At 39.4% G+C, this 60,948-nt stretch overlaps 2 protein-coding genes across 6 annotated transcripts; both read right to left on the reverse strand.

Annotated features, from left to right (window-relative positions):
- Positions 1–13,974: 13,974 nt before the first annotated feature.
- On the reverse strand, positions 13,975–20,645 carry TLR7 (toll like receptor 7). The gene is made up of 2 exons (XM_074929927.1): positions 20,573–20,645; positions 13,975–17,542 (listed from the first exon to the last, which is right to left on the reverse strand). The coding sequence occupies exons 1-2, from the start codon at positions 20,573–20,575 to the stop codon at positions 14,402–14,404; spliced, it is 3,144 nt and encodes a 1,047-aa protein (XP_074786028.1). The 5' UTR covers positions 20,576–20,645; the 3' UTR covers positions 13,975–14,401.
- A 6,897-nt stretch (positions 20,646–27,542) lies between these two features.
- On the reverse strand, positions 27,543–53,648 carry PRPS2 (phosphoribosyl pyrophosphate synthetase 2). 5 transcript variants are annotated; one of them, XM_074929942.1, is made up of 8 exons: positions 53,517–53,648; positions 43,367–43,550; positions 40,809–40,829; positions 37,180–37,278; positions 35,973–36,097; positions 33,307–33,480; positions 29,160–29,319; positions 27,543–28,244 (listed from the first exon to the last, which is right to left on the reverse strand). In XM_074929942.1, the coding sequence occupies exons 1-8, from the start codon at positions 53,636–53,638 to the stop codon at positions 28,152–28,154; spliced, it is 978 nt and encodes a 325-aa protein (XP_074786043.1). In that variant the 5' UTR covers positions 53,639–53,648; the 3' UTR covers positions 27,543–28,151. The 5 variants fall into 5 exon arrangements, with proteins under 5 accessions (XP_074786043.1, XP_074786069.1, XP_074786052.1 ...); XM_074929968.1 differs by lacking the exon at positions 40,809–40,829 and adding an exon at positions 38,402–38,406 and having other exon boundaries at positions 43,363–43,550; XM_074929951.1 differs by lacking the exon at positions 40,809–40,829.
- Positions 53,649–60,948: the final 7,300 nt, after the last annotated feature.

Raw genomic sequence — 60,948 nt, forward strand, 5'->3', positions numbered from 1 at the left:
ACCATTGACTTCATTAGGATTCAGTTGCTCGCTCCTTTGCTGCTCTTTGCTGCCTCTGTTCCTATGATTTGAATTGTTCCTTCATGACATTGAAAAAAAAAAATTATGGAAATGTTAGCAGCAATGCATGGGAAATTGAATACCTGTCCTCCTGGTTTTGACAGTGTCTGCGCCATACAAAATAATATTATTTTTAAGCCTTAATAGAATTTTGCTGTTCATATTTTAAAAAGATCAGTATGTCTTAAAAAAATTATCTAAACCAAAAATGAAGTATGCCAACTTGTTTGAAGAGGAATAAATGTGTATGCTGCTTACTTGCAAAAATGATGAAACCTCACTAATTGGAGCAGGCTGACTGAAAAACTATCCCATGTTCCTTCAATAAACATCATGCCCATGGAAACTATGTGCAAGAATTTGATTTCTACATCACTGTAGAATATATAAAATCTGCCTTCAGTAAACCCTTTCCAATATATCAGAATGTCTGATGACAAGTATAGTTAATGTCAAAATCTCCTCTAGCTGTCCTAGGCATCAAACCAAACACATTAATTAAAACATGACAGTGTCAAGCTACCTGCAGAATAAATAAGGGCACAAGGGTTTTTTAAGAGTATGTGATTGGATACGGTCTGAATTGGGAAGTGAAAGAAAGATTAAAGAGAAGATAGAATCAAAACCTAAGAAACAGGAACCAGTTATTTTACAATTTTATAGTGGTGGAGGGAGAAGGAAGATAAATTGAAAACAACTGTACAGCGTATGATTGGCCTGCGATGGTGAAGAGATAATTTTGAATGTAAAAGAGTTTAAATCTGTGAATTTTAAAGAGGAACGCTGCGTTCAGAACTGCTCTGTGTCAGACCCAATGTCAGTCCTAAGCTCGTTGCTCTGGGCTCTTACCCACAGGGTATTTAACCTGACTGAGGAGCTATTTCCACCATCTTCTCTACTTGCAGACAGCAGAGGGGAACTGGCCGCAGAAAGACTGATCTCAGGAATGGAGAACTGCTGTTTGTAGACATGTCCCAGCACAGTGTGGGGAAGGCAAAGGCTGGCCATATGTGAGAGATGGATCATGCTACTGGAAAGAAGTAAGGTTGTCAGTCAAATAGGCTTGTTCTCTGATCTGCCTCCTCAGTTTTAAATATATGGACATCAAAAATTTTCTGTAGTCATGTGGGTGTTCTGGATGTGCACTATCCCTAGCCAGTCTCAGATGCACATATGAAATGGTACAGGACAACCAGCCAAATCTATAGCACATGTGTACAGAATGCATGTCACAACTGTGCAACTGATCCAACATCAGTGAGAAACACTAGATTTCCTGCAAAACAAAGCCTGATCAGCCCATGAGCAGTAAGCCTGACCCACCCCAGAAGTGTGCATTGTGTGTGTTTGGGACAAAGCTTTGCATAGTTGGCTTCACTGAAGATTTACATTGCAGATGTTTGTCAACCGTGGGGTGTGAATAAACTTAGCAGTTAGCCTTGGGTGTGAGGCACAAACCCCACGTTAAAATAAGAAAAAATTTAATACAACAGTGTGATAAACAATCTGAACAACAACAGTAGCAATGATAACAACAATAAACAGCAATAACAGTGAACAAGACAAAAGATATACAGAGAAATACCGCAATGGTTACAGACAGCTCACTTGCGTGCTCCCCATCACCAAAGACACAAAGCAAAAAGTTCCCGCGCTCCTGTGCCTGGATCTGATGTCAGCATGGTATGAATAACCCGGCTGGAGATCCCTTCCCCCCTTCTCTGCTGGGGAAACTTAACCCTATCCTGGCTGAGCCAGGACAGGTGCCCATGTAAGAGTACCGCTGATGTAGGATTAATTTGGTTAAACATGGATGTCTCCATTCGACTTTTCCACAAGTCCCTTTGCAACTGCTGGAGACAAAATGGCACTTCTAAAAGATCAGTGTTTTTCTAAAGTAGTCGCTGGAACAAGGTAAGATGACCACAGTGGCTATACTGCATACAGCAGCCCAACATGCATGTATCTGAAAATAGCAGCATAAAACTTCTACAAAATGGAAATTTATGACATTTCTGGGTTAGGGTTGTTTGGGTTTTTTTTGTTTTGTTTTGTTTTGGTTTTTTTTAATAGCAGTCTATAGGATTGAGAGTGATCAATTAAAAATGTTTTAATAACTCCCTCGTGGCCAGGGAAACATCTGGCAGCTGCCACAAGGTCACGGCCACAGCACCTTTCATGTTTCTTGTGGGTGCAAACACTGCCTTTCTGCCACCCAGACATGCTCTGCCCAGCTGCTTGCCATGGCCATACCCAGCTCCCAGACTTCCCTCTGAGCAAAGAATGACCCATGTCTCTGCCTTTCCTCCAGGTCAGATCAAAGCTTTCCTGGTTGGTCACTGCTGCCTCTTGGGTGTCCTATGCAATGTGTGTGCTTGGTTGACTGAATTCATACAGATGATACAATTATAAGATAGGAATTTTGGTTTTCTGGAATGAACAGGTGTAATGAAAACAGCTCCCTTTTGATTTAAGGGAACGTGTATTATTTCTAGTGGGAATGTTGTCTTGTCTTAAGGCTTGCAGTTTGTTACAAATCAACTCTAGATATAGCGAACTGCAACTTCATTAGTTAACTCAAAAGAAATTTTAGCAATTTTGCTGTCTCAGAGTGTGAAGCAGATGTGTGTACTTACATAGTAGTCTTTAACTATATAGCCATCTGTAATTGGTTCTGACTTAAATCAAGCAGCTTCATGGATCTAAAGTAGCTAAGTTTTTTCCGGATGGGAATGTGTACTCAGTTGTCATTGAAATTCACTTAAGCTCCTTGAATAAATTTTCAAATGCCATCAGAGGGCTATATAAAAGTCCATTATAAGAAAATTTAAAATGTGTCAGATATTTGAGGTGGTTAAACCATCCTATATAATACATGTCTTCATTTCTGCATACAGTAATGAGATAGTTCTCCCTGAAGCCTAATTTTTGAAGGGAAGAACTTCTCAATTCAGATGTTACTGATGGAGAAATCTAATTCAAGTTTAAATTTAGAATCTTTACTTCAGGAATGTTTTCAATAAATAGGAGGTTCTGTTCCAAACATGCCACCAAAAAGCATTGTTTGTTATAGCTGAGGTCTAATACCTTAAGGTTATGTAATTCTTTAAATGAAAAATAACTGGTGAAATCCAATATGTTAAGAGATATAAAAATATTACAGATTAAGTGAAAAGGTTAATTCACTGTCATAGAAAGCCTCACCAAGGACATTTGAAGACAAATTCAGACAAGCTGTACCCTTAAGGTCTTTAAATTGATTTGCACAAATGAAGAAAGTATTTTTTAGACACAAATTCAGGACTTTATGATATGATTTACAATGCTGATTTTCTGAATAGTACATTTGCTCTTTTTCACTGTCAGAACATGTTAGTGATGCATGTGACTTGGTAATCTGTCAAGTTGCCTTTTTCCTCATATATTTAAGAAAAATATGGTTTCCTTTGTTTGTGGGAACATTTTGGTTTTTTTCAAGGACAGATTTGTGAGGTTATTAAATTCCTTGAAGACAGACATGTCGGCTTTTCTAATAAAGTTTGGACCAAGGTCAAGGACATTTAGCTTTTCAAGGGCAAATAGAAGTTTATGTGTGCTTTGTTTTGCTCTTTGAAAACACCCTTTGACATATAATGACTTCAATGATAATGTCCTCTAACTACAATGATTTTAGAAATAAGTGTTGAGAAAGGTTTTGATACCACAAGTAGATTTACTTCTGGTAATTGAAAGATAAATCCTACTCCTCTAGAGCAGATGAACTCTGTACAAGCTCTCTGGAGGTATCGCCTTTGTGAAGAAATCAGGTGCAAAAGGGATACATTTGCAGCTCTGGCAGTTTCTGAAAGCAGAGAGCAGGTATTTTGGGGAGTCAAAATTAAAGTCTGCTTTGTTAGGGATGCATTTGAACAGGAGGATTTCCAGAGCAACGTTCAAATGGAAAAGTATTATTGAGGCACTATGACTCAGGTCAAGGTGCTGTAGAGGTACGGGTAGGCAGGATGGCACCCAGGTCAGGTTACTGTGGGACACTGACAACACCATCAGGTTCATGAGAGTGAGACAGCCCCAGACTCCATGGGAAGAGATTTTTCCATAGGGGTTATTAAAACACCAATTCTAATCCACACCAATTTCCTTCAAGACTGTGGCACTGAGAAAGAGTTGTAATGGAGAAGATGCTGCTGGACATGAGCCTTAGACAAGTAACAGTGGGTGGAAGGCCCCTGAGTACTATCTTCAGAAATTATTCCCATTAAGATTCAGTTCCTTCAACTTTTTTGGAACTTCAGAAAATTGCATTTAATCTACGCAAAGGATGAAGATGGCTGCTGATTAGATTCTTTGGGCTTAATGTGCCAGTTCCAGTCCAGGATCAAAATCTGAAGGTTCTCAAAATTGCTAAAATCCTCTTGAGAAATCTCTTCATTACTCTCAAAATGTCATGATTTTAGGACGCACCGTTTCCCTAGTTCTCTCAGGCCTCACTTAAACTCAAAGCTTGCTGATGCTACTTTTCACATACTAAAATAAAGTATTAATTCTGTAGTACAGACCAAGCAGTGTGCTCATAGTCAGTATTAAAGTGACCAAGGTGAAGTTAGATTGCACTCTGGTCATTGACATGAAGGCAAGCAAACACCTTCACATGAATAAAACATGTAGGAAACATTTGCAATAGCTATTGCAAGCCTTCAAATCCTCTCCAGTAAATGAAGAACTAGCCTGAAGGAAAAGCTTTAGTAATGGAAAATGTTATGAAGTCCTCCACCCTGATAATGCAAAAATTCTTTACATTAATAGTTAGATCACATGCAGCAGCAAACCTGAAACATAATGCAATTCTCTAGCATAGCTGATCCTACACAACACTGTCACGCACAATCACACAAATTAAAAACAACTCAAACCACTTCCATAATTAACACAAAAGATTAAATATGGATTTATGCTGAAGAAATAACTGCTTACTTGTAGAAATGACAAACAGATGCTGGCAACTAATGCAGTGGCTTTACTTGCAGTGAGATGAAGGAATGTGTCTGGATATGCAATATAGGCATGTGTCTTCTGTACCGTTGTAAAATGACATGAAGTTGTATCCTGGATATGCTTTCATTTAATGAATATGCATATAGATGCATATAAAATATTTCATACTGAATAGTTAGCATGAGCTATTTTCTCATCTAAAATCAAGATAAAACATAATGCCTAGGGAGAACATAGACATCTGAGATTAATGTTGAGTCAATCTGTTCGCTCCGCAGAAAAAGCCCCAGTAAAACTGGAAGTGAAAGTGAGATAAGGGAGGAGATAGATAAATAAAAAGTATTACAAAAAATAAGGAATAAAAGCATTATGTCCACTTCATGAGTGGGCAGGCATGTGGTGATCAACAGGCAGAGGATTGTGAGGATTCATTAAGAACTGTCTCAACAATACTTTTCCTCAAGAACAGAAATATATAAAATTCAGATTACAGTCATGCTCCAGTTTGTATTGTTTCACTCTGACAACACGCATTTTCCTTTCAGTTATCCTACAAGAGATTTACCAATTCTGTCCACGAAACATAACTGCATCATATTACCAAGGCACAACAGCTAGCTCTGCTGTAGGCTTGACAACATATTGAGAGAGAGAAGACACAGAGGGAGAGGGAGAGAAGGAGAGAGAAGTTACCAGAAATTCTTTTAGTTACCAGGAATTTATGAACAGCAGTTAATATAATTTTAGACTCTATGTTTTCCCCCTGCACATTATACAATGTAAAGGTTTACAGTTAAGGACACCTAGAGGAAGACTTGGAAATGAGAGGGAAAAAACCATAATACATTCACAAGACAATGAGGTATTAAGTGCTCTTTGCAGGATATCCTGATTAGTTCCTCTTTCACTTAGGTGGTCTGCAGAATTTCCCTCATCCTTCGATCCCTGCCTCTACTCATCCTTCTCAAGCCTATGCTCAGTGAAATGGCAACCTTACCACCAACCAAAGAAAAGCTAGGAGAACTGCCGAAGAGGCTGAGGCTCTGTTGTGCCAAGTTTGCCCTTAAACTCCTGGCTGAGCCCCCTGCCCTGCGATGGAATCAGAAAAATCCGTGTAGTTGGCTATGAGAAAACCGTTGAGCCTGGTGGCTGAAACCGTGAGCTTTATTTTTCCCCATGAAACAACATAAAACACTTGGGAGTCTGCAGCAGGTTTTCTCATGAAAGGATAGTCTAGACTGGAGAGTGTGACAGGTGGGCGCATTCACACTACCCCTTTTTAGCCCGCCCAGTTCAGGATCCCACAGGAGGAAGATACCTCCCCTGGGATTCCCTGGGGACAGCCTGGCTCCTCCTGGGGGGGTGCTGCTTGGGACAGGATTTGGGTTTGAGCACCCTGACCTACTCCCTCTTAATTTTGGCATACAGGCCAGCTGGCCACTGAGGGGGAAGTGGAGCATCTGCCCTTTTCCCTTGCTGCTCTTCCACGCATGGTATCACCTGCACTTGTTCAAAGTCCCTTGCTATGAAAGATCAGGAAAGGAGAGATTTTCTTTCTTTCTTTTTTTTTTTTTTTTTTTTAAAAAAAAAAGAACTGGTTTATCCGAGAGAAATTGCTACTTTCTCGATATACTTAATATATTTTAGTAAGTCACTCACTTCATGTAAAATTACTAATTTTACTAAAGAAATGTTACTTTAGAACAGTGCCAGACTGGGACTGTCAGGTTTTTCTGTTCCTGAGAATAGAATACTACTCTGAGAAAATAAGTTTCTTTTGTGCTCTTAGGTTCCTCTTTCTTTAGAGCTAGATATATATTTAGCTTGTTTTAAAAGTTCTGTTTCTTGATGGATTTTTTTCCTTTCAATACATAAACCACATTCTTTCTTTCTGTGAGACTGATTAACTGATTTTGGTATGCTGTTGACAAAAAGAAATGAAACCGAGGTTGTTTGAAGAATCTTTGTTGTGGTCCATAACAATAAAAATCTCTCTTTTTTTTTTTTTTGTAAAGTTGAAGGGGCTTTTGGATAGATGTGTTGGATAGGTAAGCTCAGCAAAGCTCAGCTTATAGATGGGTGAGTGCTTTCTCAGGCGCATTGTTTTGTTTTCGGTTTCTGGATCTGCTGGCTGTGTTTCTCTGGTGTGGTCAAGATCACTGATGGGGATGGGCTCTGTCCTGGTCGCCGTTCGGTAAGCCACTACTACATTTTACCCATTTTGGATTACTATCATTACTGTTTTTGCTAGTAAATTTTTGTTATTTAACCTACAAATTTCTTCTTTTTTTTTGGTCCCTCCCCTGTTTCACAGGGGGAGGGGCGGAGAGTAAACAACTGGCCACGTGGTGATTTGCTACTGGCTGAGTTCAAACCACAGCAGTTTGGGTTTTTTTTCTTCCCTGATGACCTGAGGAGTCATGGGCCCAGCGAGCCATAAATTATTCACTCTTATGTTGACAGTCCAGATCTACTTGATCCACCTTAATCTTAGCAGCCTGATTCGCCTGTTTGTTATTCCAATGTTCTCCAGTGGCCCGGCTCTTAGGTATGTGAGCATCTACATGGCGTACTTTCACAACAAGATTCTCTAACCAAACAACAATATCTTGCCGTAATTCAGCAGCCCAGATGGATTTGCCTCTGCGCTGCCAGTTGCTCACCCAGGTGAGCAACTCATTACCTGGCTGCTCCAATGCTGGGATAGCGGGGCCAGCAGCGTGGAATTAGAGGGCAGGGAGGCAAGACAGCTAGTATCCCTGTCTAGGGAAGGGGGCATTGACAAAGCCATTGGAAAGGAGACACAAAATCTCAGTCTCTGGAGGCAACTTCTGTCAAGTGTGAGGGAAAGGTATCCCTTCAAGGAAGATTTTGTATGCCGTCCAAGTAAGTGAACCACTATGGAGAGTGACGTTCAATACTTGAGGGAGCTAACTGTGTGGGAGACAGAAAGGAGACACAAGCTTTCTTAGGTGTTGTGGGTTTCTGGAGACTGCACATTCCAAATTACAGTCAGATTGTAAGCCCTCTTTATCAAGTGACCTGAAAAAAGACCCTATTTTATATGGGGCTTGGAGCCCTGTATAAACAGTTTTTGGTGCTAACATTTTTTGGCACCCAATATGGGGCATTATGTGTTTATATACATACATACATAAATATACACATATATATACACACACACATATAAACTGCTCTGGGATTAGTATCTCTGATCAAAGGGGAATGCCTCAGAAGGTCTTAGATGCTGCAGAGCTGAGGTCCACCACAACTAGTCTTTGCAGAGGTGGCTGCTCCTCTTTCTCTGTCACCTGCAGAGCTGCTCCCCTGCTGACAGGTGCTCTGGGACCAGTGTTAGAGCCAGAGAAGGTGCACATCACCCCCCAGAGCCCATGCATCTTCACACATACAGCCACATCAGTCTCAAGGAAATTTGAACCCAAAAATGTCTGTAGTCCAGATTAATTTTTCTGCCAGGCACTTTCTATGACTGGATATCACTTCAAAGCAGGGTTTCATCCACAGTCAGTCGTGGGAAACTGAAGTAGAGACTGGGAAGGAGCAGTATGAAGAGGCAGTCTGTTGTCTTTGTGACTGAGAAGTATTTTACAGACATCCTTCCTGGTCCTTAAGAATGTATTTCAGAAGCATTGCTCATGATTGTAACATTATTCCTTTTATTAATTGGAAAAAATGAGAAGAGTGGATGTGTAGCGTGGTGGATAAGTACTACACAATTAAAGCCATGTCATAACTTATTTTTTATGTGCATCACTTACTCTGGGACATGTTTCACAATGTTTTCCTTCGAAGTGCAGTGTGTCCCTCTCCCAGCTACCACTGAGCTGAGCTGACATGCCTACCTACTACCACTGGCAGCATCCTTACCCTTCCTTCTCCCTTTCCAGACCCTGATGAGATGCATATCAAAACCAAAAACCAAGGTGGTCATCCACATGAAAGGTTTCATTTTTGCTCATGCCAGATGCTAGAACGGGCCTCATGTAGAATTACAGGAGACACCCAGGGTGAAACGACAACAAATGTGATTCCAGCAGTATCACAAGGCTGGAAGCTAAAGCCAGGATCAGGACTGTATATCTTGAAAAAAGATACTCTCCCACCAAAAAAAAAAAAAATCACCCCAGTTTTACAGAAATTAGTAGGGCTTCCTATTGTCTCATACTTTGCATACCCAAATTAAGAATTTCTCACCAGATACACATTTGATTCTCGATTTTGGCTATTTTTCTAATTAAATAATCCCACGTATAAATAACCTCTAAGTGCCCATTGACCAATGAATGGCATGCAGGTTGCTTTTATAAGTTGGTTATCCAGACTCCCCATTCAGTTTCATCAGCAGCAGATGGACATAGTAGAAATCATTTGACATCTCTGTGCTTTATTTTTCCCACTTATACTCCTAGAGATAATGGTGGATTAATGTGCATGTCTTTTGCATTTAGACACACAATTTATCTTCCCAAATTAGGAGGTTAACTTCCATATATACTCAGTGAAGTTGAGCTCCTCCAGAGGCAACTGAGAAGAATTATAACCTCAAAGACCTGAACATCTTGTTCAGAGTAAATGGAGAAATTTGGCCTGTGGATGACTTTTTTCAGATTGACATTTTATCACAGAGCTTATTGCTACACACTTTCAGAACAAGATTGAGAAAAAGAAAAGGCAGGGGTTCTTGTTTTGCTGATTAAGGATACCAATTAAACTCAGACACCAGAGTGAAAAGAGTGGGTGTATTTTACTCAAAATAACTAAATAATATAACAAAATAATACAGAAAACATATGGTAAGAAAAGACAGAATAGTGCACTTAAACAAATAGGAAAATACAGGGTAATGCATCAAATCATTGCTACCTGAGAGAGAATAGTGATTAAGAAAGATCCATCACCACTTGCATATGCGTTACCATGACCCAGACCCGCAGTGGCTGGGCAGCCCCGGGTACAGCGAGGGTTTGGGGAGCCTGTCCCGGCAAGTGGGAAATCCTAGGCGAGCATCCACCCATAGCTGAGGCTTCCAAAGTCACTGTGAGCGGGTCCAGCCTTATATACCCCAAAATCAGCTATAATGGTTTAAGCCCTGCCGGGACCGGAGACCACTTGCTGTTGCCCCTCCCCCACCCGCAGCCGGTCAGGCTGGAAGTGAGGCACAGACCCGGCCTAAAATAAGAAGAAATTTAATACAACAGTGTGATAAAACAATCTGAACAACAACAGCAGCAATGATAACAACAATAAACAGCAATAACAGTGAACAAGACAAATGATATACAGAGAAATACCGCTAACTGGTCACGGAAACAGGTTCCCGCCACCGAGCCCGCCAAAGAGCAAGGTAAAAAGGTTCCCCCCCTGGACCTGATGCCAGCATGGTATGAATAACCCGGCTGGAGATCCCTTCCCCCTCTCTCTCTGCTGGGGAAACCTAACCCTATCCTAGCTGAACCAGGACACAGCAAGCCAGAATAGCTGGCACCTTTGTTTTGAGCGGAACATCTGGTTTCACTCTCTCATTAGATTCCCCCAGAGCCTGGCCAGGGCTCAAGGGAGAAGCTAAGGGAGTTTCCCTCCTTATCTCATTTCTTTATGTTCTGTTTAAAACAAGGCCATACGTCTGTCCCAAGGCCGGACAGCTGGCTTCACAGCTTTGTTAACTTACCCCTACACAGAGAAGAAGAAAGATACATTCAGAATAGACATGTTTTCATTGCATCCATCACCAATAATGAGTATATGATATCTAAACTACATCTTTCATTACTGAGCATACATATTTTGTTAATGACTACATATTAAGTTAGCAGCTTTGGCTCGGGGCCTGTTGCTCAGGCTTCAATACTTCCACCTTTTACATCAGAATACGTGGTTTGTTATAACTTAGTATAAAACCTATTAGCACAATGATTATTAGTTATAAAATATACATGATTCATCTATAGGTCAACTCTGGCTTGGGCCTATTGTCCAAGCCTTAGCACTTCAGTTCTTCAGATGACAAAAAATATCTTCACTGTTTTGGAGGGCCTATTGCCCCAGAATGTGATCTTCTACAGACCAAGGGCTCCTGATCTTCACAAAATTTTTTTAAAGATGCTGTTATGAAGTTCCTTTACAGGATATCATGTTTGCCACATAGGACCCCAAATTTATTGCAGAACAAGGGCCTAACCAAACTAATGCTATGTCAAAATTAGATCTTCTCTGATCTCCAGAGGTCCCTTCTAACATAAATTATTCTCACAGGGAGACACCTGCAAGTTCTTCATATGTCAGTTCTTAAAAATAGGGAGAGCAGAGACAAAATAGAATTTTATATTTATATAAATGTATGCTATAAGTAAGAATGTTTCTTGCTAGTTTTCATTGATTATTTTTCTTGTGCCACAATAATGATAGTAATGTAAACAATGCATTTTTCTACCAATTCCAGAGGAACTGTAAAAACTTGATAATTTTTCCAGTATTCCCCCTCCTTTCTCTTCTTTATCCTTCCATTCCATGTGTGGTCTTTTCAGGCCATGTAGACTAAACACCAAGCCTAGTCATTGTCTGGTACAATTTCTGTAAGGAAACAACAACTCTGAAGAACAGCTTTGGTCATCACAATTGGTGTTTATCGTACTTCACATAGTTTGATGTCCATGTGACATGGTTATTCAAGACCAACTGACTGCACGTGTAAGCCTAGAGTAGCAGTCACCTCACCTAACTGAAAGTATCCACAGTGCAGACACCTATATCTGAGCTGGTCACCATAGGAACCCTGTTTACAACTAATGGAGAGAAATCCTACTTTTAGCCCTACTTTGACCCATCTTAAACCTCTGTGTTAAAATGAGATAAGTGTTATTCACAAAATGTCTCTATCATCTCACTTATGTAGGGAGAATTATGCACAGACCTGTTAATGCAGCTGTAGATGTCCACATTTAGGTTAGCTGAATGCCCTTACCTACCTCCTCCTCCTCATTGACCTCACACCAGATCACAAGCTATGCCATTGTGAAACCCTGAGGTATAGAAACCTCAGGACTCTTCAGTGTTTTGTAAATTCAGGCACTGCTACACCAGCTAGGCAAGCAAGCTCAAAGGTTAAAATCCTCATATAGTTAAAGCAATATATTATTTCTTTAAATCTGTCTAATAATTCCTACCTTTTTGGGTGCACCTTTATAAAAAAAGATTCCAGGAGTAATGCAGGGCATGCCCATTTAAGGAATTTCTTGGATATAAACCCAACTAATCTAAATTCAAATTGTTTTTCCTGTTCAAGAAAGACTTAGCTTGTGTCCACCAACCAAATGCTCTTAGCTACTATGTATGAAACTACCTAAAAAATGCCACAAACACAGTTCTAGGAATACAAAGGTAATCTTCAGTCTGCAAAACACACATGGTCCAGGACAGTATGTGGACACCTTCTATTATACCCTGAAGCATCCAGACAGAAGGATGTAGGCCTGCCTCAGCTGATTGGGCTGATACCTCCCCCCTGAAACATGGTAATTACTTAGGGGTGTCACAGGACACAGAAACGGGGTGACGAGGCCGGCAGAAAATATCTTTTATAGCTAAAAGAAGAAAACTTGGGTGTTTCAATCTTCCTTGATCCCTCCTTATTCTTCTGTCAATGTTTTTTGCAGGGTAAGGGTGCAGGTATCAGGAAGGGTTTTGTCACATGAAAACACCTGTAGGCTCTTCTCCTGGTGACTCAGTTGCTGGCCAAGAGTGCTGGCTCCAGCAGTGGCCAGTGCCATACCAGCAGATTGCTCGTTTCCCACTGCAGACCACAGCACCATTCACCGTCTCTCTCGGATATTCACAGAAGTGTTTGGTGCAGCATCCCTGGACACTCTGCAGTCTTGTACTGCAGCACGCATAAATCCCTCATCATACCGTAAACTTGGACTTTTGTATATATATGCATTGCTACTCATGCGATATCCATCCTTTGGATGTTTCTCAATGGAAGAGGAGAAAATACTTCAACCCTCAAATTCAGAAAGGCTAGGTGACCTTGTGCCCCTGTCCTAATCAGCTAGGATGAGAAAGAGGATCTACTTCTGGTAGAAATGGTGTGGGGAGGCAAAGGGAGATGGTATGGGAATAATTGAGGAAGAGAGGTTCCTATTTCAAGCATTACTTTATGAAGAGAGTCATATTACAGCTCATGTTATCATATTTAGAGATACAGATTCTTTAGGCTTACAAACAGAACCATCCAAGAGAAAAATTATTAAAATATATATTATTAAAATATAACCATGAAACATATTTTTTCAGCCTGGCTCTCCACTTTTTCCTACATTTGTATTTAATAGAAAAAAAAAATGCTGTGACAAAATGGAAAGAAAAAAACCTTATTATCTGTAATAATAGTATATGAAGCTTGGTTTTTATGTTTGTCTTTCTGTTGTTGAGTGTCTGGTTGCCTACAATTAAATAAAAAGGGGCTATTTAAAGAGATGACCAGGCAGAAAAGGTAGGGGAGGAGATGCGGGAGGCAGCAGAAATATGCAGGTTCAAACCAGTTAAGAGTGTCGGTTCCCCAACAGCCAGAGCTGTCACCAAGATTCACTGCGAGAAAATAAAAAGGGCTTTGTGAGCTAGGGGAGAAGCTGCTCAGACTGCACTGCAGACAAGAGCACTTGCAAGGTGAGAGCATGCTGCTCCTCCCAAAACAGAGATCAACTCAGCAAGCAAAGGCACGCCTGTGCCATGCATAGAGGTTTAGGCTGCCATTACAAAGCACGAGCTTTGCTTAGGGTATTTTCTGAGACAAATGTGTCAGCAAATGGTTTTTCTGCTTTTCATAAATACACAGAATACGGAAACTATTATTTTCTATTAAAATCACATTTACTTCAACAGTGATCTGCACAGCAGGAACTTTAGTTATGGGCCAAACTCCTCCTGGCAGTCTGTGTGCTAGAGTAAGCTGAGCAAGTGTCTCACCCTCACCCACACTTGACCCAAACACAGGAGCTGCTGGAGGCTTCCAGTGAACAGAAAGCTGGAAGTGGTGATTCTGTTCTAAACCAGGGACTTCCAGTGAGTAGTGCATCTCCTCTTGCTGTGCAGCGATCAGTGCCAAGCAAGGTGTGTGTCAGCTAAACATCTGTGCTGGCAACAGTTTCTATTCCTTCTTGTCCTAGCAAAACAAGTGAACTAACAGCTTTGGGACCAATTGTGTATTTTGTTTTGGGATGTAATATCACAGTTACATTTATCTACTCCACACTTCAACAGTTTCTGCAAATGAACTTTGGGATCTTTTGCTCACTGTGCATCATAATAATATTTACAGGGAAGGGTAGAGCTAAACGGTTTCTTGGAGCAGCTTGTTGTAAGCCAGCGTATTGCTTGTAGCTATTGCATTTTTCAGGCACTGCCAGAAGTAGGGCTGAGATCGAGGGTTAGTTGGCCATTCCAGCACAGAATTTCTACACAGCCTCTTCCTCAGCTGGACATACCGGGACTTCTGCAAAACCTTCTCAAGAAATATCAAGATAATGACATCCATTTTTTCATCTAGAAGCCGCTGGTGGGCCATGTAAAAGGTTGTCCTGAAGCTGCCGCTTTTAATATACTTGTTGGTCAGCACAAATATGGTCTTTTTGCTCAGCTGGATGCTCTGGGAAAGGTTGTCAAAGACTGGCTGTCCTGGGAGCCAGTCCCTTTCTTCCAGGCATAAGTTGAACTGTCTGGCTTTTTGATCTTCCAGCCTTTCAACTAATTCTGTCAGCACCCACTCATTCACAGCTGGATCTTTATTGTCATAGGCAATAAAAGCATCATAGCAAGCATTGGGTAAAGATAAACGCCGATAGCCCTTCCACTTGGCAGTGCAGTAATGGTAACTATACCACACATCCCAGAAATAGAGATGGCTCATCGCTGTGAACATCATAAAGCCTAGCACAGTTGAAGCTGACAGAGCATACAGGATCAAATACGAGGTGTCCAGCTCACAGGTATACAGATCCAAGAACACCACGCTCCGCCCTTTATGTGCCCCTGGGCCAGCACAGGTCACGTCTGTGGCCAGAAGAGGAATAGTCACTTGAGTCTGATTGATCCACCAAACAAACCACACGGCATCACAATTGCACTTGAAAGGATTGTCATGCAAAAGCAGCATCCTCAGGTTGTTAATAACATTTTCAGGGAAGCTGGACTTCTTAATTATTTGAATCTTGTTTGAGCTGAGGTCCAAGTATTTCAATTTAAAAGCATCTCTGAGAAAATGTTTGGTTAGCCGCTGAATGCGATTGTTTCGGAGCATCAGTTCTTGGAGCGTTGAAGAGCAATTGGACAGTTCTTGAGGAACAGTAGTCAGAAGGTTATTGCTGAGGTCCAGAATTACTAGTTTCTTCAGATAGTGGAGGCTTCCCCAGTTGAAACTCTTCATCTGGTTATTGGTTAGATTGAGGATCTTGAGTTCTGGAGGCAGAGCTTCAAAAACATCATGAGGCAAAAAACTGAGGGAGTTGAAGGAAATATCCAGTTGTTCCAGGCTGGACAGATTCCTGAAGAATGACAAGTATCTGGAATTCCCATCCATCCATAAAACATCTAAACGATTTCCTCTGAATTCTAAAATGCGAAGAGATTGACTTTCCATTCCTGTGTTAATAGAGGTAGAAATCTCATTCTCATTCATCATCAGCTTCTTCAGATGGGCCAAGTTTTTCATGAAACTAAGCACATGAGTAACACCTTCTGCCAGAAAATAATGCTTGTTATCGCTCAGGTCTAGAATTTCCAGAAGTGTTAGCTCATTGAAAGCAGTTGAGTATAGCAAGTCAATCCTGTTGTTAGAAAAATCTAGATATTTCAATCCAGACAAGTAGGAGAATTCACTTCCATTTAAAGTTTGACTTATTGCATTACCTGACAAATTGAGGCATCTGAGGGAACTAAGTTCCCGGAAGTCTGAGGGGTTAATAAAAAAGATGTTGTTTCTGCTTAAATCCAGAGTTTCTCCATATTTCAGGCACTCTTCCTTAACTGAAGACTGGTAGGAAGCAGCCTCTTTGTCTTTGGACCTGCAGCTTCGCCCATACTCATCATACCTGAAATAATGCATCTCTTGTGATACTTGCCTGTTATACTGCTCTATGGAAATCCTAGGATTAGAGCAAAATCCATAAAAGTTGCTTTCACCTGAAGAAGGAGAAATTTTATTCACTGAGAGGTCTATGAGCTTAAGGGCTGGGAATTTCTTGAACACTCCCAGGTCAGCAACTTTAATAAAATTAGTCCCGAGATCCAGCACTGTGAGATTTCTAAGACTGAGCAATGGATCTAGATTTCCTTCTTTCAGTTCTTTAAAGACATATCCCCTGAGCCTCAGGGTTTCCAGGTTAGAGAGGGAAGTAAATGTCTTAGACAGATTCAAGGATGGAGAATACATCTTCACTTCAAAGTTAAAGGACAGATCAAGGTCTAGCAGGCTGGGGATGAACTTCAAAAACTGAGCATCTCCAATCTCCTTCATGAGGAAATTTTGGGAGAGGTCAAGCTCTTTGAGATTCTTGAGGGTTTTAAACCAGCTGCTGGGTATGCTCTGAAGAGAGTTACTGTGAAGTCTCAAAATTCTTAAATTTGTCAAGGAATGAAAAGCCTTTGAATCTATCTCAATTGTGCCCTTGGGGCAGGGAATACAAGGATATGGGGCATTATAGCAACGTGGGCAATTACCACTTAGATCAAGAATTTCTAGGTTGTGAAGGGCACTTAAATCATGTTCTTGAATCACTTGAATCTTGTTATTGTAAATATACAATTCTTTTAAAGTAGATGACAAATTGGGTGGAATGTGAGTTAAGTTGTTAGACTTCAGGGATAGTATTGTTAATTTTCTCATCTCCAGAAAGGCTGTTCTTTCAATTTCAAATGAAGCATTGCATGGATTACGGTAGTAACAGTTCTGTCCCAGATACAAAACTTCTATGTTGCCTAGTTCTGACAAATTGGCTTTTTGGATAGAAAAGATATTGTTTGCTTCCAGACTCAGCAGACTTAAACTACTGGGAAGACCCCGGGGTATTTCCAGCAGCTGGTTTGCATCCAAATACAATGACTTCAGTCTTGTCAGGGCAGAAAAACTGCCATGCTCAATCTTCGGTCTCATAGTGCACACGTGATCTTTGGGTCCCATTCTGACAGGCACACAGTTGCATCTGAAGTCAATCTCCATGAGGTTTTCAAGATGAGCAAAGGATGTTGAATAGATATGGGGGATATGGTTAATACTCAGGGTAAGGTTGGTGGCATTTGCAGGGATCCCTCTGGGGACTTCCATGAGACGCCGGTCAGTGCAGTCCACGGTCACAGAACCTTCAGAGGCTTTAACATCACAGGGGAGACTTTTGAGAAACCAAGCTCCTGACAGCAGCATCGGAAATAGGAAGAGCGAGACAAACCACAACGCATCTGACATCTTTGCATGAGGTACCTAAAAATAAGGAAATAGGGAGGTATTATTTTAATGCAATGAGAACATCTCATAGGACATCAGACCAAGCATGTACTGGGTCAGACCAAATATACAGCTGACCTGGGGTCCTGTTTCTCACACTGGCTAGAAGTGGATGTGCAGGTAGGGTTATAAATTTGGGGAAGGCAGATGTTGGGAATTCCTCAATTGCTTTCTTTACTTTCTTATCACGAAGTATTCTAGTCTTAAGATAATTATCACTCTCTAAATAACAAATCATAAAAAAAAAATAATGTACTGAAAAAATGACAAGGCAGGTGATTAAAAGCTACTTCTCTGTGAATTTTGTGTTTTTAAGGGACAACAAGATGTGTTAAACATCCATCAGATCACCATTGTATAACAGCATAAATGAGCAAAGTTAATTTTTTGAAGCGTATGAAAGATAGAGAAAATCTATCGTCACTAGAAAGCTAGTGCAAATTGTCAAAAGCACACTGACTAACGGGTGAGGATTCTTCCTCTAGTAAGTGTTACAATGGATTTATGGCTGACCTAAGCCCGTCAATGGCTATACCGCCATATGGTTTAATACCATCGGCATGTGCACTGCCGAGTAAGGGCAGAGGGCCAAGAGGGCACTGTATCAATGCGTGTGAAATAAAACGTCTGCAATAACTGTATCAATGCCTGTAGAAAAAAGGGTAAAACTGAAAATCAGAGGCAGATTTAAGATTGAGCATGTCGCATAAAAGAATAATATTCATTAAAAATTCAGAGCCAAAATCCTACAGGCATTCAAAGAATCTTCCAAAACACACTCTGTCCTTCCAAGTCTTGCCTACTTTATAGGTTTGTGTTCATTATGGGAAGACCAATAAGCTTTTAATATTTCACAACATACCAGTTACTCCCTCAGCAGCAGTCAAGGTCAAAGAAACGCTGTCACTCTGGCCGGACGCAGCCAGCCAGGCAAGCAGGCGGCCAGCCTTGGCTTACCTAGCATAGGCACAGGGGCCGTGACCATTTTGCTGCCTTGCACAGCTTCTTAACCGCCCGTGTCTGGTGCTCTTCAAGAGATTTAAAGATGATAAAACCCACAGCAGTCAACATCATACTTTCTCCCTGGAAAACTCCACGTTGGAAACACACGGCACGCAGAATTCTCTTAAACAGCCAGGATTAGTTATGCATGGAATAACATTGACTAAATGTGAAGACACAGTTAAGCAGCTGAAATTCAGATGACTAGGGAAAGACCTGCTCAAACAGCATGTGAAACCCCCGTTGAGTGGTGCCCATATTATATATATATAGTTATATGTATTTATACAATATGACACAATATTATGTATGTAAAAGACTTTATTAGACTAATGAAAAGCCAAAGAGTGTCTCTGCTAACTGAATGGCCCGTAGTGCCCCAGCTCCTGCCTGGACCAACGTACCGTAGGGTACAGGGTTGTTAGCCAAAGCAGGTGCCCATGGAGCATGGCAGAGAGTGGCAGGAAAACCTCAGAGACTCTCTGCACTGTCTCTCCATCACATGGATGCCATTTACCTTTATCCGTCGATGCACTTCACAGCAGAAGTGAAGTGCTAACCCTTGCCAGCCACGGACACAGTACCAGCTGCCACCAATGCAAATGCTGACAACTGCCATAGATCAGACTCCAGCAGCCTGTCTTCCTTTGAAAGAGGGAAGGAAAACCTCTGCTGCTAACTAGGGGTCAAACCACACATTTGCTGCTTTTGAGGAAAACTGGAATCACCCTGAAAATATTCGATAAACCAAATTAAACCCCTGTGTCCAAGCACCAGAGCAGGACCTGGGCAAGGTGAGAGTGCAGTCTAGATCACCACAAATGTTCTACATTAACTCATACTTGGCCACTGCAGCCAGGCACCTAATTTTTGGCACTTACCCAAGTTCCTCAATTTATTGCCATCAACCTGGGCTGCATGGACATTCAAGAGAGAGCAGGAGAGAGAGGCCCCTCTGCAGGCACTGCTCAGCTCTGAAGATGGAGGGAGCTCTGCCTGACTACACACTGAACAGAGACGAACACTGCAGGTTTAGGGACCGAAAATTTGGTGCAATCATTCTGGGCCTTAAAAGTCTTAATGAATGTGTTTGTAGGATTCTTAAGAAGTCAACAAATGTCTTTTGAGACATTCACAATGCTCGGATTTTGAACTCTCCCATATTGCAGCTTTTTTAGGACCTTAAGTGCTGTGGCAGAGCCAGCCTATCTCCTACCATCTTTGTGCTTCATTTCTTTGTAAAACCTTCTGTTTCCTGGTACTCTTTTAATTGTAAACTGTTACATTCTGGTGCTGTGTCTAACTATTTGCATGTGTAACATCTTGTGTCTGTTCCAGTACCAGAACAAATTTAAAAGATAGTTTTAAATAAAAGAAACAAGAAACTCTGACTTCTGCAATGTCTTTGTAATGAGAAGCTAGTTTAAAAATACAGCTAGAGTATGCATGTGAACTGTCCTTTGTGGTCCTCACTAGGATCTACTTGATTTTAACTACCAGGTGCACAAATCCATAATGAGTCATAAAATCACAGAATGGTTTGTGTTGGAGGGAACCTTAAAGATCATCTTGTTCCAACCTCCCTGCCATGGGTAGGGACACCTGCCTGATCTACTAGATCAGGTTTAGGGTATTCTTCAAATAATCAGCAACAATAAAGCTAGGCGTTTCTGAAAGATTTTTTTATGTAGGGGTTCCATATGTATTTTAAGAGTTGGCAGGGGGGAAGGCTAGAGAAAAAAGAACACTCCAGACGTTATAGCAGTTAGAACAGACATCATTATACAGATTCTGTAGCACAGTAGTATAATTAAATGCTAGCCAGTTAGTATTATCACAGATAAATGCTTTATTTTCCTGTAATTATATATTGCAGCTTCTATACCCCAACAATAAATTTGAATATTTAGAAAGCAGAAAAGGAGATGATGTTCTTGAAAGTCTTCCACAAGAGTTCCAGTCAAAGAGGTCTCAAAGTAAATTTAAAATGGAAGTTCAACCTACCATTTTCTGTGTGCTTCCAGGTCTGGCAAATTTGTCGCTGGAGGAGACGGTAAATCAGAGCAGAAGAAAACAGCATAAAAGAGGTCCCCACTGGTTCAGCTGAGGTGTGGAGGAGAGTGTAACGTGACATAACTCACTCGAGACAGCAGCAGCAATCACTAGTCTTTCACCACTCTTCAGCTGGATGGTGACATGAGAAATAATGAAATGTGAAACAACTGTTGCAACCTACTTCCTCAAACGTTTGTACTTAAAATTAGAACAACAGTACCTCATTTACTCCTCCACCTCTCGTAAAAATAACTGAGTACACTTACATTTTGCCTTTTAAAAAAATTCTCGTTACTCATACATGTTGCGATATTTTTTTTTTCCTTTTAGGCTCATAGGCTGCCGTTTGCTCTCTTCTTTATTAAATTTGAACATAGTTTTCTTTTCAAAGTATGTATTTTACTTAGCTACAGTGTCATACCGTAAAGAACTATAATAATACCTACTCCAAGAAGATGAACATCCAAGCCACAGGGAACCCTAGAGGAGGGAAACTGCAAAATACTTGGTGAAAAGTATCAGGTGAATCAGCTAGGAGACAAACGCATTACATAAGGGTAAAATTCACTTCAGACAACTAATATTTGCAGAAGCTCAAGTTCCTTTTTTTTTTTTTTTTGTTTGTTATTTTTTTCTTCCTTCGTTAGTGTATGGTGCACAGAGACAGATATTGTTAAATGATATTAACAATATTTTATATTTGGAAGTTTAGTAATTTTTGTTTATATTTGGGGCTCACTTCTGCTGCAAAAACCTTCAAGAACTGTGACAAATCTCTTAAGATGAATGCTTTGTGGAAGAAATATCTATTAAAGAATGGGAAGCAAAATAAAGCAAGAAAAAAGTATAGTGGTAATGGCATAGGAAACAGCATACAAAACAGTAAAAGCTCCATGGGAGAGCGTAGAAGGGACCAAGTTAACGATGACATGGACAGACTTAAGGTGGTGAAAATCCAGCATTTCATGGTCCATGGTGTCTGTTTGAGAGTTTCTTACTTAGAGAAGTTTCCATGCTTAGCAGGACAGACCAGTTCAATAGTTACAATAGATAATAGGGGGGTGGGGTGTTTTTCATGTATTCTTTCCCTACATAGTTTTCTTTACATTTTCAATAGCAGTTCATAATTGCTCTGACTGTGTTGGGGCTGAGGAACTCATTTTGGAAGACTAGAATCTGAAGAATGAACAGGGGAAGAATTTGCTGTCATACTTTAAGATTCCCTGGTTTTAGAGTCCGAGTCATATAGACATAAACCAACACAAGAAAGTCTACAATGTTGCTGTTTCAATCAAGGCCTAGGAAAGGGCACATTAATTCACTCTAGGTTGAGGACTATATTGCTCACCTTTGGGCCTGATTACTAAGAGTACTGTGATAAAGTACAATTCCTCTCCTATTTACTGGTAACAGGCTTTTTCTTTGCACACACGAGGTGCTGAGGTTTCATTGAGGGTTATTGCAACTAATGCAGATGGGTCACTAAAATCCTGCTGCATTCTGCAAGGCCATTCATCTCATTTCTGGTAGGAGAAAAACCTTCACTGTAAACACCCTACAGTAGCTATTCCACTCCGAACATTTCACAGATTATGTGTCACCAGAAAAGAAAGTTAACTTCCACTCATTTATGGTTATTCACCTTGTTGTAAAGCAAACGTGCTTAATTATTTGTGAAATAAGAGAATGACTTGGCACAAGCTGGATTGTGAAAGTCCGTTTCTTCAAGCACCTCAGCACATCCCTGTTACATGACACTGGAACATGGCTTAAACGTGAGATGCTTAGTGCCCATTTGCTTTGGTTGTAAGTAGGTTACCCAAAGCACAGCATCCAGTCAACCAGCCCTGTAATTTTCAGCAGGTGCTCAGTGTTGTTGGAGATCTTCCTTGCAGTTGATACCTACAAAACTCGGAAATTTTAATAGCTCTACCAATGCTTTGCCTTTTCTTTTGGACTGCTGCTGATTTTATTTTTTTTTCGTATTAGGAACTGCTTTCACCCTGCCAAGAGCACATGAGTTTCAGTTCCATGCAGAGTGAAAGCACAACTGAATGCTAGTACAAACGCAGAACATCTTTTCCCCTTTTTTTTTAACCTAAGTGGGAAGAAAAAGCAACAATATTTCCATCCAAAGGTGGGAGTGAGTGCAGGAGGGCTCAGCAGTCCAGAATTTCACAATTATAATTTCATTTTTAGATATACTGATTTTAAAAGTTCAGGTTTCCCTCAGATGTTGTGCAAAGTCTCTGTCTCCTGTGAAACGCGAAGTATCTGAAAGCAGAAGAGTACTTCCTACTGCATCACATGCTAGGGGAGGACCCACTGGTAACAACACATGTATTTTGCTACCTCTGTGAGCAAAGAATATAATTTAAAATAGAGCAAGAGTCCTTCCTTAATCCGTCATCTACAGGTCTGGTTTTCAGTTAGATTGAAATTGGACTGGTGAACATTACATTTCCGCTTTTTTTTTCTCTTCTGTCTTCTAAAGAAAAATTTACAGCAAGGTGCTTTTGTTGGTCTGTCAAAATCAGGATTCTCCTATGTTTATCCTAAGGCTGGGTAGTTTATTCTTAAAGTCCTAAAGTCTTGTCTTTTCTCTAATGTGCTAACCCTCATATCAATAATTATAACGGCGCCCCAAGTATTCATGGTTAATACGACGTTCAGTGTATCATTGCATAATCCACCCAGGAAATGATCAGAGAGATAAGTTAAGTTGCTCAATTTTTGAAAGACAAAAAATGACTTTTTAAGCTGATGTAGAGAGATGTGCAAAAATAACGACAAGTGGAAATGGATAGCAAAATTGAGGAAATGGTAACAAAAGGCTTTCAGAAGCCTTAAGGGGTGTAACAATGTGGGCTCTTTGCTGATAGTTGTTGCAGAAATGCGTTTCCAGGCACTAAAAATAACCAGAACAATAAACAGAAGACAACAGTAGAAGATATTGCCTTACAACAAGGGCAGAGGAAGCTCTCGGATGTCTGCTGTGGGAGGAGACCCTCACAGATCTGTGCTAAGAGCTTACCCAAGTGCCCCGTGTGCTGACATGAGCTGAGGGAGACACTAGCAGAAACAGCCCTTCCCATTTCTGAAAGCTGAGGCTACCCAGGCTGCCCCGGCTGCCCCAGTGCCAAGACTGACCATTTGGTATCTACAGCAGGTTAAAACTGCTTGCTGAATGGAAAGGCACCTGGCATTCCTGTTACTGAAAGTGAGTTACCTGAAAGGGAGGCAGTAGTCATTTAGAAATACCTTAAATAAGATGCAGGTAGTTTCCAGTCTCTCCAGGGTCAGCAACTACACCTCTCCTGTTTCCCCATTCCTAAGGGGTCAGTAAGACAGGGTAGCCACAGAGGGCATTGCTGCCTTCCTCTGGGGGATGATGATGATGAGAAGCGCTAAGGCAGTAATACTGGAAGTGGTGGTGCACGCTAATGTGGGAACTGCCAGCAATTCATGCAACTGGCAGGTTCAGAGTAGTTTTGGCACTTGTGAATTGGATATCCTCAAGTCCTGTTTCTTAGTGATGAAATAACTAGGCTGCAGGACCAACCTGATTTGAAAGGTTTCATGTAGGCAATCCTGCCATGGTCTGTGGAGTCATTCTCAGGCAAGAGCACTGAGGGAGCACTGGAATAGCCTCTACAGAACAATGTAGAACTCAGGCACTGATGGACCCCACCAAATCACACAGCAAGAAAGCAGCTCTATACAGAATAAAGGTTTACGATTAGGGCAAGCAAGCAGCTGTAAGGACGCTCATATTAAACACTCAAGTGTGTCAATTTATGGGCTTCTGGAGACCACGGAACACGACAGTGTCACTTATTATAGGGCTTGATACTGCCTTACAAAAAATTGTGCATGACATTTTTATGGAAGAGGTTATTTACTGCTAGAGGTTATTAACTACCCAACAGAGGTTATTTTGATCCTAATTTCATGCACTGCGATTGATAGGGAATGATTTCCTTTCTCCCTCTACACATATTTTTACACATACAAAATATCCGTATGATATAGATATATGTATTATATAATGTATATATTGTATATATCTACATCTAGTTGCATACTGCACATACATCATTGCATAAGACACGAGATTAACTTGTGTAACTGAGGTCAAAGGCCTACCTCTTACAGTGGCACAGGCTTTCACTCACCCTTCCTCCCAGGCTGCCCTAGGATCCTGTCCCGGAGCCACAGGGACAGGATTTCCCTTTTCCCTCGCACCGCTCTTTCTCTGGGTCTTGCCCCTGCAGGCATTGGTGGGACTGGAGGCCTCCTCAGAGCTGAGTGGAAGGGCATGTGCCTCACTCCTGTCATCCTCTGAAATTAACTTCAGAGGTGAAGAGTTGATGTGCAGCACTGTCACTGGTACCCTCTGCTCCCCAACCCCTGGTAATGAGGTTAGCTTAAATCACACCATTTTGTGAGGCAAAACCAGCCATTCCCTGTGACGGTCACACACTCCTTCCCTTTACCCTCCTTCTGAGGTCCTAAAGCTACTGTGAACCAAGTAGACAAACCAAACAGATTTCTTCCTCCCTTCCCTACCAACCTCAAGGTTCCTGGGTGCTCGGTTAACAGCTCCTCGCCTTACTGGCCTTGAAGGTCCCAGGCACATGCCCACCAGGTAGTGGTGACAGTCCCACCACAGGACAGGGAGGCATAGACAGTGTCTGTGTGCTGCTGTAAAACCAAGCAGTTACAAGGCTTAAGTGGGGAACTTGGACTAGGGCTGCTGCTAGATGGTGAGACCCGTGGCCCTCCAGTAGTAGGGACACTTCCACCATTGTCATGTTTCACTCCCGATAGCCCCCTGCCTCAGCAACAGGCTCTTATCTTTTGACATCTAAAAACCCCAGAGTCCATAACAAGAGCTTTCAGAAATCCTGCAAACTTGAAGTAAAAACCTTTTATTGAGAAAGACAAAATTTTGTGCTTCCACTAGGACAGTAGCATGAATCAAAATAAGGTTTATAGGCAAGTATGAGCTATAACCTCTAACTTATGCTATGCAACGTGGTATTTTTTCCTTTATTTCAAAATAAATCTGCTGAGAAATGAAAGCTTCCCACCAGGCTGAACTGTCATCTGATCTTCAGACCAGAACCCCAGCATGGCCTGGAAACTATAGAGCATTAAATACCAAACACCTCACGATTTTCTGTTCCCACACCTGTTGATTCTGTCAAAAGGCATGGGGTTTTCACAGAGCTGTAGGAACTCACCTATAACTCTTCAGAAGCATTTCAAGTGCACAAAATGCAGCAGACACAGTAAGCTTATTTCTGTGTTTTCCCTCTGCTCTTTTCCCCATCTCATCCTGTTAAATAGAGTTGAGTGGGCTTGCTTACAACACTCTGAGAAATAAGAACTTCAGCTGCTCATAAAGCATTAACCCAAACTCCCAACAAAATTTAAACATTGTGTCTCTTCTGTCAGGCCATAAAAAGGAGAAGGATGGTCTTATTAAAAAGATGTGTACCAGTCTAGTGTGATTAACAGCTCATCCTTATGTCCAAGACAGCTCGAACCTGATTTATGAGCAAGGTTTGCATGAGAATCAATGCCTACATTCTTCCCTATTTGACCTGTGCAGGTCATGGTCTTCAGGAAAAAGAAAAAAGCATATCACAATAATAAAACCACAAGCAGTTTCTAGGCAGAAGCAACTTTCAAGATTTGTTTATAATACTTGCACACAGTAAAGGCAAACAATTCAGCATTTTGTTTGTAACAAAGATCTGAACTGTAAAACAGCTGAATTGGTACAGTGCATTAGAAGTATTGTATACCTTTTGTGTATCAATAAAGTCTAAACTTTGGTATAATTATGTGGCCACAGACTTGGGGTTAACAACTTAACTGTGAAGTCATATTTTCAAGAAAATAAGTTAAATGTTTAAAAAATTGCTTCACTGAATAAAACAGGGATGTAAATTCATTTCTACTGTGTTATAACATACTCTTGAAAATTCAACTGTAACAAGGAATTCCTCTGAGAACTTGACACTGAACTGACTTCTCATCACCATATCTTACATACCCCATTGCTGTATTTAAAGCAGTACAGTGAAATTATGTTTTACTCATTCCTATAGAAAAAGAAACCCACAGAAGAAATAGAAAATTACTGGGAAAAAAATTATAAAGGCAAAATAGATTAATTCTTAGAGAAAGCAAAAAAATTGTCTGTCTTAATTGGAATGGAAAAATTCATTTTATAATATAACACCAAATCATTATAGATACTTCTCAGAATAAGCAATGTAGGATGAAATAAGGCTTTCTTAAATGCAGCTCTAACCGTGAAAACACTCCATAGAAGGATTGAAAGACTTAAAATTACTCTATTAGATTTGTTTTTTTCTCCCAGAATCCATTACTGACTGCATTATCAGTACTTAACCATAAGCCTTCTCAGCATACAAGAAACAAAACTGTTTTCATAGTGATTTTAACTTTTTAATGTTAAAGTATTTGAGACTAGTTAGCCTACCATAGTTCACTTGTTGCACAGTAGTGTGGTACTATGAATGGAAACCTAAAGCTCTGTTGACTGTGCAGTTTGAAAAAACCAAGAAGTTTGAGATACTTTTTAATCAAGTAAATGGGGACAGACACCAGCCTGTATAAATATCTGTGTGTTTAAATTTGCTGTTTGGACTTTGCACGTGAAGCTTTACAATATAAATAGGAAGACTGTTATGAAATGATTCATATGATCACACTCAAGGAATGTCAAAAGCTATGGGGAAAAAAAAATAGAATTTACACCAAACTTTTCATGATTAAAGACTGGTCCTTATTATTGAAACACATGAAATGAATCATCCCAGGAATACTAAAACATTAATCTTATGACTGAAGACAGTAACTGCACAGAATAGATGTTAAGCAAACGATTTAATATAATGAGATCTTTACAAAAGAAAACCACAGCCACATCTTGTGGAAAAAAGAACATCAAGTGTATGAAACAGTTAATACTATGGATGTGTCAACAGTTCCTCAAAATTAACATGAAGTTTACATTCTGTTAGGGCTTATAAAATACTATTCATGATAGTTAACAAAACAAAAACCAACAGCTGCTTGCCTGACAGATGAATAGATAGAAGATACCCAAGTCTGCAGCATTCATCTTAACACAGAAAATTATCTTACATGCATACATCCCATTAAGTTCTATGAACAGTTTGTAGTTCTGTATAGAAAAACAGATCTGAAGCAGCAGTTTAGCAGGAAGTGAGGACAGACACATAAAAGAGAACTTACTCAACCCACAAGGCTTCCAGACTCTCAAAGGAATTCATGAAGCTTCCGCAAGACAGAGATTTATTGCCCATTTACAAAGAACAAATAGTAATTACAAGACAAATATAATAATTAAACATACAAGCTCTGGAATTGTATAAAGATACTGATTTCTTATGGTTGAGAAACATTGTTAAAACCAAAAGTGCTAGCTGAGAGGACCTTTGCAAACATGCAGTATAATCTCCTGCAGTTACAAGGGGACATGACTGAACAAGTAAGACACAGATTCACCATTGTGTGTTCTTCGAATTGCCTCAGCCAGGATCATAGAAATGTCAATAAACTGAAAAAAAAAATCAAGAAGATAAGTCTTATGGGATGCCAAGAACAGTAAATTGTACAGCTCAAACATATGAACAAACATTCAGTTTAACATTGTGTTCTCTTACCCCCTCTAGGGAGTAAAGTAACATTAAAGCATTAAGTACTTAACATATACTTAAGAACCACATTAATACAAAGTACAAACTCAAAAATTAAGAAAGCACTGAATAAGATCTCTGCAGAGGCATACTGCTGAAGACTTCTGGCACAGGGCATGCTGTCAAAAAAACTACTCTAGCCATCAGATGGCAGTGTCCACTTGACACACACAGCTTACAGGAAGCATACCTTTTAAGTGCATTCCTTGTTTAAATACCAAATAAGTGTTAAGCTTTTAAAAATTCAATGTTGCATTAATGAAAACAATCTTTTATGCTATCCTTCACTCTGTAGTAAAGAAAAACTCAAAAAAGACATATGACTTCTCATGTAAAAGCTACTGATGTTGTCAGCTTTCTATTTTCAGCTTGATTTTTGGAAAGAAACATGTTGTTGTCTTGAGCATTTTCATTATTGTATTTAAAAAAAATAATGAAGTCATCTAAGGTTTCTGTAGCATTCACAATAACATAACAATCATACAAAATTTGTATGTAGGAACTTATTGATAAAAACAAAAAACCCAAACCAGCCAATTTTACATTTCCCACTTTTTGTTTGACCTACTCAATCCGTTGCAAATACCAAATATTTTGCAGTACTTAACTGTTTTAAGGGGATACAGGTAGTACAGTAATTTGGCATGTTTTAGCAAGGTGTCCTGCAAACAATGTATTTTAAAATATTCTTTTCCTCTCAAGGCACAAATTCTAGCATCAGCAAACAGTAAAATACAAATCCAGAGTTTAAACAGATGACAAAAACACGACTGTACCTGAATTTTTGGGCAGTGTTTCATTTTCTCTTCTTGGGGGATTGTGTTAGTTACCACAACAGCCTCAAATGATGCATTATTAATCCGAGAAATAGCAGGACCAGAGAAGATGCCATGAGTAAGAATAGCATAAACTTTAGTAGCTCCAGCAGATACTAACCTGTAGAACACAAAGGAAAAGTATACCGTGATGCCTATTTACATACATGGCTATAGATGAAGCCAGATACAAATCTTTAAAATACATTTTACACATAAATTTTTCCTAGAAGCTACAGGAAGATACAGATATCTACAAAATAATTCAGAGAATTTTAAACTTTTTCAGGTTATATGGAACTCACAAAAAATAAAACCTGCTAATTAAAAGTTCTTATCAGTAGCAGTGATACTAATCTAAAATGCTGCACTTCTGTCCACGTCAGCACAACATACAACTGAATTCTAGTACAAGTTTCCTATCTTAATCAGTCAAAAATGAAGTAGGTTGGATGGCAGTATTCACAACTCTATTGTGCCTCCGTTATTGTTCACATTTATTTTAATTTGCAATTCAAATAATTCTGCTTGGAAAGAGTTTCTGATGAAGAAGAAATGTTACTAATTAAAAGCCTAGCTTACTGCCAGGTTGTGAGAAGACTTGCTGCTGATCCAAGCACAGGAGAAAAAAATAAGTATAAATCAAAGAACTAGAACACCTTGTGAAGGAGTCAGAATATCTTAATTTGATTTTGACTGGCCTCTCCGCCTTCAGATGCTCAGCTACATCCTAGCTGCTTTACTAGTCTTACAAACAGAGGCCCTGAAGAGTGGTACTTCATCAGATCATTGCATAAGTACAGTAAGACAAAAAAGACAAAAAACACAGAAACATCATCTCATTTTCAGTGGCTCAGAACCAAAGTTTTCTGGTCATTCTCAGCATTACATTTAGGAGCTGCAACCTACAAAGAAGATGCACTATGACATGGTGAATATGTACAAGGGTATGTACTTAGATTTGTACTGAAGCAAGCTGACCTGCTGTACCTGAAAATGCATCTCAAGTAGATGAGCCAAGAAATGTATCTAAGTTGCCGAGATAAAAAAAGTTCTAAAAGGTATGTTGGTGAGCAAGTCTTAAGTAAGCACAAGGTACATTTCACCTAGATTTAGCATTAATGAAAAGCTCTACTTCATACCAAGAACATGATATAAGGCACCATCACTCAAAAGCATTGTTCTTAGTGAACACAACAGATACATTTAAGGTTTCTGATGGTTTCAGAATTTGCTGTATAGAAGCCTATTGTGTGTAAATAAAGAAGTGCTTCTTTCATAACAGGAAAGAAATAAAGGCCTCCTTTTTGACAGGAATTAACTTCCTCTATGTACAGGGGTATAAAAAACACTGGCTAGGCAATTTGTGATTTTGATCTGCAAAGGGCACAGCCCAGAAGCACACTCTGTGGTTGGATGCAGTATGTGGATAGCAAAGAACTGCACAACATGTCTTTGCAAAATTCCATCAATTTTCCATCAAAGTGAAAAGAAACACAGGATTGTATGAATCCCTCTGTCATGATTTTTTGACATCCTTTTTTATCTAGACTCAAACAGCAAGCCTGCAAGTAAAGACTGTAAACTCAAGGGATGATCTTTACCTCAAACCACCAACAGTAATGTCTAGCTCACTTAAGCTTCATCCTGGTTTTTTGACACTGTTTTCACAGCATTCTCCTGGAGAAATTGGTTCATAGAACTGGATGGGCATATATTTTTTGCTATGTAAAACACTGTCTGGATGGCCAGGCCCAAAGAGTTGTGGTGAATGGAATTAAATCCACTTGGCAGTCAGTCACAAGTGATGTTCTCCAGGACTCAGTACTGGGGCCAATTCTGTTTAATATCTTTATTAATGATCTGGATGAGGAGATCGAGTGCACCCATAGGAATTTTGCTGATTACCAAGTTGGGCAGGAATGTTGATCTGCTTGAGATTAGGAAGGCTCTACAGAGGGATCTGGACAGGCTGGATCGATGAGCTGAGGCCAGTTGTATGAGGCTCAACAAGGCTCAGTGCTGGGTCCTGCACCTGGGTCATAATAACCTCATGTAAGTCTATAGCCTTGGGGGGAAGGGTAGCTGGAAAGCTGCCTGGCAGAAAAGGACTTGGGGGTGTTGGTCAACAGGTAGCTGAACATGAACCAGCAGCATGCCCAGGTGTTCAAAAATGCCAATAGCATCCAGGCTTGTATCAGAAATAGCATAGCCAGCAAGACTAGGGAAGTGATTGTCCTCCCATCCTCAGCACTGATGAGGCTGTATCTCAAATGCTGTGTTTAGTTTTGGGCCCCTCACTACAAGACAGACACTGAGGTGCTGGAGCATGTCCAAAGAAGGGCAAAAAAGATGAAGGGTATAGAGCACAAGTATTATGAGGGATGGCTGAAGGTACTGCAGTTGTTTAGCCTGGAGAAGAAGAAGCTTTATAATGCCTGAAAGGCGGTTATAGTGAGATGGGTGTCAGTCTCTTCTCCTAAGTAACAAGTGATAGGACAAAAGAAAGTGGCCTTAAATTGCATCAGGTGAGGTTTAGATTGAATATTAGGAAAAATTTCTTAACAAAGGGTTGTCAAGCATTGGAACAGGCTGCCAGTGGTGGAGTCACCATCCCTGGAGATATTTAAAAGATGTGTACATGTGGTGCTTAGGGACATGGTTTAGTGGTGAACTTGGCAGTATTAGGTTAATGATTCTATGATTCAAACAGACTCAGGCAGGAAGTACGACACGGACCTGTTTTGGATGCAAGACTATTTGATACTCTCTATAGTGTCTACAAATATGTTTGACAGGAATATCAATTCAAAATGTTCTCAACTGAGACATGCTAACTTTAGAAAGGATTACATCCAAGAGCAGCAATGCTACTGTAAGTGTTCATCAACAACAATTAAAAACATTCCTGTGTCTTGCTCCTCAGCAGTTCCTTCCCATTCTAATGTGCACTATTTACAATCACATGGAGGTGGGCTTTGCTGCAAACAGTATCAAAATACAGAATCTCTGAAAGGAAGATTTAAAACCTCAGGACTCTGGCCAAGTTTAGATTGCAGCCCTTGACCTCCCAAACTGAAGTTGGTAGCACATGTTTGGATATGAGGGAACAGACAGGAGCATTTTAGTCTAGTATTGCTCAACTGTAACACCTCACTTAATAAATTTCAGTACATTTCTCCAATAGTCAAGATGATTTTGAAGCTAGAGTTACTGCCATATATATTGAATTGTGAAGCTACAGCAATAGAAAGAATTAATCAGTTCAGGAATCAGCAATTTTTAAAGGCTATAGACATTACCAAAGTTCAGTGCAGTCAATGACAATTTCTGTGGAAAAAAACCCTACTGCTACACTGAAATGTACTGGCATAAAGCAAGCTGGAAATCCATAAAATAATCTTTTCTACTTAGCACTGATAGGGCCTCAGTTAAGATAGTGAGTCTCCATTCACATGCTCCACTCCAAGAAGTGGACCAACTGGAAAGAATCCAGAGGGCATCAGTAACAGAGCAGAAGTCTAGAAAGCATGCACAAGGACTGAACAAACTGAAGTTACTTAGAGGGGAATGAAAATACTTTTCAACTTCCAGACAAAAGACAGGAAAACTTATTCTCACCTCCCTTGAAAAGGACAAGTAGTTTTATACTGAAGATGTACATTAATGTTAAACATGCATTAAATACTCTGGAGAAAATACTTTCCAATATTAAATCTAGTAAAGCTTTGTGGAAGATTGCCTAAGGAGAGTGGAAAGGCTCCATGATGAAGATTAAGAAGAGAACGATTTTCCTAGCTGTCATTTCTGCCTTTGAACTGAAAAATGCACTAGATGGCCCAAGTCCCTTCCAAATTATATGGCTTTATTTATATTGTACCCTTTCTAAATACAGATAATACATTTCTGGAAGTGTTTTCTCAATTCCATGTTCTAAAGAACACAGCTTGATCACAGGACCGCAACCTACAGACTCAAGGACAACAGTGACTTCAGGTTACAGACGTCAGGGTGGGTTATAAGCATGCAGGACCCAGCAACTGCATTTATTGACTCTCTGCAGGTTGCAGTACAGCAAGACAATGGGACAGTTCATAGTAATACTTACTTGTCTGCTGCATGACATATTGTACCACATGTGTCAGCCATATCATCAACAAGAATTGCTACTCTGTCTTTCACATCACCAACCAAGACCATTCTGTCCACTTCATTTGCTTTCTTTCTTTCCTTATGAATGAGAGCAAATTCCACATTCAGTCTGTCAGCAATTGAAGTAACCCTAAGTTACAGGAAGAAATACACTACATTTAGAGAATTATTTTAAAATAATGAACCATACATGTGTATTTGTCATAAAGCACATGGGGTTTTTTTGCTTGGCTTTCAAATTACCACAGCACAAATTTTTGCAAGTAATGAGACTGTTAGAAACAATCTTAATTCACTACTAATAAATACAACTGGAGTCTTAAGCTATACTTCAGAAATGATTTTTCAAAAAAATTGAATTGACTGGTTTTCTGTCATTAAGTGCCTGGCTTTGAAAACATTTCAGCTATTCACAATTTATTAAGATGCTGCAATACCTAGTCACACTAGATAATTTAAAGTAGAGGTAGCCTCAATTCTAAGCCTACAGCAGCATGTATTTTAACATCCTAACTGAAAAGACCATTGCAGGAATATGAAACCAAAGCAAAGGAGAAAAAAAAAATCATAGAAGCTAATAGTGATTAGTAATTATTTTAGCAGTACTTAGTAATCAAATAGCTTACTTCATTAGTAATTCTCTTAGCAATACATCGGCTTGACAAAGATCTTTAAAACTATTTAGGGTGACCTCTGGTGGCCAGACAAATCTCCGATGACAAACGCAATTTGTTATAGACTTCTGATTGCTTTTTTCAGGTTTTTTAATATACCAGAGCTGGTAGATACAAAGAGACAGGAATAAAGACACAGAAATAAACAATACTGTGCTTTTCTACGGTGGCACAACCTTGTAGGTGTCTTTATAGAACACATTTAGAACGTTGTTAACAAGGTTATTAACAGTTAAAGGATGCAGTTTTGTTTCTTTACCACTTAAATATGAAGGAGTTGTTAGTTACTGTATTTCAACTGGGTGATAAACAAAAGCCTCAGATGTTTTGGCATTTTTTTGTGAGCAGCGTAATTTCATAGCAAGTCTCAATACCTCTGAGGCATTAAAATATTAATAGAATTTGCATTCCTTATTTCAGTCACAAAATTTAATAGGCTGCAAAATACCCAAGAAAATGGCAAGAAATAGAAAAGCCAGATATTTTAAATGAGTGCAAGAACAGGATTTTTTTAAAGAATTTCTTTAATGCTCGCAGATTTAAGTTTTAAGACAAACCTTCTCATATTCTATTCATTCTTCATTAACTCAAATAGTATTTTAAAGGCCTACATGTTTTAAATGGAAAAGCCAAACCATTTTCTTTAAATTACATTACTGGAAGTGAAGGAAAAGCTGTGAATTACTTGAAAGCTACATCTTCCCCTATTTCACCAGCAACTGTTTGGTTGCACTACAACAGAAAGGTACCAAAGATAGAGTCTGTGTTAAATACAGTGAGTGGCCCTCAGAAAATAACTCTTATGATCAACAAATTTTTCCAAGGTATGGGGAAAAAATGCTGTCTTCTGACTTGACTTCTAAGCAAAGGCTATATTTTGTTTAAAAAAAAAGCCACAAAACACAACTGTGAAAAAAACAGTATCCAGATAGGAATGAACAAAGAAATTGAATTGACTGAGTCACATGAATTTTAGAATGCTTTCTGTGGTTCATACTCTTCACATCTTTAACTTGATTAATCTAAACAGGAACAGCCATGGAGTTCTAATCAGTCTTATTTCCCTACTGTATTAATAGAACATGAACACTCACAACAGACCCAAGGGCTTCAATCAAAATTAAATTATGACAGTCTTCCCCCCCACACTCCATTCCAAACATTTAAATAACTATGGGCTTACAGTATTCTTACTTCATTTGTCCTTGCCTCCAGTTTTGTAGCAACAGCACAACCAGTAAAACTAGAGAATAAGCATTTGGCCTTAATGGCATGCTTTATCACCTCACCCACCAGCATGCTTCTGAGCTTTTGCATTAGTTTATACTCAATAGATATGTAATAAAAGATAGTCTGCTAAATTAGTAAATTCATATGCTGCAAATGAAGAAACACTCCAGGGAACTAACTCTATTTTCACCTTTTGCCACTCAAAACAAAACTCCCCTTTTCTAGTATTCACAGTGCACAAGTTGGGGTCAATAGGTTTACTGCTGGAACACAATAATATAAAGAAAAAAAAAACATGATTCAATCAAGCTCTTACCTAAATGCCAGCAGGTACAGTAGAGATAGGCCATATACTCTGACAGAGAAGAGGAACTTTAGGCAGTTCCAGAGCGAAGCAGGAAGAGGTGCAGCAACTGGACTAAAGAAGCAAGCAGCAGGAAAAAAAATCTCTCTTCCCTCCTGTGGAGGGATTCAGCTAATAAGGTCATATCCAGGGAGAGAGAAAAAGATTTTCTTTAGAGTATAGAAAGTTCCTGGATGTTTTCAAGCATGAACAACATCGAAAGAACTAGTTGTTCTGTTTTTACAATGCAGTAGGATTTATCAGTTATATATACTATATCTTGCACAATTGATAGAGGAAAAAAGTAGACCAGAGAAACTATTTCATTAACCACTAACTATATGGAAAACTAACAGGTTTAGGCTTGTATAGTACCTTTTTGCACCACCTGCATCAGGTGAGACTATGATACAGTTTCTCCACTCCAAAATGTTCTCTTTAATCCACTGCAGCACTGCAGGTTCTGCATACAGGTTATCTACTGGAATGTCAAAGAAACCCTAGTCCAAAAGAGAAAGAGTCTCATTAATGTATGTTTATGCCTTACCTGGAACAAAGACATGGGAAAATAATCAAGCCTTTGCCTTTCATGTACGGCAGAACTTTAATTAGTATTTCACACTGGCCTAATTCTGCCTTCTGATATTTCTATAATACCTAATGCAGCAGAAGTATAGACAAATATTAAGATCTCTAAAAATCTCACCCAGGAGTAGTGAAATAAAGAACAGCTGTTCTCAAATGCTATAAAAATCAGAAAAGAAGATCACCTTCAGGCACCCAAGTAAATTCATGCTTGTGAAAAGCTCTCAAAAATCCAATGAGTAATGCTCCCATAAATTTCAACTGCTTGACATGAACAGTAGTATTTCATTACAGGGAATATTCAAGCTGGTATTACTTGAGAAAGAAATGGAATCTTTCTGCAAGTTGTAACAAGAAATCTGTGTAAGACCACAAATGAAACTGCTTTTTATTTGCATGACAGCCATCTAGCATAGGAAATTCTGATTAAACAGAACACCAGAACTGGAAGAGAAGGTATTTTCTAGACAAAAACCCCAAGATATCCTGAAAAGAGGTACACATGAGAATGACAAACAATGTCTGTTTTGTGTCTGAGGAAAGTTTTCTGATTTTGCTGGATTCAGCAGTAAGCCAGCTAAGGGCTGCCAGCCTCCATCCCCACTTCTCTTAAGAGGAGAATATTGTCCCCTTGGCTGTAACATCAAAACTCTATCTAGGGCAATACTATAATCACTGACCAGACCAAGACTCAGAGAACTTGCCTTAAAAACAGTACATTTTATGTTCTGGGAGCTCTTACACTAGACTTAGCAGATTCCACTGAAAACTCCAATGCACAAATACTCAAAGTGCCTGCAGAATCACCCCAAAAAAATCAAAGCTGGTCTCATTCAAAGGGGAATTTAATTAGAAACAGGTAGTGAGACTTTTTCTGAACCTTCAGAATTACAATTCTGAACACAGCCTTTCAAAACTATGAGAAAAAAACAAAAAAATTAATATTAGTCTTTCACAGTAGAGCCCCTAGCCACAGTCAGTAAGAACTGATAGTTACCTGGATCTGAGAAGCGTGCAAGTCCATGGTGATGATGTGGTCAGCCCCTGCAACTGACAGCATGTTGGCAACAAGTTTTGCAGAGATTGGAGCACGACTCTGAGGAATAAAGCACAAATGTTTACAATTTAAAAAGATTTCAACTAGATGCAGGGAGTCAGAATATTACCTTCTTTTATTGATTTTTTCCTTTAGAATATTTGGAATCTAGATAGGAAGAACTCCAGAACTTTATCCAAACTAGCCTGTCAATAGCTAATCTTGCTGCTAGGGTTGTGAAACTCAGCAAAACATTGAGGAATATCTAAATCAGTTTGCATAGTCTGCCCAATAATGTTCTGTAGTAATTAGACTAGCAAGCAGATAAAATTTGGTATATAATTCCAGTTCTCCTATTTAAAACTTCCGGTTAGCTTTTCTATAGCAGAAAGACATCTCAATTTCTCTAAGCCACTACCCTACATCAACATCCAATTCTCAAGCAACTACCCTGTTCTAAAAAAACATTGCTAAACACAAAGATTGAAGGCAAAGTGAACACAAATTTTGAAAACACTGCTTTAAAACAAAGTTAGTATCAAGCATTTCTTGATGATACAATTTATAACATATCCATGTTGGCAGAGGTCTTCTATCCTGGCCTTTTTATTCTTTTTTGCTAATTCAGGCTTAATTGTTGGATACTATTAGCAGTCTAGAATTCCCAAAAGGGAAAGGGGGATGAAAAAAAAGAAACACAACAGCCTGGAGAAGTAGAAAGCACAAAAGAGTAAAAATCTAATTAGCAAAGTTAATGCAATGTCAAGAGCTTTTTAAAAGTGACAAGAATGCAGAACAAACAGCAACATAAAAAGAGAAGATGGAAAATTGTGTCTGGAGGATACCTCACTTTTGAGAAACTGCAAAGTTTTTTCAGACTTTTTTTTAAGGTCTGAAAAATACCTGTGTCACCTTAGGCAGCTTTCTCTAACAAATACTAAACAAAACCTCCTGTGGTTTTTTATTTGGTCAATTTTTAAATAAGGCTAATAGTTGGCAATAACATTAGCATGAAGGCAAAACTGCAATTCAGAGGTTCCATCTCACTGTCAGACTTTTTTTGTTGGCCCAGCATTCTCTGCTGCTACATTTCTTTATCAGCCAGACTCATTTAGCTTCCTAGGAACCCTCTCTCCCTCCACCCCATATACACAATTAGAGAGTATCTCAGTTCTCCTTCCACTGCTGCTCAAGGGCATGACCTAAAATACGATGAATCATCACCAGTCTAACCTGGATGCTTCTCTGCCATATCAAGGAGCCAGTATTTTCCTCAACTTTCACTAATTTAGGTGGAAATTCAGTATTTCTTTATTTTAACCTGGAGATTGCCAACATACTTCTGGAAAAGAAACAGATATTGCAGTCTTTCTCACGGCTGGATAAAGTTTATCACCATAATTACAGAAATTTTTCCTTTTCAAAACCATCCTTATTGGTTTTTATGTTTCACAGAACATCACCACCATTTGGTTGGTGTAAGATACACAGAAGATGTATGCAACAGCTAGCACTTCCCTAGATCTCCGCAATTCAGATGAATTCAGCTTCCATAAGAGTTTTCTGTCATTAGCACTTCAGCAAAGATGATCTTCCAGTTACTGAGAACTATGCTGCTCCTCATTTAAGTTCAGTTCTGTAAGGTCCAAGTCAGCCTAAGCTTTCTGAATGCTTCTATTATTAGTAGTAAACTTTTGGTTCATGCCATTCAAATTCCTGATCCCTTCAAGCTCATCTTAGCAGTACAAGCTGACATATTTAAACTGAGCTTCAAAGTATTCTCAAATCTCTGGCAGTATCTAATAAAACAAAGACTTAGTTTCTACTCTTTTGACTCTGACACAATATTCCCTTATCAGCTCTTTACAAAGATCTGATTTGATGCTACAGCTAAGCTAGACTAACAAGATGATGCTGCATACAGAGGTTTGCTCCCCTGCTTGTCCCATCCCTCCTGTCCAAGCTATACACTTCTATCACTTCCCTTGTGCTGCACACTGGGACATGTCTGAACACACAGCAGCCAGATGAGGCAGCTCAAATAGAAGATGAAGGAAAAGATGGCAAAGCAGAACTGTCCCCCTCTGGTAGAAACAAGTAAATAGTTCAGGCTAGCTGCTAAAGGCAAATTGTGTTGTTCCCAGAACACAGTTTGCCATTTCCACTCCATGGGGCATGCTGATAATTTCACTTCTATTTTTTTCCCATTTCTCTTCAATGTGAATACCACCTAGCTTGTTTCATCTATCAATATCATGAGTATCACCATCACAAAAAAATAAATACTTTCCTGCATCAAATACTAATGTATACGTTACCAGTTGGTACTTCTTTCAGCTGTTGGCCTTGCAGGCTGCCTTCCCAGAAGGAAGAACTTGAAGGTTTTACCACTAGGTAACTTGTTTTAGTAGACATGCACACATCAGATTGCCTACATGTTGGTGGACTGAGGGTCTTGGAAGGAAAGATAGCCAGACACCAATACCTGTTTCTCAAGAATGGGCTAATAGGAGATTAAGACAAATGAAGTTTGTAGCTATCTGACAGTTTCCTTTACACAAAATTGTGCATTAAAAGAAAACACATGACATGTTCAAAAGGATTTAAGATTTGATTGCTTGCATAGAAAGTAAGTTTTGTGTTACAATACAATCCAAACTGAAGATTACTTTAAAATCAAAGTATATTTATGGGAACCTCAGATAACCTAGACTCATTATTCAGAAGCTTAGATAACAGGTACATAAGAACTCAAGATTTTCTTTATTTTGGAGTTTGCAAGGTTTGCTTCTGATCAGAGAGGCAAGAACAAAGATTCACAGTATTCATTCCTCCATTCTTTGGCACAATTTGCGATTAATTTCAGAATTATTAGTGTGAAACACAACATTACATTATGTACAGAAACTAAATTGTAAAAAAAAAATCACTTAGTTTTTAGTTCCTAAGCAAATTCCCCTCTTACAGATAAGAAGTTATATAAATTATTTCTTCCTTTGTGATGCATTACAAAATCATTCACAATTCTTAAAATTACCAGGGGCAGGGGGAAATCCACAAAGCTAATATAAACCACCTCATGAGAGTAACTATACAAAGGACACATAGCTGAAAGTAAAAGTTGTCCATCAAGATTAAATCTCTGTTGCCTTTAAGCATCTTATTACATTATCTTGTTCCAAATGCATCACATGCGTACTGAACAATAAAAATAATCCAAGAAACCCCAAAGATTTATAACTGGAACTGTCACTTCCAAGAAAGCCAGTTGTGAAGTGTATGCATACTGAATGTTCACTAATGTATTACCTAAATTTATCGTTTCAAAAATGGGATATGCTTTGAAGCTTCAGAAGTTGACAGCCATTATCTTGAATGTCCAGAAAATTTTTTAACTAGAAGCTAGGAGTTTTCTAGTAGCAAATTATTCCATAGGATTACTGTCATGGCCTAGGTGAAACACAACTGAAATCAAGAAGTGAAACTGAATATGCTCCCAATTATACATAATGTAACCTAGTAAGTTTCACCCTGTAAGGCCATATTAATGAAAATGCATAGTGTTAGATTAAAAAAAAAAGGATACCTACCCAACGCTCCACGGACCCCTTCTACAAATCAAAAAAACAAAGTTACATGAGCTGTAGAACACCAAACTCACCTGTCACTCTACTTCTAACTTATCTCAAAGGCATCTCCACAGCATCCTATACAAATATGTCCTGCCCATGACTTGGAATCCGAGTAGCATAATTACAGGATGCATAAATGCAACAATGGCCAAAGAACAGATACACCTGAGCTAATTTTAAATTAGCTAGTTTGTGTATCAGAAGTATTCTAGTTTATGGCAGCACTTGGTTCCATCCAGCTTTTCTATGAATCTCAGCAAGCCTTTTTTTTTTTTAAACCTCTGTTTCTTATTTAAAGCTAGTCCAGGTTTAATGCTAACACTTCCAGAGTAGATTACACAGGCCTTGTGCAGAATATGATTTTTTTACTACAAGGCCCTTTCCTTAAATAAAGGGCACTTTCATTGTTCTCAGCAATAACTGCAACCGAGGCATGAAGAATACAGCATTATTTCAAGCAGCAAGGACTCAAGTCTTTTTAGTTCTTTATGGAACAACTTAAATTCAGACCAGAAAATAGCATCCAGCTACTGAAGATTATACTGCTTCAGTTAATAGCAAAGCAAACTACAGCAACATCTTTCACTAGAGACACAAAAACCATAGGAAAAAAATGGCTGGCACTTACTGACACTTCAGGCAGCACACAAAGCTTGCGCACTCAACATGGGTCAAAGACCAAGTGATCTGATGCAATCCAACATCTCCCTGTCAATAAGCTGTCCAGTGTTGACAACTATATTATAGCTTATTTTGCAACATGGAGGTCAACTACCAAGGTTAATTTCCAAAGATCGCAAACATTTTCTCAATTGCAAAACAGAGGTTAAAAAAAGAAAAAAAGAAATGGCTTGCCTAGAATTACAGGAGAACTCAGTGACACCCAGAGAACAGTCTGGAACAATGTTCTATTAATCAAAATTACTTTCCTAGGCTATCCACCTTCAGATGGCATTTCCAAAAGACAAAATGCTCCTGGGTTGCATGCTGGCCCACCACACTGTGGATTTTAAGCGTCTCTTGAAAGTCTGCCACATGAATTTCAGGTAACTTTGACAAGTCATAACCTAGATACGTGGAAAACTTGGGGGGTATTCAACCTTCTCCCACACCAAGAACTTACAGGGTGGTCCAGCAGAATCTTCCAGTATGAATTTGGAAATCAAAACATAATGAGATGTTTTCCTTCCCTTTCAACAAAATGTTTACCACTTCCCTTTCAAGTTCTTCTGATAAAAGAACTATTTAATCTTTTTTTTTTTTGGGGGGGGGTGGGGGGTGGGGGGGTGTGATTTGTGGAAGAGATTATTCAATACAAAACACAGAAAAAAATGAAGTTCCAAACAATGCAGGCAAAGAATAGGGAGCTACCATCTAATTCCTGGAATCTGTTTTTGGAACAAGTGGATCTCAATATTAGCATGGTGTCAAAGTGCCTGTGCTTAAAGAATGAGTATACTAGAAAATAGGTTTTCTGTATTTAGCTTTGTTCTCAGACATCACGTTTTGTTATATCTGCTATTATTTTTAGCTTCTGCATTACTTTTCAGTCCTGTTACGTTTTATATAAAAGAATGTAAAGAGCAACAGAAGGCTTTCAGGATGGCTTGCTTGATGCCCAAAGTGAAGGGGAGGGGGCAGTCCGTTTATGGGAAGTATTGGAGAGAGGAAATTTTACAAAGACAACCACGGCAATCCAATCTTAAAAGCCATATTCTTCTTAGTCCTTTTCAAGTGAGTTTGGGCAAAAGTAATATTCACATATTAGGGTTTTTTTGTATATATAGTAGAGATAGAAAAGTTTAGTTCTGTGTTTAAAATCAATCTCAATTGCCACAGTTTGCTACTGTGTTATCAACTTGACTGAACTGGTACATTCATCAATTATGGCAGACCAAATTCAGGGCACAAAAATCAGAAGAATATTTATGGGGTTTTCATACTATTTTTGGTCTGTATCAATAATTATTACAGATATAAAAACTTTAACCTGTCTTGCAGCATAAAACAATGTTTTTACTAATTACTGTTATGCATTGCAGATTTAATCAATTCCTTCCATTTGGCTGTTTAACCATATAAGGTAAACCCCACCTACATAATTGTTACAGCACTTCAGATTTAGGATTTAATTCCATGCAATTAAAATGTTTAAGAGGGTGTACTCTCTTCATAGGGGGGGGGGGGGGGGGGGGGGGGGGGGGAAGCAGCTAGAAAAAGCAGGAAAAACAGTCCCATAAGGTGATGTTTCCTAACAGTACTCTGCAATATACTACACACATAGGATGTGGCTACTTTTTCAAGCTGAAGACCTGCAAATTATCAAAACATGAGCAGAAAAAAATTTGTTTCAATTCATTCACCTATAGATGTTAATTGAACATTTTACTAAAAAAGGATGCAAAAAAAGCAAATCTTTCAAATCACTTAACTGGTTAGGAAAATTTTTCCTCTCCAAAAATGTCAAGTGAACAAACTGAAAAAAAGTCTTCCAAAATTACACAGTTCTTACCTACCTTGTCTTTCTTATCTTGCCGGGCATATGGAAAACATGGAATTACGGCAGTCACTCTGGAGGATGATGCAATCTTGCAAGCATTGATCATGATGAGCAGTTCCATTAAGTTGTCATTTATTTCTCCACAGCCACTCTGGATGATATACACATCTTCTCCTCTCACACTTTCACCAATCTCTACACTGAAAGAGCGGGAGATTATTTAACATTTGAATTACTGGAAAGACATTAAAGAATAGAAAAAAGTTTTGTTTTAACAAGCTTTCATAGGTTTATCCCCATTTAGGTAAGATTTTTTTACAGCAATTTCAGTAACTGTCCCCTTGATACAAAATCTATTTCAATATAAGCCAGTCTAAAATTTACTTGAGCACAAATATGGTCTTTGTAAGGTCAGCACCCACGAACATGTAATTATGGCTATAGCACTGATGCAGCTCATATTCTTATTAAACCTGATACTGCTTTTTTTTTGATTTAGTATGTATATTGTGCCCTTGCCAACTCCCAAGCAGATGAGCATTTAAAGAGTAACGTAAATAAGTACAGTAATAGAGCCAACTTCACAGCATTGAATACTACTTTAAAAGGGCAGTTCTTTTTCTGTGATAATTAAGATAATAAATTTGAGAAACTACTGCATTTTAGAAGAGAGAAGTATCAAACCAAACCCCAAAACCAGAAGTCTGGTTAAAATTTACACCATGCCCAAGTAAAGTATTTTTTAAAAACAGAAAAAATCTTGGAGAAAAGCTAAAAGGGCCGTTCAACATGACTCAACTCTGACATTGGGTCAGTTGTTCTGTTTGCTCCAACTGTGCTTAGATACTTCGGTTTCTTATGATACTATCTTCCACATATTTCAAGGCAAATTCTGGCGCTGATTAAACCACAGAATTCAAAACTTAAAGAGAGTTTATAAATAAACAGGAAAATTAAAACCAATCAGTTGAATATGAATTCTTATTCAATTCTAGACCCAGGCAAGAGAAATCTACTGAACTACACTAACTTTTCACACCTGTTACTCCAAAACTTACACAGAAAACCAGCAGACTAACCTTCATTTTGCCCCGAATCCATGAACAACATACAAGAAATATACAGACTTCCTAAATAATGAGACAATTAGACCATTCAAACCTCATGCTCTACTAAGTTAGTCCTAGTTACTCAATACTAAAGTATCTTAGGCCTTATGTAAAAGGTTGCATCTTTACACAACACACAAATAAACAAAAGTTTCTAGCTGGAAACCATCCAAATGGCCCATATCTGGGTAAAGTTATTTACCTGATGGGTACCTTCAATGCTGAGGCTTGTTTTAGTCAAAAACAGTCTGAACAACTTTTCTTATCAGCTTTCATGGTGCTGTAAGACGCATTAGCTTTCTGTAGCTACAAACCACAAAGGAAGTTACTGCTTTAAAACATCTTAATAATATGTATTACCATCAAGATAGCTATGTCCATGCTTTCAGCTCCCTGACTCCTCTGCAGTCCCCAACAAGCTCTCAATAGATCCTGTTCTAATTTTTCTCCTTATACCTTTTTTTTGCCTGCAAATTCCTCCTAGTAGCATCGTTGAGGCCAAAAGAAAGCAAACCATCTAGCAAACACCAAGATCTCTGGAAGGACAGAGGTGGTTAGGGACAGTGTCATCTGCAGATACCTCAGTGTTAATCCAGGAAACCTTTTGAAGGCTTTTATCATGGCACCAAGACACAATTTTTGGTCATAAAACTGTTACTTCCCTGTCCAAATTTATCTGAACAGCCCTATTCCATTTATCCAACAAAAATGTCTTAAAATACTTTTAGTTTGTTTTCCTTTTTGGAGCTGAAAACGTTTTGGTCAGCATAATTTAAGTTCAACAAGACACTAAGTATATTTCATAATTGGAAGAACTGGTCAGGCTTAATTAGAAGCCCTACTAAAATGAATTCTGGTGTTGGAATATCCGAGTTCCACTTCCCAGAAGTAAATCAAGAAACCTGTCATTGCTTCTGAACACACAAATGCAGCTCCGAGTAAAGCATCTACCCATTAGCTTACAGACACGGTCTCAGTCATCGCTACAGATTCATGGTTATTATTATGAGGGCTCTGAAATGTATTAAGTCGGCACTTACACAGACCTGCTTAATAAAAACTGTCACATACCACACCTTTGGAACAGGTCCAAAGAAGAACACCACCACATGCAAAAGCTCTGTGGCACCTCTTTCAACCCAAGACTGAAGGTACACTCCAGCTCTGGAAATTAACCTAGAAGCCATTACAAAGGAGAAGAATGTAGAAAAAAAAACTAAGAAGAAAACACCATCAATTTTCAGAGGAGAATGTTATTGGAGTGACAAAAGAGGGCAGAAAAAGATTTTAGTACTTGAGGGAAAAAAGTAACAGCTAGTTTCATAGATATATTATGCAATAGGACAAAACTTTGCCAGATGACAAAAACACATGATCTTAATGTTCATTATATACACAAAGAACACGAATAACAACACTCAAGTTGTTTTGCTCCTTTAAAACACAGTCATTTTTAAGCACAAAATACCTGCTAAGAAATAACAGGTTTCAGAAGATCAGAGAATATAGTTTGAGACAAATATAGATCTGGTTAACACATGCGTCCTGAAGTGATGTTTCTTCCATCACCATTAACTACTATATTTTCAATACTACTACATTAACTACTATATTTTCATTAACTACTATATTTTCAATGACCTTGGGCTAGCAGCAACTTCATCTTGTAAGCTACTTAGAAAAGGAAAATGCTACTACTTTCTCTCTTAGTGCATTTGAAAAATTTTTGGTTATGCATTTCAGGCCAGAATGGCATACCTATTTTGCACACAGAAATGTATATGTATATAGTAATACTTTTCTAGTGGACACAGAAGTTATGTGCAGACTAAATCAAATCAAGTTTAAATTAATATAATCATAGAATCATTCAGGTTGGAAAAGACCCTTGGGATCATCAAGTCCAACCATCAGCCCTACTCTACAAAGTTCTCCCCTACATCATATCCCCCGTCATATAGATGAGATGCTACTTGCATATAGCTACACAATACTTGCATAGCACTCAGGAGTAACCCTACCAAAGAATAGCATAATGTAATTATTGCACAAGTATCTTCTCCCAATAAACTGGAGACAGCTGTGGAACAGATCCATCTTGTCTACCTTTTCAAAAACGAGTATTGAGAGGTATTGTGTAGACTCAACTGACACACACAAAGCTGCCTATTTTACCTTCACCAAGCCACACAGTAAGAGATAACCAGTCACTGTGTTGCAAGTATTTCATCAGACATGCCCTGTACTAATCGTGTTGGGGTTTTTTTTTGTGTCTTTGGGTTTTGTTGGTTGGTTCGGTTGGGGGGGGGGGGGGGGGGGATGGGGAGGGGACAGGACAACACAGGACAGTTTGGTTTCTTTAAGTTGGTTTGGGTTTTTTTGCACACACCCCCTTTTTTTTAAACAATTCAGCTGTAAACAGACAAGCAATAAGAGACTATAAACTACAGTATCAGATATCTGAAGTATTTTACCTCAAATATCTATTAGAGAACACTAAACTAACAGCAGTCAAACTTTGTGAAAATTATCTTATTACTAAATTCCACTTAGATCATCTATATCATGACCTAATTAACTGTTCAGGGGGTTATTTAAACAATTTCACATAGTGAGGACACAGAGGAAGGACACAAGAACAAGCTCTTGCCTCAAGATTACAAACTGTTTGTTTTATGCAATTTAATCAAATCCAGCTATTCGGTAACACTCAGTTTAGATAAACTTCTCGTTCAAGAAGAGTCAACAGGACCTGTATATTAAAAGCCCTGACACCTATAATCTTTACTTTAAAACACAATTATGTGAAGTTAATAGTCCACAAAAATAACTTTGAGAGAGTTGCTTGGAATTCACAAGCACAAGGCTCTAGCTGAGAAAGGTACATGTAAGATAGGACATGATGAAAACCAGTTTTGAGTGTTGGTATCTGCCTTCAACTTGCAAAGGCTGATTTGAGAGTTCAATTTAATATGTAGAAACTTGGACAGAATAATTACCATGAATTAAGGATAAGGCTCAAAACCCAACTTACATTATAGATGTATTTCAATGGCTGAAGCATCCATTAGGCAAAATTAAAAATTGGGAGTAACAGAAGGCTGAGATCCTTCCGAGATAGATTTATAGTATACTCCCAAGAGATCTTATAGCAATGGGAGTTTTAAATTTGTACATCCTAACTAAAAAAAAAAATAGTTGTGGGGAAGCAGGGGAACAAGTATTTAGAGCCAGACTAAAACGATAAATAATGTAAATTCATAACTAGGATCCTGTTCAAATCATGTAGTTAAAAGGGCTCTATGTACCTTTTAAACTACAATAGATTAAGTTTCTAGCCATGCTTACAAGCAGTAAGATTTCTCAAGCAATTTAGGTGCCAATAAAATAGATGTGTACTTCAGGCACTTTTAATAACCAGAGAAGAGGCCAAAATTTAAGGTCTAGAGTCCTCAGAGTGTGCAAAAAGAATATCTCAAAAGTGATAAAAAAATCCACATGCTGAATTTGAAATTCATTGAAACCCAGTCAATGGAAAGCACTAAGCAGAAGGGTGTGTTTGACCTCTTACCTTTGGGAAAGCTTTTTGCAGAGCAAACTCTTTTAACGCAAGACTTCCAACTTACAAGTATTTCAACTGCTGTGCTCTTATATAACAGAGTGGGTACCAGGAATGCCCAAAGCAACAAAGGAATTAAAATGCCAGAGTTAGTTTTAAGTCTATAGGTATCCCATATCTCCTGGCACCCATGGTCCCCCCTCAACTCTAGGCTCTTCCACTTTGATTCAGAGTTCCAAGACCAACACCCAACTAGATCTTCAGGGATACCTGCCCCATCCTAACGGTGGGCACTGGCATGGTAAGCACCGCAAGACAGGAAGTAGCTTCCTACCTTCCACTCTGGCACACAGCCTGCCACCACAAGAGGAAAACACCTTCACTTGAGCAGCTCAGAGTCGAGCCACATGCAGTCTGAAAGGAACCCTCAAATTCAGAAGCAAAAGTCTAACAAGCTTGAGCATGTGCAGAAGAGTCTTCCAAGGCTGAGTACCAAACTGCAGCTAGGGACATGTGAGATCATTAGCCATTATTCACACTGATTGTTTTTCAGTTTTAAATTTCAAGCATTTAGCATCTACTAAACAGTACACAGCAAGGTCAATGAAGTGGAAGTTTTAAAATTTTTGGGGCTTCTTCCAATTCAGAGCAATGAACAAGGTGATAAATGGCTATATTTCCCTATATAAACAAAACACACACAATGCGTAATCCAGAAACAATTTTTATCTTATTCAAGCAGGCTGATAAAATTTGCTGCTCCAGCCTCCCCTTGTTCACAACAGCATAAGCTAGCAGGGAGTGAGGGAAACAGCTGCATCTGCTGCCACAGGCAGAGCACAACAACTCTGGTTGCAAATCACTCAGCAGTTGGGCTGTATGAAGAGACACTTCACATCCCAATGCACCCCTAATCCCTACCACCTTCATCTGATTTAACACCAGTTTATCACCTGAGATTGCTTACTCCACAATTAGGGGTCTGCAAACACCATAACCATCTACACCAGTGAGGGTGATACAGCTCATGGCCCCCACAGCAGCTGAACCCCAAGGGTACAGGAGACATAGCAAGGCCACACCACATTCAGGACAACTGCAATAGAGTTGGAGGATGCTGAAGGGGAAATGGGAGGGAAATGTACAGCCCAGTGCTGAACTGTGCATCCCTGATATATATCACTAATATAAAAGTTTCTGGGTTTGTTCCTGATTCTTTCAATTATTTTCTCCATAGAACAAACTGTTTTCATTACCCCACTTCGTGTGAAATAAGAGACTCAAATCCATCCTTGTAAGAATTCTTCAAGGAAACATCAGGTATCTTTTCCTATCTTCCAAAACTAAATTTCAGTTCAAGATACCAGTTTTATTTATTTACTTACAAACAAATGGCCCTTATATCAACAACCCAGGTTTTCCCATACAGCAGACGACGTCCCTTTGTAGTCAACCCATATTTTCCTCGTAGAAGCTGAGCAGCATGCAGTTAAGTCAATGTTTCTGAAACGAGCCAGCTTCAGCAGCTAAAAAAGGCAATGGGTAGGCAGCCTCCAAATTCACATGTGCCAGGCAGGACTTCAATTTCCTTCCTCGTGGTTCTGTTAGGAAGATCTGCAAGAAGACTCACTTCAACCAGTGAATCTGACAGGAAAAAGGAAGGAAGATCACAGGAATGGGTGGGAGCACTAACTCCTTCCACTGAGACAGACATAAGAGGATGTCATCTGTGACTCTAGTTTCTCCATTTTGAGAATAAAAAGTATTTTGAGGACAGAGCTAAAATAAACAGTCTTTAAAGAAGCAAACATACTATATAAGAAAACATGGGGTTTTTAATAACTGATGTATATTTAACAATTTTTTTATCAGCTGACTCACCAAAAATACCTGAGCTGGGATTTAATTGTGTATCAACCATAATTAAATGCCATCTCAGCATATTCAGAGGTAACGTTGTGAAAAACTTCACAGCATTTAGTATGTTACACGTCTGTCAGAGTTGCACAATGCTTTTACAGCAGCCATACCTGCTTAAAGACTTTTTCCTTTCCTTCTTCTCCAGCCTGCCAAATTCTGCCAATGATGGTTGCTTGTGGGGTTTGAAGAAGATAAACTGACTAAGCCCCACTGCAGCCCCAACATTTTGCCAGATAAGTGTGAAGGTGGTGCCACCCAAGCTCCTACCATTACACTGTAGCTGGCCCTTAACTGACATGCAAGCTTTGAATACTAAACTGTTACCTTCTACAACTACATATTACTGAGGTGGTCTCTCACTGCTTTAATTTGGGTTGCTTGACCTTGGTTGTCAGATGAAGGAAAGCATTTCCATACAGTTTACACAGAAGGAGGAAAAAAATGGGGTGGTGGTCAAGTCTACCAGCGATTTCCCTCATCTCCTCTAGCACAGACATTACATTTCTCAGTTACAGACTTGCGAGAATACCGAATCAGAAAATCAGTATCAGAATATCAGAAATCGGAAGAGAACTGGAATATTGCTAGACATGCTAGTCTCAGCATAAATTAAAAAGATAAACCTTTCCCATATTCATGGTGGTGGGGTTGGGAACATTATTTGCCCATTTAGCCACAGTGCTTGGCATTGGTGGTCCTATCCTTGGCTAACCTCAGGGTACACAGCTTTAGTTCCTCAAACACACTTATATCTGCTAAGGATTGGGACTGAGACCTAAAGCCTGTTTGAGTTGAAATATAAAGCAAAATATTTAATGATTCTTCCCTCCACTCTGCTCTACAAGACAGGCTAACTGTGGTTCTCAAGTAAAGGGTTTCCATCTAGAACCCTCCGACAAGGATTTAAGCCTGGGGGTACACATTTATCAACCTACACTTAATACATATTTACATTTAAGAGAGTGTAGTAAACAGCAAAACACTTTTTAACAGAAGGTGAATCTTCTCTGCAACTTGCTAACTTAACAAATCTGACAAAGCAAGAGTTTGTTGACCCTCAGGCCCAGGCTTATCTGTTTGCACAGGGGTTTGACCCAGTGCCATTGGAAAGGTTTAAGGTTCTTTGAGCATTTTAACTATTAGGTTCTAGTATTCTGCAATACCGCAAACATATTTCATAATGTCAATACACTTGTTTATAAATTTAAGAATGCAACAAAAAGAAGGAAAAAAGGCTGCTGGATTATCTTTATATAGGAAGAAATACATTTTTGCTTACATATACACACAAAGAAGCTGCTATACAGACAGACTGAAAATCTAGATGCCTCAGGAAATGACCACTGCAGCATAAATATCTTATCAACTTTAGCTGTAGTTTAATTTCAAATACATTGTTGAGGAATTCTCTTATTACTATTGCTGATTTTTTTTTATTGGGAACATCAGTCTACAAAACTGGAAGGCCAACATCCTGAAATAAGTTGCTAAGGATACTGAAAAGATTACCCGCTTACAACATTATATAGTGGGTACAACTACACTTGCTGTAGGGGGAAAACAAGAACTTCATTTTAGAATCTCAAAAGTATGAAGTTGTAAAAAACAAAACCAAACACTTAAGGATTTAAAATGTTAAGGCATTTGAAGGTCAGGAGGAAAAAAGAAAGGAAAAAGACGATGTCAGCCTTGCAGTGTTGCAATAGAAGCAACCAGAAATAATGTTTAAGATTAGATACATTCCTCATTTCTAAACCACACTACATCCCTACTTAGACCTAAGAAAAGAAACCAGCACTACTAGATTAGCCAAACAACTGACATGCTGCAGTCACCACTACCTACTTGTTTGATGGCAGAGGCCAATATTGCACACCTGGAAAAAATAGATGGAATGACAGACTAGAAATTATTGTATCCTGAAGCCTTGAATTTAATTAACCTACCTCATAAAATAAATATGCAAACTTTAGAGATAAAGTTCCACCTTGGATGAAATCTAAATCAATTAATCTCTGCTTAAAAATAGCAAACAGCAGAACTGAAGATAAGTGTCTCTGGAGAACAAACATTAAAAAAAATTAGACATAAGTTAGCAAGAAAGTCATGCAACCAAATATACAAATTAAGTTTTATCATGCAGAAAAGAGATCAAAGAGCAATAAAGTGAGTATGGGGCTGGAAAGACTTGAGAGAATATTTAAATCTTCATTTAATCAGGAATGAATAGAAGAGTTAGAGTGTGCAAACATTAGGTTGCATAAACACCAATGGAAGAGGGTTTATAGTAATGCCAGTGAACATAACTAAAACAAGAGCAATTAAACTGAGAATGCAAAAATGTAGACAGAATAGAAGGGCAAGCTTTGTGAGAGCAATTTTAGAATACACCACGTTAATCTTTCAAAGGAAGCAATGAAAACATGCTTGTTCGGGAGATTCAGAACAAGAACAGACAAAAATAAACACACAATAACCTCAGAGACTAGCCAGCTACTTACAGTCAAGATTTTAGAATCAGCTGGCAACTAGTCTAATACACTTTTATAGAAAAGCTGTTGCACAGTTTTACTGGCTCATGGGATGAATATAGAGCTGTCATCTCAATTTAAACTTAATCATTAAAAATGAGTAAATAAAACAAGTGGGCCAGAAAGCCAAGATGACAAACTAGTAAAAAGAGGTAATATTGGTAGAAAAAGCACTGGCAAGCATGTTCTAGGAGAGTCAAGGTGAGCAAGCTGTCCTCATAGCTTCACACAGGATTTTTTGCACGGCTATCAGAATCACTTTCTGCATTTGTCTGGCCAGGAACCTAATAGGAGTAAACAAAGGCCATCACGGCAACTGTACTAGCCTCATGAAAACCACGAGCCTTGGACTAAGGAGGGGAGCCGTACAGGAGCTGTAACTGGCACCATCACAAATGGCTGCTGCCAGAAAATAAAGACCAGTTGCAAGAAATCCTGAAGCATGACGCTTTTTCAAATGCTTAATCCATCATCACCATCATGTTCTTACATCCACTCCCATACGGACCTACTGACAAGGCTATGCAATATATTATATTTACAAAACCAAGATTTTCTCTTCATGGAGATAAAGCTGATCAAACTGTTTAATTAGCTACCTGCCAACGGTGCGATGAGACTGACACTGCAGACAAGCCGCCCGTGGCAAACACCACCCTCACCCCGCAGGAGGATGCTCTTCCCCTGGTTCAGGGGCCGGGACGCCGCTCCGCGGGGGCAGGAGGTCCCGAGCCAGGACAGCCCCGCCGAGCCGGGTCAGCTCCGGTGCGCCGCGGACTCGTGCTCTGCCGCCAGCGCCGAACGGCGCTGAGGGGCCGGGCACACCTCACCAGGCCGGGCCGGGCCCCGGCCGCACCCGGCAGGGGCTGCCCACAGCCCTGCGCGGCGCAAGGGCTCAGGCGGCCGCCGCACCGGCTGAGCCGCCCGGGCGGGACCCGCCGGGCCGGGGCGCAGCGGCAGCCGGGCGCCGCGAGCGCAGGTGACAGCGGTGAGGGGAAGGGGAGCCCGAGCGGGGGAAACGACAGGGTACGGGGGCTGCCCGCGCACCTGGTCTCCTGGTTGCTGAACTTCTTGGTGACCACCTTGCCCAGCTCCAGCCCGAGGCGGTCCGCCACCCGCTGGGACAGGTCGTGGTGGGAGCTGCCGCTGAACAGCACGATGTTGGGCATGGCGGGGAGAGGGGGGGGCGGCCGCGGCAGAGAGACCGCAGGAACCGCGGCGCGGGGTCAAATAACCGGCGCCGCGGCCTCGGGCCCGCCCCAGCCCCGCCGCGCCGCCAGGAGCGGGGAGGGCCGCGGGGCGGGGCCAGCCGGGACCGCCGCGGGCCGCAGGTGGCGGTCGTTAGTTAGCCGGGGCCGTTAGCCGGTCGCAGGGTGGCGTGAAGGGAAGGGCAGAGCTCCCTCCCCTTTCCACAGGCCACTTGCCCAGGTGCCGTCCGTGCCCGTCCCAGGCAGCGAGCTGGCGGTCTGCCTCTGAAGCAGGGTTAGGCCGGGCTTTGCCCCCGGCGGGCAGAGCTCTGCCTCCGCTTCTCTTTCGTACCTTGAGGGAGGGACGAACAGAAGGGCTTAACAGGGCTCTGGCTACCTGTGCAGTTGGGTATATATGGCTCGGGCGACACTGTCAGCTAAAAGAGCAGTCGTCAAACACAGCTGTAATATAGCATATGCTTAGATGGACCTCTAACTAGTTTTAGTTTTAACCACTAGAGCTGTCCTTGAATAACCTGCAGCCGATTCTATATATACACCATTAATTCCCCATTAACATGTTTGTTTTTCTCGATTGTTGCTTAGAAATAGGCTCACGTGCAAACGGTCAGAAAATTGAACGAAGACAAAAAGGTCTTAGCTTTCAGCTAGAGCCATTTTAGCTCATATGTATAAATACATAGTGTTTGATAAGCGACTTTAGAACCACCTCAGTTTTCCTGCCTTAAGCAAACCTTTGCTCCAAAGAGCAGGGTCTTGAACATATGTTTGATAATGGTCTATCAGTGGGATAATTCAAAACCAGATAAGCCCCAGTGGTCCATAGTTCACCTCTTCTCTACAGTTTTAGAGCTGGTCAATAAGTCCTATCAAAGTAATTTTTCAACTGAATAGTGGATTTTTGTTGACATCTAATTTCTGCAAAGAATTTTTTTTTTTTCCCAGCAAGGAACTTTATTAATAATAATAATAATAATAATAATCCCTGAAGAACAAATTTGTGTCCCAAATTGACTGTTTTAACAGCTGAGTAATAAATAGTTTGGGTTGGGGAGTTAGGGGTTAATAGTTTGGGTTGCTAGCATTCCCATTCTCCATGTTCTAAGCCACCCGGCCACATCACAGACACTTCTTGCTAAGTACTGCATCACTGCAGGGGCAATATAAAGAGGAGACACTACTTATGGACAGGAATGGGAACAGTAAGTATTGTGACTTCCCGCTGCATAATTTCAGAATCTATTCCAGTGTTAGATACCTTTCCAATACCTCAACCTATGAGGACTGTTTTACAGCCCACTCACCCTTCTGTCCTCTTTGTATTTTCTCCTTATGCAATTAAAAAGAAATGGGTTTAACCATCAACGCTGTAAACTCTTAATAGCATCTGAAAGTCAAGACTGTGTTTCTTCCAGTTCATACATCTTCTTCAACAACTAATTTTGTAGGCTACATTTTGTTCTGAGTTACTTGCAACTCCCAAGTTTTGCCAGCTGTCCGGAGTCTGTTGTGATTTTTAATATTGGTTATTCTAAAATCTTTAGCTTCTGTGACAGGAGATCTCAGATTCCATTAAGACTTCAGGTTTCAAATCTGAAAAAGAAAAATTGCCCATAGGACCTCAGGTTTATCAGAAGAAAAAGCCGTGCTAGACAGAAAAGGGTAATTTAACTTGAAAATAGTATAAAAAAGGAAAGCCACACTTCACTGTAGACTCAAAACAACACCAGAACTTTTGAAATGGTCTACAGAAGACAAGAAAACAACTTGGGCTGCCAAGAGAGTTTTTTTATGTATGTCTGGCAGCACTGAACCCTACAGCAAACTAGCTCACTTGGTGAACGCCTGGACCCGCTCTCTTTTTTTCCCCAAGGTATCCAATTAAAACTATTTTCATCACATGCAGTTTGGTAAATATTCCTCTATTTGCTGGCTTAGTGGGATACCCAGACAATTGTTTTCAGCCCAACTAATTAGTGTTTATCCTGTAGCTACCATGTAGAAACTGCAGTCATTAAAACCTGTTGTGGAGGCTGACATACAAAAGAAATAGTACTGACTGACGTGCAGAGTACGATTATCTTTCATTTGGTTGTGTGATAGTCTAAAATAGTGGACCAGATTCAAAAGTTTGTGCCATCACCACTTGAAGCTTTGACCTTTTCTAGAGAAAGAAAATCACTATTCCTCTCTTTTGATTAAATGAGAACAATAAGGGAACTACCTGCCTAACAGCAGAAAGTAAAACTTTCAACAGGAAATTGTTTTCTTTTATCATCACATTGTGGGTAGAAATGGTCTTGCCTGGTGTAGGATGTAATAATCAGCAAAGAACAAGAAAATGCTGTTTCCTGGTAACTGGATGTCAGTAAGTATACTGGTCAGTTTAGCCAGGACAAAGAGTGCAACAATTACTAGTCAGCTGGACCTGAGAAAGCATATGTAATTCTGCTCCTGCACCAGAAAGCCCTTCCAGCAAACATATGAGAGCAAAGGAAAAACAGGAGACTTTAAAATATAAGAAGTAGAAATTGGACTACCAAGAGACTCCTGATTTACAGAAAACTGAAAAATTTTTGCCCATCTTGGTTTCATTACAGTGCACAATTTTGCAGATCTTACCATATAGCTCACTCTATGCTTCTCTTTATAGTTCCCATACTAAAGATTTTTACACCCTGAAAAAAAGTCACTCAAAGTAACTCAAAGTCACTCAAGTAACCCAGGACTTTTGTAGTCTTTGTATCATAGTGACTTCTGACCATTTGAGATTTTTTTCCTTCCAAATTACAAAATATGAGGAAACATCTGTTGAGGAAAAAAAACCCAGCCTTTTAAAAGAACCGACAAAATCCCTATTGGGTCTCCAGAAATACAACCTGAATATCAAGCTATTTCATTCCTTCCTTTCACAGTCATACTTTGCAAAGGATTCCATTGACCAGCTTTTGCCCTCAGTTACGGAATTTAATTGTCAAATGTTAGCAAATCATGGCTCTGGTCTCAAAAGAGTTGATCGTGAAAAATCTGAGATTTAATATAAACAGTTGCAGGCTATTTTTGTTGTGTGTATTTTTAACTGTTAGTGTACATTCAGGTCCTGATTTCAAGTTTTTCTCAGAATCTCCCTTAAAAAAAAAAAAAGTTAATATTTGCCTCTAATCACTTGTCTCCAAGGGCTCTGGCTTGAAGAATAAACATCAAATACTGGAGGCCTTGATATGGAATAGCGGCAGCTGACAGCATTACAGTCACATCTGTCCAAACGTATTATCTCTGCATTTTGAGACCTGTGATTCTATTGTCTTCAAATGCTGATCTGGTTCTTCCAAAGCTTGTTCTATCCTGCAAGTATAAAAACATAAGAAGTTGTTAAATGAATAATGCTACTGAGAAAGCATGAAGTTTTGTTGTAAGACCCCTATGGTTGTCCCTACCATCCAATAACTTAGCATGTTCTTCATGATCTTGGCCACCCACTGCTCCCAAATTGCCCTTGACGTTCCCAACTTCCGCATAGCTCCAGTCATCTCCCTCCCAGCTGTCTTCCAAACCCCCATTGCTTCCCCGCTTTGCTCTATGGCTTCCAATCTCTGTGATTGTTTCTAATGTGTGTTACCTCTGGATATTTTCTGAATAGTGAATATTTCATTTGCCGCTTCCCTTTCAGAGCCTCAGTTCTATGATATACTATTCAGCTGCTATTGAAATCTCTTTGATCACTTAGCCCCTCTTTTCTTTGTCAGCAGATACAGCTCCTACTGGCTCACCTACTTTATTCTGTAAAAAATCTTATTTCCTTTCTTACATTTATTCTGAAGGAAGATGCTAAGCCAAACAGCTTTCATAAATTTCTCCAAATGCGCATCACAACACACTGTTCTCAGAACTAATCATCATTTAACAAGTGGCACCTTATATGATGCATGATCAATGGAGAGAAAAGAAAGAAGTTTCAAACTAAAAGTTATATGAACTTAACTGTTCTCTGTATGCTTTGTTATTGGGACATTTTCGTAACAGCCTAGACTGTTCTTAGCCCCCGCCTCATCTCCATAGTGATGTTCTCTAACAGATTTGCTCTTAAGCTACCTTTAATTGAACAACAGAAAATATCTTGTGGTGCTGAGAAACCTGGAAAACTTGTCACCGTATTTCCAGCCTGATCTTTGGTGGCTGTGTTTCAACTGCAGAGCAAGCAACCATTTTGCTGTTCTTGTAGTTACGACAGGTTGCCAAGCTTATGTGTATATGTCACCTCATAATGCTGCAGTTTTCCCAGACAGCTTACAAAGTACCTTTCTGGATTCTCATATCTAAAAAGGTACTACCTGGGATATGTGGCTTGTCCTGAGCATGAATTTTCTGCCACATAACACTAGCAAAAATGATCTATTGAAAGTATTTTTGTAGGCACAGTGGATACTGCTATGGAGGAAAGGGCCAGGCTCGGTCATTGCTTCAGATCCTTTATAAATCTTATGTTCTGTAATGCTATTCTTATTCTAGATTTTGTGACTGCCAGGAGTTTCTTATGGATTTCACATAGTATAATGCTTCATCACTTTGACTTTTTCCATATTAAGTCACTGTATAGTCATGACTTGTGTTCATACGTCAGTGGTTCTCTTGGACTGTAAGCACTAGCATTTATGTCCATTATGGAAGAGTTTTGAAGATCGGGTAAGTTAAAACAACTTTTTTAATTTGCATTTTTTTCTTCTGTAGTAAATGATAAATTGACCTTGACTGACCCAACAATGGGTTCTCATGGAGAAGAATAATTTCTGACTGCTCAAGAACTGTCATGTATTCAAATCCAGTTGTCCAGATAGCTTTGTTACACATTTGGTTCCTTCTGAAGATGAGGTCTCAGTTCCTTAAGTTTCTGTTGCAGCTAATCCCTCTTAGGAAGCTCCAAGTTGAAGGAAGTAATTTACTTAACAGGAAGCAATCTGATTTCCTTTGTTTTGTCCTAACAGTTTAGACTGGGATCCGTCAATTTGGGTTTCCCAGTGAATCATGAAATATTTTAATTTTTGCTCAGAGGTTTAGTCCCTACTACTAGGTCATTTCTCAGCTTTTTCTAGGAAAACAATCATATGCTGGTTTAATTAATTTTTTGTTTCAATTTTTTTTTTTCAAGTGTTTACAGAACTACCAGTTTCTCAATGACTCTTATTTTAATCCCTTTTCAGTTCTTTTTACTTTCTGCCATTATTTTGCCTACTTGAGCTCCAAAGGAACATTAGCTCATAATTTTCATCCTTGAAAACTCCATCGCACCTCTAGTACCAGGGGTTTTACCTCTGATTCCTTTAGTTAGTCGACCACCAGTTTGCAGCATCTTCTGTGTTACCACTTGCAGGAATAAATAATGGCAAGACAGCAGATTAATCTTGGAATTAAATATTTCTTTGTAAATCTGAATAAAAACAGGATTGCTGTTGCTCCACAGAACACAAGCTCTAGGGACCACACTACTGGAGAAAGAAGCATATCAGTGCCAAACTAAGGTGGAAAGAGCAGATCAATATATATCATCCATTCAGATATCAGAGGCAACAGACAAAAACGGTCCAGAAAACCATTTTCTACCTTTTTAAAAATAGCCTAGTTCAAGATAAAAGATCAAAGATTTCAGTTTCTTTTGCAAGACTAAAGCTTGTGCATTCTGCTTCAGGCTAATTTAGAAAGTTTTAGCTTATCTTTTATGCATCTTGTTTCTAAGTCTGGGCAGCCATAGGGCTCCAGCTTAGCTTGCAAGCCTCTCTGCTTGTTCTCCACTTTAATCTTCTACTAAATCAACACATCATCATGCTGTGTCTGAATTCTGTCAAATCACATTTTCCAAAAGAAAACCATTCTGCATGGACATTTTTGACTGGCAAAAGATAGGGAAAGAGAAGCACACAAGAGAGGAAAAGAGATCATGATCTAAGACTTGCAGTCTTTCACATCATAGTTTCACAACTACAGGCATTTTCTTTTGGCTGTAGTCAGAGGTGGAATGTCAGATATCTCTGTCAGATTTGGTCTGACCCAGTATAGGCTTTCTCATGTTATGTTCCTGTGTTCTGACAGCATAGAAATCCAGGGTGTCAAGTCAAACTAAAGTCTCCCTGAAAGCAGACAGCCCCTAGTCTATTTTGAAAGTTGCAGAGTAGATTGCTATGATGCTTATTCTCCTAATGTTATTGTACTACTGCTACTTCAGAAGCAAGATCATGTATTCAGATTCCATAGACATTCCATCAGCTTTGGGTAAAACTAGCTAAGGGAAGCTTGTAGGAGCGGTCTTCTCGTTTCTCTGGCTGTGGCTATGCAGTGAGACCCAAGAAGACTTCCTTGTTTCCACATCTGAGTGAATATTCCATGCCAGGACAAGATCTACACGACAAGATCTACACGTGGACCATTAATTATCAACTACCTCTTGATAAAAAAACCAAGCATACTGCAAGGAAGAGATCTGAAGTACACTCTAAAAACAAACCAGTACTGAAAGAAAGCCCATCCATTACTGAGTCAACACTTCCTTTCCCCTTCCTGTTCCCACAGTATAATTGCTATAAATGCAGTTAGTTATTTAAGGAATGGGCATAGAATCTTCATATAACACCAGACAAAAATATAAAAAGATTGACAAAGTAGAGCAGAAATAAATATGAGATTTTTTCTTTCTGAATCTGAAATTATTAAGTATCCCTGCAACTTTCCTATACTCACAAAAATTATAGATACATCAAATTCAAATTAAGTGTTTTTCTTTGATATTCAAATCAGTCCTCTATGGCAGCTTCTTTAAGCCTTTTTGCATTATTTGGGAAAAAAGCACCCAGCCCAACAGAAAATACTTTTAACCTACTTATGTATTCTTTCCAGTCAATAAGTATTTAGACTTATTGAAATTCTGTCTAAGGATTTGGCAAAGTGGAAAAATATTTTTCCAGAAATATTTTTAAGAAGGTCAAATCAGCTTCACTATAGTGTTATTATTTGAGACAGCTGTAAAAGGTGTGTGTTTTATTCAAAACTGATGTAAGAAGTGTTTTCTTCAGTAGATAAAGACAGGCATGCAAATCAAGTTTCATAACTAGTACCAAGAAACAAAAATGACATGAAACATAACAAGACTTGGTGCCCCTAATTCACCGTAAGTCACTCCACCTTCAAAATGCATCTTCATGTGGCCTGTCTTCATATACAAATCAAACCAAATGAAGGCCGCATCACTAATACTTGGTACTTTTTGATTATTCCAGGCTGAT

Source organism: Athene noctua, chromosome 1 (assembly GCF_965140245.1).
Source record: "Athene noctua chromosome 1, bAthNoc1.hap1.1, whole genome shotgun sequence".
Taxonomy (NCBI): domain Eukaryota; kingdom Metazoa; phylum Chordata; class Aves; order Strigiformes; family Strigidae; genus Athene; species Athene noctua.

What these genes read in the sequence shown, in the direction of transcription:
- PRPS2 (XM_074929942.1), bottom strand. Translation starts at nt 53,638, where the DNA reads ATGCCCAACATCGTGCTGTTCAGCGGCAGCTCCCACCACGACCTGTCC. An exon ending in TGCACGCTTCTCAGATCCAG is followed by an intron (nt 36,098 to 37,179) that starts GTAACTATCAGT and finishes CTTTTGGACTAG; the next exon opens with GGTTTCTTTGACATTCCAGT. An exon ending in ATATGTCATGCAGCAGACAA is followed by an intron (nt 29,320 to 33,306) that starts GTAAGTATTACT and finishes TGTGTTCTACAG; the next exon opens with GTTAGTATCTGCTGGAGCTA.